This window comes from Juglans microcarpa x Juglans regia, chromosome 3S (genome assembly GCF_004785595.1).
Source record: "Juglans microcarpa x Juglans regia isolate MS1-56 chromosome 3S, Jm3101_v1.0, whole genome shotgun sequence".
Classification (NCBI taxonomy): Eukaryota; Viridiplantae; Streptophyta; class Magnoliopsida; order Fagales; family Juglandaceae; genus Juglans; species Juglans microcarpa x Juglans regia.
In genome coordinates, this window is record NC_054599.1 from 20,851,990 (window position 1) to 20,922,626 (window position 70,637).

The window sequence follows — 70,637 nt, forward strand, 5'->3', positions numbered from 1 at the left end:
TAGTTAGGCGCATGCATAAGATGTGGACGAAGTATAGCCTATATATAAATATATATAATGAGAAGGGGACCACGATTTCCGACAGGCTTCTCTTCCTACTTTCTCAGTTGTTCTCTTATTTGTTTCTTTCTTTTTTTAAAAATTGCATTTGGTCCTTCTCACTGGTTTTTTTTTTTTCTTCACTTTACATGTTTAAATTACCAAACTAATAATTTACATCATGGCCCTCTCTTTCCTTTTTTTTTTTTTTTTTTCTTTTCTTTTTTATACGCAAAGTGAAAAGTTTTGAATTCAAACTTTTCATTTAAAAAATCAGATTATATGCCATCAGGCTATCAGGCTATTTGAAAAACCGAGTATCTTTCTTTTTTTTTTAATCAATTTTAATGGTCAAATCTGAGTCAATGGTGCACATTATAAAAATTGATAGTAATTTAGGAAGTAATTAAGTTTTAAAAAGTTACATATGGTTAGTACTGAGGGGTGCAAAATGTTGTCTCTCTTTTTTCTTTTGGGAAGTGAAACTTTGCATTAGTGAACTGACATATATGCAGTACTATGACTTTTACAATGTGTAACACGATATATATGCTTTCGAAACTTACCATTAGCCGCAACCTAAAGTACTGTGAAATTTTGGAAAATTTACACCCTATTTGATTCTTAATTGGTGAAAAATAAAGCAGGTTATAAGTGATCTTATAAACTGTTAAATCTTAGTCAATTGTTAGGTGTGGACAAAAATTCTGATGAATTCAATTCAGACCGACAACCACTCCAACTTCGACGGAGTCAGAAAATTTGGAGTTCAAAATCGGAGTCGGAGCCGATATAAGCTCTAACTTCTGAACATCAACTCTTATATGTTATTTTATTTTTTTTAAAAAAAAATATATATATATATATATATATATATATAAAACAATGTCATTTTACAACTGATAGGAGTCCAAAGCTGTATTGAAAGAAACGACGTTGTTTGGATGAGTCCAAAGTACGAGACTCTCTTCTCCCCCTCACAGCTTTCACGATTCCCTCTTCTCTCACTATATTCTCCCTCTCTATTTCCCTTCTCTCCATTTCTTTTATGGACACTTACTTTGTTATTTTAGGGTTAATTGCTAGTTTCCATTCAAAATCGATCCCCGCGCGCGGGTGTATATATATATAACGAAGATGGACCTGTGTATCGAACTTTTCCAATTAAGCAAGCAGCTATTAGTTGCATTAGAAAAGATGAATAATTCTCGCAAAAAAATAAAAGATCAATAATCCAAAATTATACCTAATTTGGCAATAAAACTCAATATACATACATAAATATATATTAAATTTTGTTTGGGAATACAAGCATTCTCAAGTATTTTTAAATATTTCCTTCCCAAACATCATTTAAATACAAAATACTTTTTAATTATTTAACTTTTTCATCTAATCATTATAACTTTCTCAAACTCCTAAATAAAATATAAAAAATAATACAATTTTCTCAGTTTTCAAAATAAAATAATATCAAAAAATTATATTCAAACAATTTTTTAACTTTATAATATTTTTATTCAACATTGACTTTATCATTTCCTAAAACCTAATAAAACATCTTAATTCAAATTATTTCACTACTATTTACAAATATTTTGAGATATTCTAAGTGTCCAAATGAACTCCAAGTACGTCATAATTAAGTACTGTTTGCTCGCTTGCATGGAGCCCCCCTTTTCGTCCTTCCCTAGCAAGCAACAACACTGAGAAAAGACCATTTGAAGGACCCGAGGCCTGAATGCGATTAGGGTCTTCAAGCCCCACATTCGATTCTCTAGATTCATTGGGCATCTTGTGAAGATCTTCAATTAAAACCTTCGCATATACTCTCTCTTAGAGCACTCCCATTGGATTATGTAAAATCCATCTATCTGTAAAATTTAAAGGATTTAACTTAAAATGTACATCCAATCGATCCTCTACTTCATTTCTATTTTACAGTTTGGTACTGTGTTACCGCTACATGTAGCGTGACACTATTTACGAATGTAAACATTTTTTTATTAATTTTTCTGTCTTCTTGTACTCTTTCATCTGCATCAATGTTCATCTTATTTCACAAAAGCCCTTCTGTGTGTTTGGTGCCATCTTCCCTTCATTAGTTCTCGTTGATTCGAACAACCATGCATTTAGTTTCCTTCAAATTTCAGTTCAAGAATCATGTCTTCCAGTTCAAATTTTCAAGTTCGATTGCTCTTCCTTGTCTGAATGGGTTCTGGCCTCTAGGTAGTCTTTCATCTGCATCCAAAGTTTACTTATGAGGCACAAAATGAAGGGTTTGTGAAGTTGAGAGATTGCTAGAAATGGATTCGCAATGAAACTGGTTTTGATGCGTTTTGGAGTGTGAGATGAGGATGGTTGGAAATAGAGTGAGTGATGGTGCTTAGTGAGTTGGATTGGGTACAGATTTGAATGTGATTTTGGTGGATTAGAGAAACGTGAAGTGGTGGGGTTGGGTTCAAATTGGAAGCTAGTTGATGTTGAGGTCAGATTTTGTCAGCTTCTGTCTAGGAGGTAGTGATTTCTGGTTTTAGGAGAGAGAGAAGTCAGGAGGCAGATAAGTAAATATGGGAATATATTATAAATAGTAAAAGATAGGAGGACATTATTGATGGTGAGAAAAAATTGTAAATGAATAAAAAATATTATAAAATATAATATTTAAATGATATAAAAAAAAAATAGATAAACAGATATATGGTATATTGTAAAAGTCAGTATGTAAAATAGAAAAAGTAAATTTTAATAATATATTTAAAAAGGGATAGTGATAGGCTTACAATTTATTTACTACCTATTTACTATTTATAATGTATTTGTTTTTTTATCATTTTCTTTTAAATATTTTTTTAACATCCTAAATTATTAAGAAAAAATTAAAAAAATATATATAATTGTGTCAATAATCACTTCCTTAACCATTAAGTAAAATAAAAAATTTAAAAAAAATTAATTAAAAAAGAATAATAAATGAGTAATAAGAGGGTTGTAACTCTATTATTTTTCTTTGAAAAGATAATATGAAAAAATTATTAGGAGTGCTCAGAGGACGAGGTGCGGAGACATTGGTCTGAGCGCTCCTTGCTGACCTTGGATTCGAATATGGATTCGAAATTCGAATAGTTTTGCTCAAATCGAGCTGCATTGAGTTTGAGTAGTCGTAATTTCTTGTAATGTTTTGAAAAACATCACTTCTTGTTTTATTTTTCTTTAAATTTTAAATAATTTTTAGGAGAGCCAGGCAGGTCCCCTAGTCCTACTAGCATAATGTGTGTATATATTTATTAAGTACTTCTTAGTTAAGGAAGGATAGACTAGACTATATATATATCTCAGGGAATATTCAAAGAAGGAAACTGCTACTCACAGAGGATTTATCGAAAGGCAAAACGTTTTTTTTTTTTTTTTTTTTTTTTTGCTTTTTTCAATAGTTTTTTAAACACTTTAAATATTTTTAAAAAATAGAAAAAAATTATAAATTAATTTATAAATATTTTTAATATTAAATAAAAAAATAAAATAAAATGCAATTCGGTAAAAATTTTCGGTGGAAAGTACCTGCAGAAATGGTATTGTCCTTCAAAGAAACCTTCCGGTCAATAAAAGTCTGATCACTAGCTGTCCATAACATGGTCTTCGAAAAAGTGACTTTAAAATTTAGGTGTAAACCTTTTCACACATATTTAGAACGAGTAGCGTTACCATCTTACACGTTACACGTCACAAGCAGCGAAGACCTTTGAAAATGGACTGACCTCATCTGATCTCCTCTACTTTTACGTTTTCTAAGAAAGAACTGTTCATCAAGCTTTTCGAGTACCTGTACAGCCACTCACAAATTAGTTGACGAACAATGATCAATCTAGAAAACGAGTAAGATAGTAAAAAGGCTTCGAACGAGTAGTAGTAGTACTACAACATATGTTGCATGTAAATTTCCTAACAAACTCCATGCTTAATCGTACTTTCTCTTCTTTCTTCTTCTTCACTTCCAGTGACCTTCCTGCCCAGTGTCCAATGACAACTCCAAACTCTTTAAATACTTCCCGGTTTGGCCATCAAGGTCTCCAAATTAAATTCACTTGATCACCTTTTGCTATCTAGCTAGCTCTACTTTTGATCTTTCTCTCTTCCCAGCTTTCAATCTTCTGCAAGTTCATGATCATTATTAAAAGCATTAAATAATTCTCGTAGCTAGCTCATTCCTCCATCGAAAAATCATTAATCATGTTGGATCATGTCATTCAGATTGCTTCCCATTTGAAATGGGCATGCAACTACCTGCTTTACCATTCTCTGATCTACAAGCGTTTCCTGCAGCAGAATTATTTCATGCCAGAATATTATGATCATCATGATGAGATCATAGGTACTGAAGAAGCAAGCAAAGTGACCGAGCAGCACTACATGAAGTGCAGGGAGGGGTCGAAAGAAGAAGAAGTAGAATGCGCAGTGTGCCTGTGTAAGATTGAAGAAGGAGAAGAGATGAGAGAGTTGCGATGCGACCATCTCTTCCATAGAGAGTGTTTGGACAGATGGGTGGTTGGATACAATCACAAAACCTGTCCCCTTTGTCGCGGCTCACTCTTTCCTTCATCTACAACAGTCTCAGACCAGTTTGGGGTGGTAGTTCTGCTCTTTAAATACTGTTCTTTCGAATCTGGAGACCGGGAAACATGGTGGCTACGCTAGCTTTTTTTTTTTTTTTTTTTTTTGTAAGCAATGGAAGCTACGCTAGCTTAATTATGAAAAAGTTATTTTTTATAATAAACCTTACTCTTTTAAAAAAATAAATAAATAAAGTGCGGGACTTGCCTAAAATAATAATATGTGATACGACCCGTTAATCCAATACGAACATAATACGATAAAAGCTGGTTAAAGTTTTGTCTTAATAGGTTCTGGTCAAAACGGGCTGACCTATTAAAACACGATTGCTTAACGAGTTGATAATTGGTCAACTCGTTATGAACCATTAAGAAAGTTAAAATTACAATTATATCATTATACTTAAAAAATAAAATTGTTGGGATTTTAATTTCGATATTTTTATTGTTTGGATTTTAATTTTAGACTTGTAGTTAGTTTTATATTATATATATATTGTGATTTTAATATTTATATAAAATTATGTTAAATTTAACTAGGCCAAACGAATTAATTTTGGGTATGTTTAATCTATTTACATAAACGGGTCAAAACGGGTTGACACGACATGACCCGTTATGTTAATGAGACGTGTTAGGGTTTGAAATTTTGATACAATAAAGTTAACAAGTCAGATTAGTATTGACCTATATAGTATAATATACATATCTTGACACGACACGAACACGACCCGTTAATACAATTTGATATCTTAAGACTTGCCCTCTAGCTGTATTTAGCATTACTATTCCTTATTCTTGTATTACTATCCACGATTAATCCATGGAAATGAATTGTAGGGCCCTTTATTCCTTGTTCTTCTCTTTTGAAGATACACGTAACTATTAACAAGCTCAGCGGATCTGCAAAATCAATATATAGCCCAAAGGGCCCATAATCAATATAAAGCCATAGCTCAGACAAGTTAGGCCCAAGAACAATATTGCTATGTGCAACCAGCATGCGGAACCGTTGTGTAACCATGACGTCAGCATCTGTCAAATATTAAAAAAAAATTGAAAGGTCAATTGAAAGTCTGAAACCGATTGAAAGTCTTTGTTTGAGTCCAAAATTCACCAAAACAATAAAAAACCTCCAAAGCGTACATCCAAAGAAACCTTTGGCCTTATCCGAAGTGTACATCACCTCCTCATCCATGGTTGCCACTGGTCCTCTTCATCCTGCTAGCATGCCTTCTAGCATCTCCTCCTAAGCATCCTTTTTTCACATCGTAAACCATCTTGTAAGTGCATGTCTCCATTTTTTTTAAGGGGTTTCTTCATTTCCTGGGTTTTTTTTTTTTTTTGTAATGGAGTTTCTTCATTTCCTTGGTTTCTTCATTTTCTGATTCTTAATCTTAAACTAAGGTCATTGGTTTTCTTCTGTGGGAAGACGAATGGAGCATTTCTTCGGGAGGTAGGGTAGAAAATTTACACTACATAAATATAAATAGACATTAAACTCTTGATTCACAATTACAAAAGATTCCACCCAACAAAAAAAAAAGACCCAAGAAAACAGAGAAATAAAAGACTGGGGACACAGGAAAAAGGAAGTGGTGGAGAAGACGAACAGTGACTTTGGGTGTTCGTGTGGGTTCCGTGGGTCCGTGGGTTCATTGAGAACACGACGACTGACTGTTGAGAAGACGAAGATTGGGCTACGGCGGGCTTCGACTTCTTGGGGCGGCGACTTCGTGGAGGACGATGGGGCTTCGTGTGGATGTAGAAGACGAAGAAACGAAGACAGAGTGAAGAGTAGCATTCGTGGGGATGGGGGCGAAACGGGAACTAAGACAAAGTGCAAACGGCATCATTGCTTTGCCATGTTGGACACGATGCTGCGGGGGTTCCCCAAGGCAATTGCAAGTAGCATTTTTCGCCCAAGAAATATCTCAACGGACCTGTTTCGTAAAACGATTCTTAAAAATTGTAAGACAGTTGCATGGGATCGGTCAGGGATGTGTCCCATGCAATCCTAAATTCTGTGGAAATTATCACTACAGTCTACAACAGACACCGACATTTATTTTGCAGGTGATTGTAGAATGGGGGTTGCAAGGCTTGAAAAGTTACACCAATATTTTAGAAGAGAAATGTTACATTCATAAATATGTTTCACAAAAATAAACTTATAAATTAGTAGAGTTTCATATAATATATTAGATCTACTTTATAATCTAACGTTCCACATCAAATTATGTCAGTTTGTAGATTTAGATTTTATAGAACATTTTTGTAGTTAAAGTAATTCTCATTTCATAATAGAGATTATATTTGTAGACATGTGCATTCACATGACTTATATATTATATAAGAACAAATCTGCTCATCAACTGGTTACCAAACCCCACACCTTATGTGTCAAACCAGGTTCACTAAAGTGAACCGGTTCTCTCAGTCACCCCCCAAAGCATGAAAGCATGATTTCCCCCTGCCTTGAGAAATTATACCTTAGGTGGAGGAGCTGAGCTAGGTAATAGTGGTTCTCGATGGTGCAGGGAATAAAGGCAACAATTGACTGGGCTTCACGGTCTACTGCCAAGTAGTGGCTCGCGACAGCTACATAGGTGGTCAAGGGTGGCGTTGACAGAAAGGAAAATAAGGGGTGAGACTCAGGGAGGAGGGCTGGGTGAAGGATGGCGTCATGGCGTGGAGTGGTGGCTCGAGGTGGCCTTGCAGTGGTGTTGCGTTGTGGACGAAGGAAACGCATGGTGGAGGTACACGGATCTGTTGGGATGAGAGAGAGAGAGAGAGAGAGAGCGTCAGCGAGAGGGTGAGGGGAAAGACTTACGGTGGCTCGATGGCAAAGGGAGTCGTTCACAATGACGCAGTTGGCAGCGCTAGGTGGTTTTATGGAGAGAAATCGAGGGAAAGGGAGAGGGAAGCTTCAAGCGTGGGCTAGGGAGGAGTTGCGGGAGGAAGGGGATAAGAGGTGGAGGGGGTCAGCAACGTCGAGAGGGTGGAACCGTTGGGTAGTGGTGGCGAGGGCTGCTGGGCTACGGCTGGGACGTTGTGAAGAGATGGAGATCGGGAAGAGAGAGAGAGAGAGAGAGAGAGAAGGGATTTGAAGAGGGGAAAACCCTAGGGCTGAGCACAGACCCTTTCGGAGTCGGAGGCAATGTTTTGAATACCGTACTGGACGCCGTACTGGTCAAGGCACTGGAACGAAATATTTCGGTACCGGTACCGTTTCGAGATAGTGTTTCGGGATAACATTTCGGGATAGTCGATATATGAATAAATTATATATATAAATATATATAAAAATTATATTCTAAAATAATAGTCTATATATAAATAAATTATATATAAATACATATATATAAAAATTATAAATAGTCTAATCTGAATTGGGGGTTAAAAAATAAGCTTGTAGTTTGAAAAAACGAAAAAAAAAAAAAAAACACAGGCTAGAATATCGGCCGGTACCGGCCGAAATATAGGCCGGTACTGGCCGAAATTCAGGCCGATACGACCGGTATTTTGGCCGGTACGGAACATATATAGTACCTGTACCGGTCGGATGGCCGAAACGAAAAATTTCGACCGTACCGGCCGGTACGGTACGAAATTTAAAACACTGGTTGGAGGGCCCATCCTCCGACTCCGACTCCGACTGTGTTGGAGGTCGAATCCAACCTCCTACTCCGACTCCGAACTGTGCCGAATCCGCTCCGACTCCGACTTGTCGGAGCGGAGTTGGATTTTTAGACTTTTTTTTTTGTTTTTTCTAATTTCATATTTGACCCACTTTTAAAAAAAAAAAAAATTGTGGGCTTTCAATTATAATCTAAACTTATTAAACTCAAAATTACAATCTAAACTTATTAAACTTTTTATTATAACAAAAAATACAACTAAATAAAACAAGTAATATATATTAATACTATATATTATACTAATAGTGATATTAATACTATATATAGTTATAGTGATTAGTATAACTATATTAGTATTAGTTCTAGTGATTTAGTATAGCTATATTAGTATAAGTTATAGTGATTTAGTATAACTATATAAATTTAATATAATATATTAGTATAAGTTATAGTGATTTAGTATAGGTATAATACTATAAGTTATAACTATAGTCTATATTAGTATTAGTATTAGTTATAGTGATTAACATAACTATATATTAGTATTTGCTATAGTGATTTTAATTTAGTATAACTATATAATAGTATTAGTATAAATATTATACTAACTATATCACTGATAGTATTAGTATACTAGTAGTCTAATAATAGTATATCACTGATTCACTATAGTTAATAGTATCATATAGTAATATAGTATTAGTAATTAATACTATAGTGATTTATATAGTAATTTATATATAGACTTAAAGTGGATTACTAATAGTATTAGTATTAGGCCATAAATCTATTTATTATACTAATGTATAGTGTGTATTAGTATTACTAATATAGTATTACTAATATATTTATCAAAAGGAATATATTGAGAATTTATTAGGTCAAAGAATAAAATTAATACAAGATATTGTTATATAAAATTTATATGAATAATACTTTAGTTATTATAATTTATACATTAGTATTATATGTTATTATAAATTTATAGATTAGTGTTTATCCATTAGTAATACATGTTGATGTTATTATGCATCTTAGTGTTTATAGTATATTAATATACATTAGTATTACATGCTATTATATTTATACATTAGTAATTTAGTGTTACATGGTAGTAAATTAGTAATATTATAAATTTGTTAATAGTATGATATTTACATATAGTCATATACTAAACTATTATTAGTCAATTTAGTCTATATATTATAGTATAAATATATTATTTAACTAGTATATTATTGAGTTTAACTAACTATATAAGATATAGTTGTATAAAATTTAAATGATTAATATATAGAAAAATACATTTTTTTTTTATAAAAATATGTATAAAATAGGAGGCAGAGTCGGAGGGCCAAGTCAGAGGCAGAGGGTTGGAGTCGGATCGGAGAGGAGTCGGAGTCGGTTCATCAATGACTCCGACTCTGACTCCGACTCCGACTCCGACTTCTAAGAGGAAAAAAATTCCGACTCCAACTCCGACTAATCGGAGTCAGAGCGGAGCCGGTGTGGAGTCGGAGCGGAGTCGGATTCGGAGTCGGATTATTGAATTTTTGCTCAGTCCTAAAAAACCATATCATGTGTAGGGTGAACAATGATTAATATATAACAAAACTCATTATATAAATACTATGCTAGATTTGTTTTTCACGGCTAGTAATAGAGTTTTTCTTTCAAATTCGAAATGACAACATCACAAACCGTGGATAGAGAAAATTGAAATACCAAAAAAATTATAATTAAGTTATTGTTTGGATAGTGAATTGAGATGAGATGAATTATAATGAAAGTTAAATAAAATATTGTTAGAATATTATTTTTTAATATTATTATTGTTTTAAAATTTGAAAAAGTTAAATTGTTTATTATATTTTATATGAAATTTTGATAAAGTTGTAATGATGCGATAAAATAAAATACTTTCACGATCTAAACGGAACTAATTTGTTATTTGTAAGATTTAAGGTTAGTATTCACTTCATATCAACTATATGAAAGATATTCATATAGCTGCCACATTAATCGTAAGGTAAAAAAAATAACTTAGCTGCTTTCGACGTCAATAAATGCTACAAGTAGAATAAATTATATAACAAGTGTTATATAATAGAGTAATTATACTAATTTTGAAAAAAAAAACACTATAAAAAAATAATTTTTTTATATAAATTTTAAACTTATTTACTTTATTTACCTTTCTAAAAAAGTACACGAAATTTTCATACGCAAATATCACTTGTCTGCACAGTATAGTGACGAGCGGTCTTGCAAGGAGCAGAACTTATTAACGTGATATTGAACCATTAACCACACGTTGTCACGCATGCATTGCTCACTGGCACGTGTATAGTAAATAGTTCTCCGAATGCTTAAAACAAAAATAATAACGAAAAACCACCGCAACAGGTTGTTTGTTCCGGTCTCTGCATCGATGGCGGTGAATCCCTCGACGCGCTGCCCGCCCCCGCTGCACTGGCGGCCTATTCCTTCTCGCCCGAATCTCGCTTTCTTCAACAGGAGCTCGTCTCCGGGACCCGGTTTTTTCAACGAGGCCCCTTGCCCGAGGCTCGTATCCGTTCGTTCGCACAAGCCTGGTCCAGACGGGTTCGGGGCCAAGAAGTCGTTGGATTTGCAGGAGTCCGAAGCTTCGATCGGATCTTCGGCTTCGCACTCGTCTTCTTCTGCGATTGATTTTCTTACATTGTGCCATCGCCTTAAGGTATGGCGAGAAATAGAAAAATGTTTACATTCTTCCTGTTTGGTTGTCTGGAAAACCTTCTAAAAAAATTATAGTCACTCGCATTTGACGGTAATCTTCTTACGATTCCTAGTGATGGAAAGTTTCACTGCAGTTGATATATATTGATCTCTAATAGAAGTGGAAGTGTTTAATTACTCATCAGCAAAATGAAGAAGTGGAAATTTTAGTCTTTCGGCTTCATCTATTAAACTTAAAAAATGAAGTCTATCTTTGGAGATATCTAGAGACTAGACCATTGCCAAAGTTTATTGGCGGCTTAGGTTTTAGTAGCATGTTCTCATCCATAGTTTGCTTGGAGAATCTCCGCCAAATTCCACTTAGGTTTTTAGCAGGAATTTCGATGGGTACGTAGATATACTGGTACTTGTGGTTTCAAAGGTGGAGGTCCGGGCTTTGATCTGTTATGGGTGAGGATTTGTGGTGTTCAGGGTTATTCTATCTTAATCGGACCAAATGGCTGGTGATCGAGTTCATGCATTGTATTCATGAACGAAGTTTCTCTGATTTTGAAGGAAATGCAATTATAACTGCATATACATTAGTTACGAATTTAAAAAGTATAGAAATAAATTAAAAAACTCCCTATAAATAAATTAAAATAGACCTGCAGTATGTGTTAAGGATTTGGAAGACTAGATTTACTCCATTTGCGTCTCTCTCTCTTGTAGACCACAAAAAGGAAAGGATGGATCAATCATGGGATAAAGGGTCCCGAGTCAATTGCTGACCATATGTACCGCATGGCTGTGATGGCTTTGATTGCTGGTGACCTTCCTGGTGTGAATAGGGAAAGGTTAGACGTCATCATATTATATAAAGGCTTGTGCTTGTATATTTTGCATGAAATTTCGAGGCTGTGTCGCCATGACATGTTTGTCTGATTTTAACTAAAATTTATTGATTTATCTGTCACATTTGTTCTCTCCATATATATATTTTTTAATATGATTATGTGTAGCTAGCACAAGTAGATAATGTTTCCTGGATATGTATATGATTGACCGAAACAATGCCTTGAAATGATTATGCTTTTATACATTATGTATATAAATTACATAAATCAGTATTCCAATGTATAGGTAACTAGCCAGATTTGTGTGATTTGGCTTAATACAAGTTTGAGCATGGATTCCGCTAACATATTTTTTGCTGTTTTTTGAGGGTCTAATAAGTTTGATCTAGGAGTGTAACTTTCCTAGTGTTGATGGCCCCTTTGGCTAGTTGGTTGGTACATCTTCAATATGCTAGTCATGAATTGTTGAAAGGATGTGTCCTTTAGATATAATCTAAAAGGGAAATTATACTTCAACCTCTATTTTGCAATATAACTTCCAAACTTCCAATGTTGTCACTTAAGCCCTCAATTTGAAACATAGGTTGCAATGTTCACCATCCTGTTAGATTCAACCATTAAGATTGTGGCACGTCATTTATTTTTCTCCATCTTAATTAACATATCTTCACGAGGTTGAAAATTATAACTTCTATTTTGTATTGGGGGTCATGTGACAACTCTGTTAGTTTAGAGGTTAAATTGTAAAATATATTCTTAGGGTGTGGGGGTTTAAGTGTAATTTCTCCAATTTAGAAGCATAGGAATATAGATATTCTATAGTTTCGTACAAATGAGAAAACTTCTCTATCAGAATTGTGTTAGACCTTTATGGATGACTGGTGCTTTAGCAATTATGTTCCTCATTTTCTAATGGGATACTTGGGGTGAGGTAGGTAATAGTACCAACCATTAATGGTTCCCATGCTCCTGTAAATATTACTATGGGTTTGATGGTATATGGAAAACATGCCAAGTTCCAATCATACAATCTAATATAAATAGGAGTTTACTTTTTTGGTTCTCAGGCCCAACCATTAATGGTTCAGTTAAGCCCTACCCCTCTTAAGGGCCTGCTTGGGAACACAATTGTTCTCAAATATTCTCAGACTACTTCACTACTATCCACAAACTATTCACGACTATTCACAGATCCATCTGAGATACTCTTAGTATCCAAACAGAGACAGTCTTACTACAAGTTTGATGTTCCATGATAATGATCAACATGCCAAGTGCCAATCATAGAAACTAATATAAGTGGAAATTCACTTTTTGTGGTTCTTATACCCAAGACATGCAAGATTGTTTAAGGCTATATGTTGTAATTAAGAAAAAAATAGAGTTTAACAAAAATTGTATCCCTCCAACAAAAATGTTTGGTGCCTGAGATTTTAGTTTATGGCTTGTATTAGTCGACACCAATGGGCTGTGTTTGTTTGATTTCTAAAAATATGCAATTGTTATTCTACCTCAAGGAAGGTTTGAAGGAGTATTATTATGGTAATTTGTTTGCTTCTATAATACCCTGGATTGTGTAAAGGAAGGTGGTGAATAAGATCCTACATTGCTTGGGAGGAAGAAGTTCAAGCCCTTTATAATGATCCCAAAGGGTTCCAATATAAGATTGACCAGTTCTTCTCAAATATGGGTCCTAATGTGGCTTGGGCATTCCTTGAGTCGTTCCAAATGGTATCATACCTAATCCCAACCAAAAGTATGGGACTTAAGCCGTGTCACCTATGATAGAATAGCCTAATGAGGACGTTGGGAATTTACGTGAGAGAGATTGTAATAAATTGGATTGCATAAAGGAAGGTGGTAAATGGGATCTCACATTGCTAGTAAAGGAGAAGTTCAAGCCCTTTATAATGATTCCAAAGGATTCGATTGTATCATTGACTAATCCTTTTCAAGTATGAGCCCAAATGTGTTTTGGGCCTTCCTTGGGTCGGTACAACTTGATTCCATAATTGGAGGCTAAATTGTATGGTGCATGCCACCTTTTTGCTATGGAAACCATAGTCATAGAGTTATCTGAATCTTGAGGTTTGAGAATATCTTTCCAATGGATTTGATTGTATCATTGACTAATCATTTTCAAGTATGGGCCCAAATGTGTTTTGGGCCTTCCTTGGGTCGGTACAACTTGATTCCATAATTGGAGGCTAAACTGTATGGTGCATGCCACCTTTTTGCTATGGAAACCATAGTCATAGAGTTATCTGAATCTTGAGGTTTGAGAATATCTTTCATGTTTATTATGTTTCTGATTGTCCTCAAAGTTGAAACAATCTTCACACACCTTTCTAGATGTGCATCCTAATGTTTCATTTTTGTTGTTAAAGGATAGCCCTTAGCTGTGCCTTGCTTCAGGTGGCAAGGGGACGGGTGGGATGGGGTATGGTTGGCCAAAGGTTGAACTCATGCCAATCAGAATGAAAATAAAAATAAAAATAAATAGCATATGTTCGGTTCTCCTTTCCAGTTGGTAAAATTCAAGGATAGTTTAAGTTTTCAAATTTTATGCAATATTTAAGACCAATGTGGTAGGTGGCTTCAAGGACTTTCCACTGTTGTTCTAAATAAATATCATCTGTTCCAAAAAGTTGTTTGTTTTTATGTTTTGAATCAATATATGTAGTATTTTCCTGTCACTGCTCGTTCAATTTTTACTGTTTACTTGTTACTGCTCATTCAAATTTTTTTTTTTTTTTTTTTACCGATAAAAAAAAACTTGTTGAGTAGCATAAACAGATAACTAGTTTAATCTACAGGTGCTTTTGTTACAGTTTAAAAGTAAATTCAGATCAATATGTTTACTATAGATAGTGCCTGGGTTGAATCCCTGCATAGACGTCTACTAGACAGTTACTTGAAGTGTGGTCTAGGTGGTTGCAGTTAGTTTTTCCCCAAGTCTATTTTATTTGATATTCTTTGTTTACTTGCCCCTTTTCCTGTATTCTGTTTTCTTGTTACTTTTGGTAATTTCCCTGTTTGTTGTCTGTTTAACTCTTTTGTCTTGTCCTTATACAGGTGTATTAAGATAGCAATTGTGCATGATATTGCAGAAGGTATCATCTTGACTCCTTTTCATTACTATCATTGTATATTCATAATTGAAATCTTTAGGATTAGATTTCATGAAAGAAGCTTTTGTAGCTTTTTTGTGCGAAATTGGACCCATACCACGTTCACAAGAGTTATAAGGCCTGCAAATGCTTTTTGACCAGTGGTGTTTGCTTCCACATCCATAATGTGTGGAGAATCAGGTCATGGGTTCAATCCCCGAAGCATACATATTATTGTTTACCTTTAAGAAAAAAAAACTTTTTTGATATTGCTATTCAGGCCACAGTCCTCCATGCAAGGCACATTTTTTGTGCGAGTTTAAATAGGATTCTGCAGGATAAATGAGATATAATCAATCTGGTGTTGAGGTATTTTTCTTTCTTTTTTTAAGGGCACTTTAACCTTTAACTCAGAAGCCGTTCACACCATTTCCTACCATATAGAGTCATAGACCAGTCCAAAATCTTGTCATAATATGATATTTTTCAGTGATTAGAATTATTTGATATAATTTCATTTTGAATATTTCTCTCTTAACAACTTAAAAGAAAGCCCAAAGTACATGTGGACTGATACTCCAAAATGACTACTCAAGCTCATGATTGGAACTCTTTGGAATCTTATAAAGCCTAGTTCCACCTAGTCCTACATTGGACCTTTATCGTACTCATTTACCTATCATACTTCTCCCACCCACCCAAAGTGAGGCTTAGTAATTGGCATCACAATTTTCCCACTCAAATTCATGGTACCCTTGTCAAGGCCCATATCACGTTGAATGTCTCAGCACCACATGGTATTGCTAGATTGGTTTTGAATACATTTGTAATGAATCAAGGAAAGCCCAAGCCATATGTGAGCCTATACTCCTAAAGGATTAATCAAGGATACAATTGAAGCACCTTGAAATTATTATAAGGGGCAATAATCTTCCCTCTCAAGCAAAGTGGAATCTCATTTACTACCCTCTCAAATTAAATTCGAGATATTACAATCTCCCTCCTTAAATCCCTGACGCACTCGTCAGGCTGGAGAGGTTGTTTCACTTTATGTAAAAAATAATGTATATAATATTAATTAAAAGAGATGCGGGTGGGCAGGTGGGGCTCCCCACCTGTCACCCTCCCCCACATCTCTCAAAACAGATAGAATCTGCTTGCCTGCCCGTGACCAGCGGGGAGCAGGTGGGGTGCCGGGTGGGCTGGATACGGGTGCCTGCCCAACACCCCTACACCACACTATAAGTCATATCAGAATATGTTCCTAGAACCATCACCCACCTCAAGCCTAATGTGATTAGAAAAACCTTTTCTGCAAAGCCTCTATGTCTTGCTGATAATGTCAAAGTCCCTTCACTAAAAAGGCACAGTTGAACAAAAGCAATTTATAAACTCTTAAACCTCTCCAAAAAAATAAAAAAGAGCACATCTTGACCCAGTTTCATCTTATCTCAAATTATGATAGCTATTGAAGAAGCCACCAGGAGTAGCATTCACTAATATAAAGCGCACCCATGTTATACAATGCGTCATCCATGATCATCATTTCTTCCTAGAACTTCATCTCCCAAGCAATAGTAAAGAAACTCCCAATTAACATTACCGTAGGCCCTCTAAATATTTAATTCTCAAAGCACCTCTGGCTCATCTTAGGCGAGTCTACTATCCAGACATTCACTAGTAACAAGTACAAAAACCCTTGGGGTTGGCTCAAGTGGTAAAGACCTTGGTCTTGGTGGTATGCCCCCTCTAAGGTCCAAGGTTCGAATTCCACTGGGTGCAAACAATCTCTAGGAGCCATCAGACTGAGAGATTTTTCCTTTGAATTACCCGAGGTGCACTTGCAGGAAACTCCTTGCCGAGAGTCTGTGCACCCGCGGGAATGCTGTTCTCAGACACCCATTGCCAATTAAAAAAAATAGTAACAAGTACAAAGTTTAAAATTTGTCTACCTCTAACAAAAGTATTTTGTGGTTACAAAATAATCTTCTCAATAATCCTACTTGACCAATTAGAAAGGGCAATTATCTTTCACACCCTATTCACAAGGCCTAACCGTCTTCAATATCCATTGCCCCAACTTTGTTAAGGATGTGGGCTATGAAGGTGGCATTAATTTTTTTTCATACTTGCTATTGGTATGAAAATCCTGGCATACTCAACAAGCTTGAATTACATCCCAAAAAACATGAAAGAAAGCCATAGACACTTAGAACCCCACTTCTTCATGTGGCCTCTCACGACACATAGACATCTCTTCCTCTTCAGACTAAAGTGTCAGTCTGTCGGGCTTGAGCCCGTAAGCAAACCACTTAGAATATAGATGCTCATAGTATTGTAAAATATGATTTCTGATCTCAGTTTGGTCAGAAGAGATTGAGCCATCAATTAAAAGCATCTCAACAGCATTGTTTCTCCTATTTGATGAAAAGACTTTGTACACGCCGTCCGCTCTTAGCCATTGAACCCTTGATTTCTGCCTCCAAGACAGCTTCTCCACTAAAGTGATCCTTCTTAGATCAACGACCCTTAGTTTTTCCGTAGTGTATCTTCTTCAGATAATGCTCTGCTCTTCCACAATCTAAACCCTGTAACCCTTGACTTGTTCATGTGTTGCCTGGGCAATATTTATTATGTATGTTCTTATGCATATTTGTGACTTGAATTAAACTTTGAGCTGGATTTTGGTTTTTCAAAGCTATTGTTGGAGATATAACACCCTCTGATGGTGTGCCCAAAGAAGAAAAGAGCAGAATGGAGCAGGCAGCTTTAAATGAAATGTGCAAAGTTCTTGGTGGAGGAATGAGAGGTACTTGTTAAGTCTTATCTGGGAAAACTTGAACTGTGTCAATTTTCATTTTTGGTATCAGATTGCCATGATTGGTTGCTTTGTGATGTGCAGCTGAAGAGATCAAAGAACTTTGGCGGGAATATGAAAATAATTCATCTTTAGAAGCTAATCTTGTGAAAGATTTTGACAAAGTATGTATATATCAGCATTTAAATATAATTTTTTTATTTGGAAATGAGACAAGATTATGGGTTCAAAAGAAGTCCGTAATTTGGATATTGGCATATTTGTTTACTTGTGATGATGCATAAACACTTAATCTTCTTATGTGGTGATCTGATGTGGATGGTTGTTAGAGTTGTTCTCTTAAGACTTAAAGAATGTATTGAATACTTAGAATTTTGACTTTTTTTGGGAGGGGAGTGGTCAAGTGACATGCACCTAGTTACCTCGTCCTCCGTTCTATCCTAAGGAGAAGAGGAAGTGTGATTGGAGCCAGCTCATTGACTATTAGACACTTGATTTATTCATGACTCATCATTGCTCAAAAGGTCATCAGGTAAGAATTGGCTACAACATTATATGGTTGGTTTTTCCGCAGCAGTTCCAGTCAAGCAGTTGGGCGGGTGGGGGGAAGGGTCCAAAGTTACTTTGTATATGTTTCTACAAACCTGTCCTAAGTGCGAATTTATATATGAATAAATGAAACATACACTTCAGAAGTTTTGCTATGTCCGAAGATTTGCTTTATTTTATTAAGGTTGCATATGTTTTCTGGCCAGGTTGAAATGATATTGCAAGCACTAGAGTATGAAACCGGTGAGTGTTTTTGGAGAAAATATACATATGCTTAGAATGCGTCTGACCAATCTGAAGTTATTTGCTATCACAATTTTTGTGGCAGAACATGGGAAGGTGCTGGATGAGTTTTTCCTTTCAACTGCAGGTAGAATAAACCATTTCATCATTTCAAGCTCAATGCAGATAAGAATATAATGCGAACATCTGTTAGTTGTACTTCATAAGCACCCAAAGTTCTTAATGTTTCTTCCTTCCAAACTTTCAGGAAAGTTTCAGACGGAGTTAGGAAAGAATTGGGCTGCTGAAATCATTTCGAGAAGAAATTCAAGGTTGGCAAACCGGCATAAATGATGATGCTTGATTTAATCACAATTTTTTTGTGTTGCTGTCAGGTGAAATCGACCTTCTTTGGACTTCTCTGTGACCCAGAAATGTCCATCCTGTTAACCATTTTTTTCCTTGTTCATTGTTCTTGAATGCGATAGGATAATTAGCTATGTTGTAGGACCAATCAATACAAATAACCGAACAACCAAAGCAGTCATGAGGAGTTATTGCATCCTGTGGTGCTAGCTTCTTCACAAGTACTGTTATCGATGTTTGGGATTTATAGTACTGGGTGTGGGCGTAGTCCGTCTGGAAATGGAGGTGTATCCTCCCATACCTATTTTTCAAGAAAAAAAATTAATAATAAAAAATATTATAATTTTTAAATATTAAGATTTTTTTTTTAATTTTTTTATTTGGACTATTATTAAATATGCTGCTTTGCTTTTATAAATATCTTTTTATTTTAATTGTATTTTCTTATGTCTTTCGTCTTTATTATATTTTGAGCTGTGTTTTGGTTTGATTTTTGCATTTTTTTTTTAATTTTTGTTTTTCATGTATATTATTTCCTGGACATATGGCACGTGACATGTTGATTTACACACAAGATATGACACACGTGAAGCTGAGTCCATGTGACATTTTAGTGACAATTTGAGATTTAACATTAAAATATATGAACCTATCACAATATATATACGGAATTATTTGTCTCTAACCTTTTATCTATATGTCCTATGATATATAAAAAGAAAAAAAGAAAAAAAAAAGGTGTTTCTATTATATGGTTTGTTCTATTGGGCAATTTTTTAATTTTATTGGTAGTTTAAATTGGTCCATAACAAGAAGAGTCGCGGTATTGAAGGTTTGAACCTCAAGTATGACTACGATCAAAACAACACTTCAATATGATAAGATAAACTAAAATTGCATAATCAAGCATGTTCCAATATGCCCATATTGATGTGATACAAGTCACAAGTACATATCTAATTAGGAAAGCAACAAGAACAATAAATTTGTACGGAAAATCTTCCAAAGAGACCTTAGAACATTTCCTGCAAACATGATGATTGCTGAGTTTTAAAAAATGAAGTCATATTTAATAGATAAATGATAGTTGCAGTCGTGGGTGTGCAAATACTGTGTAATATTTGAAAAAAAGTAAATAAATATGAGATTCATATAAAAAAAATTAATTTTTTAGTAGTGCATCCTACTTATTTTCAAAGCAACTATACGATGTTTACTCACTCTACGACTATACGTAACATTACTCTCTCTCTCTATATATGTTTGTGTGTAATTATATAATAATATCATGTAAATTAATTGTGTAATAATAATGAGTTCAGATAGCCTAGAGGTTCTATTCAAATTTTAGAACTTAAAGTGAAAGATAGAAATACATGTAAAGTATATCTCACAATTTCTTGAGTTAATTTCTCAAATAAAATCAATTGCGTAATTAATAGTATATATTAGGCCTGTGCAGAAAACGTTAGGATCCGATCTGTCTGTGTGACCCGACTCGAACCGACCAAAAAAAATGGGTTAAAGTAACTTGCGGGTGTAACCCGCTGAAATCGATATCCTTTTAAGTTGTATAAGAAAAAGTTCAATGAAACTGAAGCCAGAAGCTCAAAAACCCTAACCTCCATCAAGAACAACATTTGCAGTCTCTGCGGCTTCCATCACCTTACTCTACGTCGCCATCAAGAACAATGTTGACGTTGAGTCCTTGCTCAAGAAATTGCACATGGGTGGTGTTGGTTCCTCCACCAAGGATCACACTCCCCCTGAAGATTCTTCTTCTTCTTCTTTCGATGGGTTTGTGGTTTAAAACGAGACAGTGAGAGATGGCTGAGGTTTCATAAAAGGTTCTGTTGTCGGAAACATTTCAGGGGGTTCCAGTATTTTTTACCAATGTACAATGAGAAAGAGGCGTGCTTTTTGTTTTACTCTGTGGATTTGTTTTTCCTACTTTCCTGTTTTTTACCATTGGGGTTCTCTTTTTGGTGCTATTTATTCTTTTCTCGAAAGATTCTAAAGCTCGATGCTTTTCTTTGCCTTGTGTTTTCATGGATGTTTGGGTCAGGTCTAGAAGTGGAATTGATTGGTTCTGTTTGTATTGATATGATCAGATTGTATAGAGATAGTGAGATTTGTAAAGTTTTTTTGGATTTGCTCGAACTACTCTGTAAGCTATACTCTGTAATAATGGCTGTTTTTGATTTGGGGTTCCCATTACCTCTTTCCAATCTTGGGTCGGGTCAGCCAATATCGGTTTGATCCTTTATTGAGTCGGGTCGGGTCGGCCCCAAACATGAACCGGATTGGTCGGGTTGCAGCCCTAATATATATAACTCTATAGTCTTAAAATTTTCCATCGAATTCAAAAAATCCAAATTCAATAATTATAAAAGCCCCATACATATTATTTTGCTTCTACAGAATTTTTGGAATACAGTCAGGCAAACTTGTTTGGAAGAGACTTTCAATCTATATAATCTTATTTTATCTAATCATTATAAATTTTTTAAATTTTTACACAAAATATAATAAACAATTTAATTTTTTTAAAATTTTAAATTAAAATAATATTTTATATAACTTTCATCTCATCTCTCTTATCATCTCGCTATTTTAAACTCCTTTGGAAATTTTTAAGGCCCATAAAATATCAAGTTCCACCGACACCTCCAAACAAAAGGTAAACGAAAAAGACATAGGAACATTAAAAAAACAGAGCAAAAACGAAAGCAAAAAAGTGAACGGTCTAAAAAAATTCGAAAAAACAAGCAGTTTCACGGGTTCCCTAAATCCTGCAATCATTGGCCCACCATTTCAAATCTCTCTCAAATTGACTGTACAAATTTTTCTAGAATTCAAAGAGCAAATTACTGAGAATCCAGAATCCCTTTATAATCGAGTCGTTTGTTCTTTAGCTAATAAACCTACTTTCAAACTTATGGTATTATCCTATATTAAGATGACCAAAGATCAAGCATTGCATATTTCCAACTTGTCTCTCCAGTGTGAATGAAACACACATAATGCATGCTTGGAACCTGCCTTTGTACTTGACGAGGTTTCTGTCATAAGGATGTGACAACCTTGGCAACTTGTGCTATTGCATAAACTTCTCCAACAATTGAAAAATATGACCAAAGATCTCTTAGATTTGAAGTATAAGAGATGGAGACATTAAATAAGTTCTATAAAATACACTCAGATAATATTTTTTTAGATTGTCGGGTATTCATGTGCTATCACTCTCCTAGATCCTGAAATTAGGATTAAAATTCTTAAGAATTTCAAATACTTCTAATATTATGGTCAATATCAGACTAGCCAAAGAGACAAGTTCTGTAATAAAAAAAGGATACAGACAGATCACATTAATTATGGGTATGGCCGGATTTGGATATAAATTTTTTTTCAATTCATCTTATTTAATTATTTGATTATTATAAATAATTAAATAATTATTTAATTATTTATGTCTGACTGCTTTGGACCGTTGTTACACTCGAAGCAAATTTTACTCTTATTATTCCTAAGAATGACCAGAGAGAGAGAGAGAGAGAGAGAGAGAGAGCGCAGACAAATTACGCGGCAGTGCGTTTCCGTTGCGTAATTTCCTTGCTTATTATGCTCATTCTAACTTCCTGTGGAGGAGGCAAAAAAATACAAATTATTTAAATCCTATGAATATCTAGAGTTTTACAAGAATGGTACCAGAACGATCTTTTTTAGTGACTTTATTCCGAAGTCCAAGTTGGGATAAAATTTGTACTATTCCCTTACGACTCTGTCCTCGATTTGAGACCCCCACAATCTGTGTCCCTGTGCTGAGTTCCTTATCCAACGTGGGAGCTAGAGAGCGGTTGTGAGGAATGGAGATCGGCTGCTGCAATTAAAGACTGTTTAAATAACATGAGTATTGCTTGCTGCATTTTCTCCTCTTCTGTATTTCGTCTATTCATACTTCATAGATAAACCTTAGGAGTTGCTTAGTATCTGTTCAGTATGACAAGATTTCATAGATTTTCGTTTACTGTTGAGTTCGTTGATTTGCGTTCTTGCTCAAAAACCCTCCTTGATGATCCCGATTTTTCTTTTGGAAGTAATAGGCCATCTGGGTTTTGCTTTTAGAAGTGATTAGTAATCTGGCTTTTGCTCAAAACTTAGTTGGCCGATTTGGGTTCTGCTGGGGACGAGCTTTATGAGCTGAGAATGGAGATTGCGGCGCATTTGGGGCATGGTGGGTAAAGTTTGGTGATTTCTTCAATTTCAAGTTTTGAAACATGGGTTTGGCGTAAGATTGGAAATTGATCACTGGGTTCAGCTCAAAGTTTGGCTTTTGCGTGAGAATCAAGTGTAATTTAATGACGAATCAAGTGGAATTTGCACAATTCATTTCCTTTCATGAATGATTCTGATACGTAGGACTGTAGGAGATAGTTGGTCACTCTGTCTGTCATCGTTGGGTTTGATTGCGGAAATAGATGGCTAGTACAGCGACATCTCCGGAATCATCTCCCTCAACCGTGCCACCGTCTTCGAACACTGTATCACCTTCCACAACTTCGTCGTCGCCTCAACAATCGTCCAGTACCACTCCGCCCGTAGAAACCTCTTCTCCTCCTGCTCCAGCCCCCCTACAATTTCCACGCCTTCTGGGCCCAGTGCCGATCCACCGGACCCTGCTACCTCTTCAACTTCATCTCCTCTGACACAGTCCCCTCCTCCCGTTGTCCCGACGTCTCCTCCTCCAGTCCCGGAGTCAACCTCACCACCCTCACCTTCTGGGACTTCACCCCCATTGACACCTACAATATCATCTCCTCCTCCTCTCCAGTCTGATCCGCCTACATCACCATCACCTCCATCATCCGATGTTCCTCCTCCTTTGCCTTCCAAATCTCCACCTCCAGAGAATTCGCCTCCACCACCTTCAAAATCTGATCCACCAGTAAATTCACCTCCTCCTCATCCATCATCAACACCACCAGCGAAGTCACCTCCACCAGCAGCATCAACCCCTCCTGTATATTCACCACCTCCACCAGCATCTGTGCCACACCCAAGTTCACCTCCAACACCGGCATCAACCCCTCCTGTAAATTCACCTCCCCCGGCAGCATCCGTGCCACCTCAAAGTTCGCCTCCAACACCCGCATCAACCACTCCTGTAAACTCACCTCCTACTCCAGCATCAGTGCCACCCCAAAGTTCACCTCGACCACCCAAGGTTACTCCTGTTACACCTGGTTCTGAACCAACTCCACCACCTTCAAATTCTCCTCCAAAGACATTGCCTCCATCACCCATCATACATCTTGCACCACCTCCGCCCTCACATGTTTCTCCCCCATCTCCTTATCAAAATCCAATCCCCCCATCAAATGATCTAGCTAAGAACAAGTCTAGTTCTAATGAAGTATCAAACTCCACTGGTAATGGGACCATTGGCATCACTGGTATAGTGGCTATTGGTGTGGTGGTGGGAATCATAGTGCTTAGCCTAATTGGAGTGGCTGTCTGGTGCATAAGGAAGCAAAGAAAACGATATTCTGAAGTTAATGGTCATACCATGCCATCCCCTCCAGGTACAATTTTATAGATTTTGTTTTAGATGTTACTCGCATAGACTTTTTTTTTTTTTCCTGTCTTGTGGGTATTTAGTGCTCGTTACACTTCTGAGCATTATTGACACTCTAGATATTCAGTTTTGCGGTGCTGATTTGTATGGGAATACTTCTTAGATGTGCTTTCTTGCTCTGTGCAGGATTATGGCTGGATAGTACAATGAAATTAAACACCTTATATTGATGTAAACATAAAGTATCACAATGTTTTTTCAGTTTAATTAATAAAGTTTGCTTAGATAAAATTTAGGAGTCATATTTTGTAGAGAGAAGAGGATGAGTACTCTTTAACACAGTAGGTGAAAATATACAAAGTAACATCAATTTATGTCAATTTGTTCCTGAACATTCAGTTGCATCAATTTAGTCCTCATACTTTCTTATAAAATAAAATATTCCTCATAGTCTGTAAATCATGTCAATGTTACCCTTACGATCAACTGGAGCACAAAATTTGCTGACATGGCTCATTAGTTGCCCTTTTGTTCCCATTACAGTTTTTTGGAAAGATTTTGTCATATTGACCCTATTATCTTCATTGCCATGTGCTACTTCCTCTCTGGTGAAGACTCGGCTCTATGAAGATGTAAGTTTGGGCAGGTGTATGTCAGGGCCAAGTTTGGTAACTCTGCTGCATGCTTTGGCAGAGATGGAAACGCAAGTGGGGGGTTGAGGAAGGATTGTAGAGGGATAAGGCTTTCTAAGAGCAGCCTCATTGGCTTGGCCAAATGAGGAGGTTGGCTAAAATTTGCATAATTGATGTCAAAAACATCCCATATTGAATTGGGCAAATCTAAAATAATTTAGACTTTTGCTACAATGGTTGGCCAAATATGGAGAACTACAATTGATTCACCAAACATTAAAATACTAATTTCTCACTCCAAACAAATATTAAAATATTAGTTTCTCACTCTAAACAAAAATATTATTTGGTTTGTAATTAAGAAATTTAGATAGAATTTTAAATGAATTTAATCAAATATTTTTTATTATTAGCATTAAATGACTTTTGAAAATATGATTTTTTTAATATTAATTTAGTTAGAATATAATTATTATTAACATTTAATTGGTAGAGATACAAAATGTGATAAAAATAAATTAAATAGAAAAATTATTAAATTAATAATTTTTTATTATTATATAGAGAATGAATGGATAATCCAATGTGGGGGTTGAATTTAAATGGAATAGGCAAATGTAAAAAAGTGTGATATTGGCTAAATTTTGAAAATGAATTTGGCCAAGCCAATGAGGATGCTCTAAATGGGCTCGTTTATGATCCTGGGCTTAAGTGCAAGTGTGTGGCTTCTGATGGGCCTCAATCGTAGGCCAATCTTCCAGCGGCCCAACTCGATGGCCAAGCTCGTCTGTCAGGCCCAGGACATGAAGCCTGCCTGGAGATGTAGGGCTGCCTTAGGGGTCGACGTCGATGGTGGTGAGTTCGTCGGAGCCTGTGGTGGGTTCACCGGAGAGATCTGGGGTGCCGGAGTTGGTGTCGGTAGGGATTAGAGCTGATGAGCCGAATCTGAGTAGTGCTGTGAGCTGCTTTTTATTGCCGGAATCTACACAGAAACAGAAACAGACAGCTTCCCTTGCGTCGGTGACCCAAGCGACGGCAGCCACAGGAACGAAAACCCAAGCGATGGAAACCCCCGATGAATCTTATTGTCCTGCGCAAGTTTTGTTGGAGCACAGGGAGCTTATGGATGGGCCGCCACCCATTGCGGTGGCATGGACTTCGTTGCCGGCATGCTGTGGCCTATCTCCCGACTCTCTGTTGGCAAAGTCACTATCGACGTTGTCACAAAGTGTTTTGTTGGAGACAAATGTCGATTTAGCTGAGCTTTTAGGCCTAGCAGTGGCACAGACAGTGCCGCTGGCACCTTCTGGGTTGGTTATTGTCCCCTTGGCGGCGAAGGCATTAGCCCAGGTGTTGGATCAGGTTGTTTCTTCGGGACTGGAGATGGTAGAAGAGCCTTGTGTCTTCAAAAATGCTGGCTCTTTGGTTCTGTATACTGCTAATAGGGATGGGGAGGATGAACCTACTCCACTCTACTCCTTTCATCCCAATGTGTCAGATTGGGTTATCCAGAGAGTGATGGACATTAAGCATATGGTAGGAATTTCTTATGGGAATTTCGAAGCTGAATTTATGGCCCTACTTACAGTTGTAGAGGCTGTGAATGCCCAATCCAAGTCCGATCAATCCTTGGCTTCGGCCAAAAAAGGGAAAGAGAACTCAAAAACCTAGATTGGGCAATGAAAGAGGATAGAGGTGAGAAGAGCTCTACTCAGGAGTGTAGTAAGGGGAGGAGTAAAATGGTAGTCCCAAGAAGCCAAAAATAACATCATGGAATGTGAGGGGGCTGCATGATCCTAATAAGTGGCTCCAAGTCAGAAATTTACTTCGCCAATGGAAAGTGGACATCATATGCTTACAAGAGACTAAGTTGGAAGTTATTACAAGACAAGTAGTTCGCAGCTTATGGAGAGGACAACATGTTGGGTGGTCTTACCTGCCATCAAAAGGAGTTTCCGGGAGAGTTCTAATTATGTTTGACACAAGGGTGGAGGAGTGTGTGGGTGATTTCTCGGTTGCATGCTTTTTTGTTAATCTAGAAGACGGCTTCAAATGGGCTTTCGCTAGTGTTTACGGCCCAAATAGTGATTCAGAAAAGATTTTTGTGGGAAGAACTGGCGGGAGTCATTAGTTGGTAGGAGCTACCAAGTTGCATTGGGGGGGGGGGACTTTAATACATCTCGCTCTCCAAGTGAAAGGTCGGGAGCTCCTCACATCACTCTAGCCATGAGAGATTTTTCTAATTTCATTTCAGAACGAGCTCATGGACATTTCACTATTAGGAGGCACATTTACCTGGTTCAACAACCGTGATTGTCCATCTTGGTCGAGGATCGATAGATTTTTGCTAACTCCCGATTGGGAGTCACACTTCCTGGATGTAGCTCAAAAAAGATTACCCCGTTTATGCTCTGATCACTTCTCCATCATTTTAGATTGTGGAGGCATCCAAGGGGGTAGAAGGTATTTTAAATTTGAGCATATGTGGCTTAAAACTGACGGTTTTGTAGACAGGGTCAGACAATGGTGGACTTCCTATAGTTTCCAACGCTCTCCAAGCTTCATTTTGGTAAAAAAGTTGAAAGCGCTGAAACAGGACCTAAAGCAGTGGAATGAACAAGTTTTTGGCAATGTGTTTTAGCAGAAGCGCTCTCTTATGGAGGAACTACATGGTCTGGAAGGCGAGGAGGAGGCCAGAACCCTTTCTGAACTTGATAAAATTCGCAAGAGTCAGGTAGTTGTTGATCTTGAAAGGGTTACTTTGATGGAGGAGATTTCATGGAGACAGAAATCAAGGGTACTCTGGCTTAAGGAGGGGGAAAAATGCACGAAATTCTTCCATAGGATGGCTAACTCTCACAGGAGGAACGATGCTATTGATACACTAATGGTAGATGGGGCAGCTTCTTCGGATCAGATGGTTATCAAAAACCACATTGAACAATACTATCAACAACTCTTATCTGAAGAGCATAATTGAAGACCGAGAGCGGATGGTTTGTCTTTTTCCACATTAGACCAGCAGAGTGTAGGGTGGTTAGAAAGACTATTTACAGAAGAGGAAGTGGACAATGTTATCAGAGGTATGACAGGTGATAAGGCTCCTGGTCCGGATGGGTTTACTTTGGGTTTCTTTCAAGTTTGTTGGGAGGTGGTCAAGGAAGATATTATGCAAGTCTTCATGAATTTCATTCTAATGCTAGATTTGAAAAGAGTCTCAACGCCACCTTTTTAGCCCTCATTCCTAAAAAGGTGGGGTCTAGGGATGTGAGAGACTATCGCCTCATTAGTCTTGTGAATGGGATGTATAAGATTCTATTCAAAGTGTTAGCAAATAGACTAAGCTCGGTAGTGGAAAAACTAATCTCAAAGCCGCAAAATGCGTTTGTCGAAGGTAGACAAATCATTGACTCAATACTTATCGCAAATGAAGTCTTGGATGGTCGATTGAAGTCTAGAGAACCCCGGCTACTTTGCAAATTAGACATGGAGAAAGCATATGATCATGTCAACTGGAAGTTCCTTCTTTACTTACTTGGAAGATGTGGTTTTGGGGGGAAATGGCAAAAATGGGTAGAATTTTGTATCTCTTCAGCTCATTTCTCTATCTTGGTAAATGGCTCACCGGTGTGTTTCTTCGACTCTTCTCATGGCCTGAGACAAGGAGATCCGCTTTCTCCTCCACTTTTCTTATTTGTCATGGAAGCTTTCAGCAAGATGATTGAGGACCTAGCGGATGGTGGGTTACTCCATGGTTTTGCAATGGGAAATGGCGATCTCAACATTTCTCACTTGTTATTTGCTGATGACATGCTTATCTTTTGTGGTGCACACCTTGGACAAGTCCAAGACTTGAGGGCGCTACTCCTTTGTTTTGTTGTTGTGTCAGGTTTGAGCATTAACCTCGCAAAGTTGAAAATAGTGTCAGTGGGGGCTGACCCTGATGTGGAGATATTAGCTACTACCTTGGGATGCAAGATATCTTCGCTTCCTACGAAGTATCTTGGCTTACCGTTAGGTGCCTCTTTTAAATCTGAAAGGATTTGGAATGATGTAGTCGAAAGGGTGGAGTGCAGATTGGTTGCTTGGAAGAGGCTATACTTGTCGAAAGGTGGTAGGTTGACTTTGATTAAAAGCACTATTTCTAACTTACCCACCTATTTTTTGTCTTTGTTCCCGCTTCCCATAAAGGTGGCTAACAGCATTGAAAAGCTACAAAGGGATTTCTTATGGAGTGGATTGGGGTTAGAATTCAAATTCCACCTGGTTAATTGGTCAATAGTTTGTACCCCAATTTCTTGGGGAGGTTGGGGATTCACCACTTGATGAAATTCAATCAAGCTCTTTTGGGTAAGTGGTTGTGGAGGTACCAAAATGAAAGGGAGGCCTTATGGAAGTCTGTTATAGATTCTTAGTTTGGGGAAGCTTGGGGAGGATGATGCTCGAATGAGGTATGAGGCACTTATGGAGTGGGTTTGTGGAAAAACATAAGGAGCCTTTGGGGGACCTTCCAAGGACATGAACATTTTGTTGTAGGCGATGGTTCACATGTCTCTTTTTGGTTTGATATATGGTATGGTAACCATTGTCTACGAGATACCTTCCCTGCCATCTTTGTGCTTGCTAGAGTAAAGGAGGCATCGATTGCCGACCTTCTAGTCTAATGGCACCCCTCAATGGAATTATTTCCGCCATCATTAGGGCAGCCCATGATTGGGAGCTGGAGTCTATTACGGAGTTCTTTGCGGCATTATATTCCGCAAGTATTCTAGGGGGCTCCGGAGACAAGATGCATTGGAATCATTCTAAGAAAGGTATCTTCTCCGTCAGTTCTTTTTATCAAAAGCTCACGAACTCCTGAATGTCTATGTTCCTGTGGAAGAGCATATGGAAGACGAAAGCTCATTCAAAAGCAGCTTTCTTTGTCTGGACAACATCTTTGGACAAGATTCTCACCATAGATAATTTGAGGAAACGACGGGTTATTGTCCTAGATTGGTGTTGTATGTGTAAGAAGCATGGGGAGTCTGTTGATCATCTGCTTTTACACTACGAGGTGGCCAAGGTTATATGGGATATTTTTTCTCAATAGTCAGATTGTCTTGGGTTATGCCTTGTAGATTGGTGGATTTCCTCGCAAGCTGGAGAGGACTTGACGAAGATTCTCAGGTAGCGGCAATTTGGAGATTGGTACCAATATGCATGTGTTGGTGTATTTGGAGGGAGAGAAATGCTAGATGTTTTGATGATCAAGAGAGAATAATTGATGAGCTTAAAGTTTTCTTTTTTAAGTCATTGTTCCTATGGGCGGGGGCTATAGTTTGTAACGGACTTAGTGTCCATAATCTTCTTCTTTCTATTGTAACCTCTAGCTAGGCGTTTTTTCATGTATAATTCTTGTGTACCTGGGTTTTGCCTATTTCTATGAATACAATATCTTTGATTACCTATAAAAAAAATCTTCATTGCCATGTCATATAAAAAGTATGTTGTACATCCCCATGTCAGCTAAATTAAGTAATGTAAGTTCGATCTCAGAAAAACTGATGGCTTGGACAATTTCTGTGAGCCGTGTCAGTAATTTCCATGCTCCTGCTGAGGGAAAAGATAACATTGAGATGATTTAGGAAGTAGGATAACTAAATTGACAAGATTAGATGTTCAGGGTTGAAAGTTACTGTTGGTTAAAGTTGTTGGGTGCCTAGAATCATTTTAGATTCTAATTAGTTCATTTTCTTTTTTTTTTTCTTTTTTGAACAATAGAAATATAAATGATTGCGAATGCAATGGGATTAAGTGAATTAAGAAGTTTTGTAAATTGTCCAGATTCATCCATTACGAAGACACATTCTTCAGCTCCCCTTTTACAAAGTGGTTCGGGCAGCAATTTTGTCTCATCTCCAGCAGAACCAAGTGGGTTAGGCAATTCAAGGTTATGGTTTACCTATGAAGAGCTAGTCAAGGCCACAAATGGGTTTTCAAATGAGAATCTTCTGGGTGAAGGTGGATTTGGTTCTGTGTATAAGGGATACCTACCAGATGGGAAAGAGGTAGCAGTCAAGCAGCTAAACATTGGTGGGGGGCAGGGTGAGCGAGAATTTAAAGCCGAAGTTGAGATTATTGGTCGTATACACCACCGTCATTTGGTGTCATTAGTCGGCTACTGCATTTCTGAGAACCGAAGGCTGCTTGTCTATGACTATGTCCCTAACGATACCCTTTATTGCCATCTTCATGGTAAATCCATAAACAAAGCAATGAAGCACATTTTTTGTTACAAGGGGTTTCTGACCTTTTGCTTTGCTCTTTGCATTTTGTAGGTGAAGGTAGGCTGGCTCTGGACTGGGCAACACGTGTTAAGGTTGCTGCTGGTGCAGCTCGTGGAATAGCTTATCTTCATGAAGACTGTAATTAATTTATTTTTATTAGTAATCAAAGATTTTATTCAAAGACGCTTTAGGCATTGCCCAAGCATTGTTTCTAGATTAGATAAATGTTGTTCACATTCACACCGGTACCTTCCAAATATGAGGAACTTCTGTATTATTATATTGGTCCTCGAACAAGATCATAACTTGTAGCCTTTCCAGATGCAGTCCCAAGAAAAGATTGGGCTATGATGTCTTGGAACATTGGATGATTGGTCAGGCTACAGTATATCTATTTGAACATAGGAAGGTGGGGAGGGGGTGGGATGAAAGGATTGGTGGCCTTTCTTTAGTTCAACAATCACAACTGCTTTTTCTCTAACATTGGTTGACAATCAAGAGCATTTTAGCTTCAATTATCCATATTTCAAATCTAAATTCCACGATGATCTTTGGTGACAACTTTTCTATTTCCCTAAGTGCATTTTGGAAATTTGTCTAAAGTGCAGAGAAAGTGAGCTTGACTAGTACAGATATACAACCATATGATCTTACCTTGGAAAGTGCACAAGTTTTACCACAGGAGAATTTGAAAAGAATTTTCTTTAGACTAAATTCCATTTCATTGCCAATATCCATCATTTATGAAGTTTATTCTTATGTGATTCTGTGAATGACAGGTCATCCTCGAGTTATTCACAGGGATATTAAGTCATCAAATATTCTTTTAGATAACAACTTTGAAGCTCGGGTAATTTTTTCTCAAGCTATATTCAGAAATATTCTTTTTGTGGAGATTTGAAGCCTACAGTTTATTTATTTATTTATTTATTTTTGCAGGTTTCAGACTTTGGACTTGCCAAATTAGTTCTTGATGCAGATACACATATAACCACCCGTGTCATGGGAACTTTTGGGTAAGTAGCCCATTATTTATTTATTTTTTTGATTAGTAAAAAAGTAGCCCATTATTTATTACTAGCCATATTCCTATCAAGGCCTGGAGGCATCTACTAGTTGAAGTGGTAAAGATCGAATGAAAGTCCAAGCCACATCTAGGCTTATACCCTAAAAGGGCTGGTCAAAGTTACAACTGAAGCTTCCTTGGAATCATTATAAAGGCTAAGAGTTCTCCCACCCAGACGGTGTGGGATCCCAGCTACCAACTCTCATTCACAACCTTCCCATAGATATGGGGTGTTGTAGAAGTATATATGCTCAAGAAAAACATGTCTTTCCCAAAGCAGTATTTGTTGACTGTGTTTATTGGTTGGTTTCAGATATATGGCCCCTGAATATGCATCAAGTGGGAAATTGACTGATAAATCTGATGTATACTCCTTCGGAGTCGTGCTTCTGGAGCTAATTACTGGAAGGAAGCCTGTGGATGCAACCCAACCCTTGGGGGATGAGAGTCTTGTTGAATGGGTAAATATATCAACTCAATCTTGTCAAAAGTTTTCTTTCTCTGCTGATACAAAAGTATCTGAACTTGTTATTCCTAAACTAATATTTAGGAAGGCATTTTTATCAAACTAGATCTGCTTGGCTGCCTTTCTCACTTTTGTAATAATATGTCAAGTCTTCACTTTGAATCCAGTATAAAATTGTGCTGCTTTTACTGTTTCTTCTATTGCCACTACCCAATTTTTGTTGTTAGAGAAAGTTGATAGCACGACATTTTGTTTGCTTTAAGTGTCTTCATGTTTAGTCCACTTCCATTCTCCCCCCCACCCCCCCCCCCCCCCCCCCCTCCCCCGAGAATGAAAAATAATTGGTGCTGGTCTTTATTTTCTAGTGAGATTTTTTTTTTTCCTTTTTTTGCATCAAATTGTTGCTTTAGGTCTTCTGAATCTTAGAATGTAACATTGGTGAAGCTAGGTATTCTAACTCAAGCCAGTCATGATGATATAAAATACGGGGTTCTGGCCTCTTAAAAAAATAAGAAAAAGAAATAAATGGCAACGCATCTGCTACTTTTGAAATCCAGCTAGGAACGGGCATGCTTGGGTAATGAGATGAGATGAAAATTCTGTGAATAGTAGTGAAATAGTTTGAGTTAAGATGTTTTGTTGGGTTTTGGAAAATAAGAGAAAAAGTTAAATAAAAATGTTATGAAGTTAAAAAATTGTTTGAATATAATTTTTAATATTATTTTTATTTTGAAATTTAAAAATATTGTATTTTTTTGTGTTTTGTTTGGAAGTTTGGGAAAGTTGTAATGATTAGGTAATTGATTAGATGAAAAAGTTGAAGGATTGAAATTAAAGTGTTGTGTTTGAGTGATGTTTGGAAAGTAAATTATGAGAAATTTTGAGATGAAACGAGATGAAATCATCTCTATTCTCAAACATGGCCTAAATTAATCTTTGCAGAGGAAAGATCTTGTGATTCAATTGAAATTTGTATACTTGTTTGCATGCATGCATAAAAAGGATGTGGGAACAACCAAACATATATCAGCCAGAGATGTTGCTAAGGAGAAACCTGTGCACTCAACCACATTGTAATCTTGCACAATTCGCCTTTACTGACCAAAAACCTACTTTCATGTTTCAGGCTCGACCTTTGCTAAATCATGCACTTGATGATGTAGAATTTAAACATTTGGCAGATCCAAGGCTCATGAACTATGTTGGGAGTGAAATGTTCCGTATGATTGAGGTAGCTGCTGCTTGTGTGCGACATTCAGCTGCCAAGAGGCCAAGAATGGGACTGGTAATTAAATTTAATTTTACAAACAGCTGAAAATATTTCCTTTTATTTTTCGTCATCCATGATATTAGGATACTGATGCATGGTAATCATTTTTCTTCACATTCTCATTCTTCTCAGGTTGTTAGAGCCTTTGATAGTTTAGCTACTTCCGATCTAAGCAATGGAATGAGAGTGGGGGAAAGTGCAGTGTTTGACTCCGCACAACAATCCGAAGAAATCAGATTGTTTCGGAGGATGGCATTTGGTAGTCAAAATTACAGTACAGATTTTTTTAGCCAAAGTAACTTGGATAGTTAAGAGGACCTGGTAGATATTGGGAGAGATGAAAAAACTGAACCAGGAGGGCCTGCCAAGCTGCGCTGGAGCCTTGTTCAAGTTCAAGTTGATTAAATTGCAGAGTTTGGCTCGGATGAGATGTAGTTATTGCCTGTAAATCAAACAGACATCATCAGCTGTAGAGACTAAAATGTATACCCTTGATTCTTGAATTTTTAGGTCCACGCATATACATTTGGTGCTTTTGTACTTAAGCTTGTTCTTTTTATTTTTTTATTTTTTTTATTTTTAGTCTCCACCGATATATGGATGTGCTAATACAGCTCTTTCTTCCCAGTTTTGTTACACAAAGGGATCTGTATAACAAGTGGGAGACTGGTAGATTCTTCTTTTTCACTACCCTTTGTCATAAATCAACATCTGAATGCTATGTTAAAGCTTTCCAATCTCAGATGGAGAAAATGATCCATCCTGACGACGCCAAACATGAGACAAACACAGCAGTACTTCATACTCAGCAACAAATTTTAATGCAAATATATTGCGAGCTTCGATGGCGCTTCATGTCATCATCATCTTCCTTCTGGTGTCGTTTTATTAAAAAGAATACCATAATGACGTTATTCGTTTCCTTGACAATTATAAATATTTTGAAAAACCAACCAATCCTGCTAGATTGTGATTTAGCCAATGCATTTTAATTTCTATGCCAACTCCAAGTCCAGTGCATTTTTTGTGACTATGTTTGCATAGGAAAATGATATTTGCAGTCGTGAAGTATGCAAGCATCACGTAATCTTTTTGAAAAAGTGAGTAAATATGAGACTCATATAGAAAAAAATTAATTTTTTAATAATAAATTATTTATTTTCAAAATATTACACAATATTTGTGCACGCTTTACGTAGCATAATCCTTTGCATATGCCTCCCTTAATTAACAACTTAAAACAACCATTTGTCAGATCATGATGTCTTCATGTTGCGTTACGTCAGAAGAGTTGCTTCAAACCAGAAGTATAATACATAACAATAATCCATGTCGTTACGTACTCGGCTGAGTTTCTTAACAAAAAAACAAAATAGATAAGAATAATAATGAAACATAATATCCTCAATTGAATTAATAGTTTTTCTTTTAGATTTTCGAACTTTTTTTAAAGAAAATTCAGTTTAAAGCGATGATCGAGAGAGACGACACAGACCTTCCTTAAAAGGCAGACTCCATTGAGATCAGCCAAAGAAATAGATATATGAGACGTGGAAGTTGCTCGATAAAATCTTGAACGGCAGAAGTGGAGTTGAAGGAATCATGGGATGACAGCTGATGATCATGTTTGGCCTTGATGTACAATATTCTATAATATTTTCTGATAACCCCAATCACAAGCTATACTTGCAAAACTTGTTGAAGGGATCACTGGCGCCATTTTCGTAGCTTTGCCAGATTATTTACGATTCCGTTTGCTTCACACTTCCTGAAACCTCTCAAGAGGAGAAAGAACTTATTCCTTGACTACGTACGTACATAATATAAGCATATGACTTCCATTATCATTTCTTCTTCTCGATCCATCAATCATCTCCTCCTTTTCCAGCTAGCTTTCACGGCCATGGAGGACCCCAACATGCTTGCCGCAGACTGTGTTGTCATATCTTGTTGCTGTCAATGCTTGATCCTACAGATTCTCATCTTCGTCTTGCTCAAGCTTCCTTACAAACTGATTCGTAAGACGAGAGATTATGCTAAGAAGAGGCTTCGACAAAGGAAGAAGGATGATGATAAGATTACAGAAAGAGAAATAGATCAATATTACGACGATGATAGCTTTGTGGGAATGCATGGAGAGTCTTTTAGAATTCAAGTCGACGGTTTATTCAGAGATGGAGACCATGGTTGTGGGTCTTGTATGGAGGAAGTTGAGAAGGTGTTAGAGGAGATGTCTCAGAAGGGGGAGTTTGCATTTGGAAGCTTTTGGGGTAGGAAGGGATCATCAGGAAGCTTATCAACTTGTGTAGCAAAACATGAATTCGATGACAGAATTGTACAGTATCAAATAATTGAAATGATTGAATCTTTCAGTTATTATCTATAGCAGATCCAACATGATCATTTTGCCATTTAGATTAACAGTTCGATAAATTTCTGCTTTTAGATTTGGATTTGCCATGCAGATCATGTCGACGACAGCCATGTCAAAGAGCCATTCATCCTTTCTATTAACGTATTTTACTATCAAAACATGCTTTAATTAACGTATTTGCTCCATCCATCCATTTTATTAACGTATTTTACTATCAAAACATGCTTTAATGGTGTAGTTATCCAATACTGAGAATGGTAGTCCATGATGTCAAGATTTTTGGGTTGGGATCAGAATGCATGTGAATTGGTACAGCATCTCTAAGAAGGATCTTCAACCAATTATGAGCAGGCCGCTGAATAGAGAACCCTGCCTATTCACTCTGTTATCTTCTCCATCTTTTTTCTTTCTTTCTTTTGTTTACTCGCAATTTCGACCTGATTTTCTTGACTCTCTCTCTTTCCTACTTTAAGTTTTAGAATTATAGAGATTTCAAAATAGGAAAATACTTTAGTCTTATTACACAAAAATAAATCTACAAACTGATGTAGTTTGTGGTATATCAAATTGTAAAGTTACTTTCTCTAGCCAAAATCAACTCATGAATAGCAATGAAATTGTTTCCTTTCTAGCCTTAATTTATTACATTCCCAAAAGACGAGTAATCTATAGATCAGACAAGTTGAAAGCTCCATTAATTAGTACTATATTAACCAAGAGATCAGCATGGAATCAGAACTATAATTGGTTAGTACCAACTTTTATTTTCTTGAATCTTTTGGAGCCAATGGGTGGTCTCAGCCCCTAATTTTTGTTATTAAAATAAGAATAATATTAGATACAGTTTTAATGTGTATAAATCTTGCATTGATCTCTTGATTTTTTATTTTTTTATTTTTTTATTTTACGTATATCTTTTCGACAAAAATAAGCGGAGTACTTTGCCATTTCAAACATGCAAATATCATTCTATTCATTCCTCTTTAAATAATTGTCCAGTCACTCGGTTATAATACGCTACTCATTCCACCCGCTTTCAGTTTAAACTTTGAACCATTCCATATATATATACACACACACAAAAGAAGAAGAAGACAGCAGCCCCACATCCTAAACAAACCTAAAACCAACCGAAACACCAAAAACAGTTACTCACACACAACACCAATAACTTAAACACCCGATTTCTTTCTTCATCTTCTTTTTGTCTCTCTCTCTTCTTTCACGATGGCCACGCTCCAATCGGAGCAGCTGAAGCAGCTCAAGGAAATCTTCATGCGCTTTGACATGGACTCGGACGGAAGCCTTACCCAGCTGGAGTTGGCGGCCCTTCTCCGCTCCATTGGCCTCAAGCCCTCTGGCGACCAGCTCCACGTCCTGCTGGCCAACATGGACGCCAACGCCAACGGCACCATCGAGTTCGACGAGCTCCTCGGCGCCATCTTGCCCGACATGAGCAAGCAGGTGCTCATCAATCAGGAGCAGCTCCTGGAGGTTTTCCGTTCATTCGACCGAGACGGAAACGGCTACATCACCGCCGCCGAGCTCGCCGGCTCCATGGCCAGAATGGGTCACCCTTTGACCTACAACGAGCTCTCCCAGATGATGCGCGAGGCCGACACCAATGGGGACGGCGTCATTAGCTTTAACGAGTTCTCGACCATAATGGCCAACTCCGCCTCCGATTTTCTTGGCCTGAAGGTCGCACAGCCACCTTGGCCGGAGAGATCATAGCATGATTTGGTTTTGTCCACCCTTTTTCACGTCTTTTTCTCAGTTTTTCATGGAGTCGTAATTAGCTCATGATCAACTACATATATGAAATTCTTATTAATTTCTTGCCTAAATTTAATTTGAAGGCGTACTTCATGTATCATCATCCATCTCTTCCATAACTTAAAAGACACATGTATAAATTCAAGCAATAATTTGGAAGGTAAATGATATTTGGATATTTGTAATCTTGTGTAGGCTTACACATTTTGAAATAAATAAATAAATATAAAATTTACATAATCACATAAAAAAAATTAATTTTTTAATAATTGATAGACTTTCTTTAAAAGGAATATGGGAAGCTAACACAATCCATAAATGCTTCTATATCTAGCTCGTTACTACACTTTTTTTTATAAAGTGTATATATTACTATCTATTCTCGTCCTGACATAAAATTAGTTAGGAAGTTATACCTAACGTATTAAAGGTGCTGATGGGGACATTTTAGGTAAGAAATAATTATTCATCATGTTCTCATTTGCTAATTTAGAAATTGAGGGGAGAAGAAAAAATCATGTTAAAAGGATACTTTGTTTCTTGATTTTTTTTTTATTATTATTTGTTTTTACGTTTTTGACAATTTGAAGGTTTTTTTTCATTTTCTTTTTAATTTTTTACCTTCAAAGAAATTAATTAAAAATAAATAATATTGTTCTTTGTTTTAAATTTTATTATTTAAATTATATTATTAAAGCGATATGTTTTAAGTGACTATCTAACAATTACAACAAAAAATATATCACATCGTACTCATGATTCATAATTACATGTCATTTAGATAGTGAGTTGAGATAAAAATTAAAAATTAAATAAATTATTGATTGAATATTATTTTTTAATATTATTATTATTTTAAAATTTAAAAAAATTAAATTATTTATTATATTTTTTTATAAAAATTTTAAAAAATAATAATAATAATATGAGATAAAACAATTTTACAATCAAACGAGCCCTTAAAGAAAACCTATTCAAAACCTATCTAGTCAGTACTCGATGGCTCTTTGGCATGCCTTATTGACCGACTGAAATAATGGCTCTTGGCTTGACAAACAGTGGAGATGTTCGGAAATAATTTTTAAACAAAAAATAATTCAATTTTTTTAAAATTTTAAAATAAAAATATATTAAAAAATTATATTGTAACAATATTTTAACTTGATAATATTTTTTATTCAATTTTTTCTCTCATTTTTCAAAACCCAATATTTAATTCAAACTATCTTACTTCTATTCACAAAACATCATCTATATTCCATATATTTGGTAAGAAAAAATTAAAAAAAAAAACAAAAAACAAAAAATGATATATGGTGTTTGGAGATGATGAATAGAATTTTTCATCAATGTAAAATTATAATTTAACCAAAAATACAAAAGTTTCTTGGATTATTCTTATACACGTATGGTACCGACCAGAAGTAGAACTACATCTGATGAGAGCTAAGAAAGTAGTATTACTGGAAAAATCTGGTGGCTCAGATTCTCTTTCTTGTAATTCGGAGCAACACCATCCAACTCCACGTCGAATTTGCTTCGTTGATCTGTATGACATTTTTACTTGAAAAAATGATACAAAAATACATGGTATATAATTAATAGATGTAACCTCAGGTGGGGGGTGGCCAAAAGTGAAAACCCGGACAGTATTAATTTGGGAAATGTTTATCCAAGATATGATACAAATGAATCATGCTACTGTACACCTTCATCTTGCAAATGGAGATCTCTGGGTCCGTACCTTCAGTCCAAAGTACTAGAAGAGCCCATAAATACCTTATATCAAGCTTGAGTTGCACACAGCAGGCAAAATTTCAACGTTCAGCCAGACGTATACGACCTCCATTCTGACTGCAACCTTTCCCAGAACAAATTCACATATCACCTGTGACCATTATTTTCATTGCTTAAGCGGCTAGTACTTGATGCTAAGTGCGATGTGAAGCCGAGAGTTGTCGAGCGCCGCAAGCTCTGCCGCAACCTATCAAAATACTCGGGATCGTTTGTTCGGCTTCTATGCCGTATCAACTGTATTATTTGATGGTACATTGGGAAGAAGCGCATCTGAATTGTCGAGAAAGAAAAGTATGGTATCAGGGCTGAGATCACCACAAGAAGAATGACAAGCCAATATGAAGACGATGGGGCAAGGTCTTCGATTAAGAGTTTGTAGGCTGTGGTAGAAGTGATAGGAGACATGGCTCCATATATCAAGAGGAAAAGGTACCAGATTGCAATAGAACCCCAGATGGCAACATGTTGCACCAAGGTGAAGTAACTTATAGCGAGTGCCATCTGCAGGTTTACGACCCAAACAACGCATGTATACATGGTCCCCCCAACGATATCCCTCCCAGCAGTTTGTCCATCATTATTGAAAGCCTGTAGCCCCAGAGCCTTCATGCAGGAAAAGAAAATGATTATGGCACTGCAAAACCCATTTAACATCCAGCCGAATATTCGACGCCAGCTGAAAAGGACATTTTGCACCCCTTCTTGGTATAATAGAGGAAACTGCCAATGAAAACAAGAAATATTCACCCCAAAGCACATATCGAGAAACCAAAAATGTAAGTCAAGGCTACATAGTCAAAGCTAAGCATATGTTATATAATCAGGCATGCTCTGTTGTTCAACACTAGAGGCAATGCCAGGTACAACGGCTTGCAATTGTTTTATTTCTGGTACATAATAACAAAAACTCAAACTAACAAGTCCCAAACTATAGGAGACCAGAATGGTCTTTTCTGTTCACTCAACAATGCGATTTCTAAGAATACTATTTTTTTTCTTTTTTGTCTTCCACTAATCCAACAGTCCCATAAAATGGCCATACGCAAAACAAACCATTTGAAAGTACAGACCGTTCTTGATGCCCAGTGTTAATAAAAAAAAAAAAAAAAAATACAGATAGCTCTTACACCAACAGCCTGTTTGGCCAATAGCATCAGTAGCGGGTGGGTGATCTCAAAGTGAGGAAAAGAACTTTGAGCCACCATACTTATGTATCTAGGAAAAATAAGTCCACACCATCCTAGGGTCTAAGAGCAATTAGGGGCCTAAGGGGTTGGAGTAAGCAAGATATGTTCTTATGATTATCGCAAAAATGAAAGTTACACGTTCCTTTCTGCACCCCCCACCTAAAGTATTATGTTAATCTCTCCACACGAAGTAAAACATAAATGAATCCATGTATTTGACGGTTAACATACCTTCAGACAATACCGAGCAGAAACATCTTGGTCAAAAATGCCCATAGCAACCACCGGAAATGTTGAGAAGAAAACACTATAAAGTGACAAAAACCAATCATTGTACGCTGGTTGTCCAGAGAATGATGCAAATGCCTCATATAAGAAGAGAGTGAAACCAAACGTGATATTCTTGTAGAAGAAGTAACAGATCTGCCAACAGACAATGACCCATGTAAATTGATTGTCGTGTGAAGGTTTAAACTTGTGATAGAATTTGGAAATGGCACATCTTTAAGATTTTGATGTCTTAAGTTTGCCCTAATCCAAATGTAAGAATGGATTACCATTGATGAGATCCTTCTGTAGCACCAATGTCCATGCACAAGTAGCAACCGCTCCAAATATCGAAACTGTGCAATCGCAATATCACTTGACATGACCGCCTGAATTGAAACAACAAGAAGAGTACGAGGAGTGAGAAACATAATAAAAAAACAAAAGGTTTCCTACACGATTCAAATAAAAATATGCACAGCAGTCTTGAGCACCTGCATTCCCTCAGCACCACTTATTCCAACCCCTATATCTGCTTCTTGAAGCATTCCAACATCATTGGCACCGTCACCAATTGCTAACGTTGTTTTTCCCGTTCCATCTTTAACCAGTCTTGTAACCTTTTTCACCAGGAAATACAAATTACTCCTAAATTCTAATTATATAGTAAAAGAACAAAAAGAAAAAAACAAATGATGATCAGAAAAGTTCTTATACGGTTTTAGTCACTGAAAAAACCATAAACCTACCAATGCCTTCTGTTTTGGTGAGGAGCGGCAGCATATAACAGATGCACAATTAATAGCAAGATCTAGAAACATTTTCTTCATGTCATCATTTAAAGCATAAGCAAGTGATTTCCCATCAATTATCAAAGCAAATGCCTCAGATCTCCCACTTGATGAAGTAAGCTGAGCCTTCCCTTCAATTATCTGACCGAAAACACTTTCCTCTGATGCCTAAAGAATGAATCAGAATCAGAATCATCAATGTACAATGAATATGGATTTATAGATTATAAGATATCATAACTCAAATCCACCAAGCATCACAGGTTCAAAATAATTGATGCCTAGAGATTCACAAAATATTTTGACCCCATACTAAGCACAAAGGACTTACATCTCAGTTCGTAAGTCCTAGCATACAAGCATGTTTTTACTACACCTTTCTGCTAGATTACCCTTTATTCCTTTCTCCTCGAGTAGTGCTATTTGAAGGCCTTTACACTACACACCATCCACGTGGCATGATTTCATTTGTAAGATTCAAATTTTAAAATTTATCTTTCAAATCAAATTATGCCATGTAGATGGTGTGTGGTGTAAAGACATTCAAATAGAATAATTACTCCTCCTATTGCAGACTTGGAGATTTTTTATATAACACAGGTCCATATAGAAATCATCAGGATTCAGACACCTATCTTCCTACTTCACTACAGAATGCCACACCAGCACCATCTACACTTACTGTTTATACACGGGGAGATGCAGAAATGTGGGGAAAAGAAAAAAAAGTCGGCAGCAATTTTTTGAGAGGGAACAAAAAAAACCAAAACTAATACAAAGCAAATCCAGCCCAAAGGATACTGGTGGAGATCCAATAAAATATGTACAACTTGCACTACCAAAACAAAGGTAAGGCCAAAGAATATTCTTATCGATGTAGAGTGTAGTCATGAATGCCACATTTTGAACATATATACTAAAAGGCTGAAAAGGAAGAAATGACATAGCATGATATATATGATCACTGTGTTACATTAGGCTAACATGCATTTCTCATCGAGTTGGCTTCAAAGTGAAGCCAAAATTATTCAGGTTGATAAGTCTGGCACTACATTAAGTAAAACACATCAGAGTTTGGTCAGCCAGAGTCACAGTAATCTCATAACCTTCCTATATTGTTCAAGAGTACTTGCCAATCTAAAAAAATAAGTTCCATCCTAAAAGAGTAAATTGCCTTACCGAGAGATTATAACAGAATCAAAGACTGAAATACAAATTTACCTTAGCAGTCGCAGCCTTGTCTTCTGCTTTTTCCAATGCCTGAATTTGGGAACTCTCCAAATTGATTATTATCTGCTTCATTCCTTGTCTAAGCAGGCTACAAGAGAAACTGCCAATTTGTATATTTAAGTCAGATATCTTCAAAATATTATAAGAAGAGGGCCTCAGCACAAAGTCAGTATAAGAGTCAGACATAAATCATACCCAATATTGATGGCAGTCTCCATCTTGTCTCCAGTCAAGACCCAAATCTTAATTCCTGCTTGGGCAAGCTTGTTGATGCAATTAGGAACCTGACAAGCACAACAGGAGAAATCATCTCCAAATCCATAATCAACAAAAGGGTGTGTTCATTAGTAATTAATATTTTCAACCCACCCCATTTTGGAGTTTGTCCTCAACAGCAGTTGCACCAAGAAGAATTAGATCCCTCTCAATCTTCTCAGCTACCTCATCAATCAATGACTCCCGATCTGCACTTATTGAGTTTTTCACCTCATTGAATTTATCATTGAACTCCTTGTATTCTTTTTCATCAAGCTCACGATATGCAAGGATCAAGGTCCTCAGGCCATCATTAGCATACTCGTTAACATGCTCCCTGGTCTCCTCTTCAAACTTCCTACCATTCTTGGCAAGCCTTCCAAACATGACACTGCATGGGAAAATGAGTTAGGGTGATAAAGAAGCAGATGATGATATATCTGAGGTTTCAAGATAGTTGGTCACAAACCTGTCAGCACCTTTACAAAGTACAAGTATTTTTCCTTCCTCATCTCTTACTATCACAGACATCCGCTTCCTTGAACTATTAAACTCTAGAACATTCAGAAGTTTATACGTCCTGAAAAAAGGAAATTACTCATTTTATAATATAAGATTAGCTAAGCATAAAGAAAGTAGCCCTACTTGCACATTTATATGTAGCCTCAGAAAGATTGGCTGGAGGGAGTATTTAACTCCTTGTTCTGGCATTCACATCCACCATAAGATGTAGATCACAATTGCAACACTAGAATGTATGTCAACATGCAATGAACTAAATTGAGTAAAGGAAACCATCTACTTGGCCCCGTGGAGCTTCTGAAGATACCAGGCAAGGAATACGAACAGAAATTTGAAAAGAATTAAGTTTTCAGTTCAACTCTTTGTGAAAGCAATCACAAGAAACAAGTATAGAGCATAGCAGAAGCTCTGTCTGCTGCTAAAGAGAGCAGCAGAGCAGCCATCGCTCTCTCAATCTATTCTCTAGTGGGAATTTAAGGGAAAAGAATACAGAGATGTCCAGTGGCAAGTGGATGCAAAATCAAAGATGGGCCCTGTGCTATTCATATAAACCCATATGCACAACGGCATCCAAAAAGTCTTATAACACAAACTCTAGTTTCTCAATTTCTGTTGCAAAGAGAAATGCTGACCTTTCAACTCTCTTGCTCGACACCGGATCCAGCTCATGCAGTGAAATGCTTGTCTGGGTCCTTTTATAGAATTCAAAACCAAGTTCTCTTGCTGCAATCACAAATGCCGCTTCATCTGGAGATTCAGCTTCATAAGAAACCTTTCCTGTTTCTTCATCCACTTCAGGTATTGCAGTATGACAAATCGTCAACAGCCGAAAAAATTTCTGAACGACATCCGCATGAGGCTCATTCATCCAGTTTCCATTCATGATTCTTTCATCTTCAAAATTAAAGCCTTTTACATGTGACTTGGAATCAGTAGAGTCTTTTTTGTGGTCAAGTCCATTTACTTTCTCATTAACCAAAGGTGAGCTTCCATTCATAGCCCTCTCAACCTCTGTAACACCACGACCATAAGCTGTCCCAGCCACAGAACACTTGATGAACTCCATTGAATTGCAGGTCAAAGTTCCAGTCTTATCAGAAAGTATTGTGTCAACTTGGCCAAGTTCCTCATTCAAATTTGAGGTACGGGCATGTGCCGGTTTGTCAGCTTCTTCATAGTACATGTGAACATCTTGGTTGATGAAGATAGTCTGAAGAACTTTCACAACTTCAATTGACACATATAAGGAGATTGGAATAAAGAAACTATATAACATAAGGGCCGTCAGAAAGTGAAAAACTGCTGCCAGTGGTGCTCTTTTGGGATCAAAGAAAACTGTGGAATCATCTGGTCTAAGATACCACCTTTTTGGCCTTCCATTTTCCAAGTCATCTTCAGTTGCAATGCCAAAGAAAATAGATCCAACAAATGCCATCAGAAACAGGACACAAAACAAGAAGTAGATAATTCTGTCCATTTTCTTCTCAATTTTGCTTCTCTTTGAAGGGGGGTCAGTAGAATTTTGAATAACCTTTGTGTCATGACCAGAGAAGATAACAGCGCCGTATATGTAGTCTGTATTCCGGAGTTTAGAGTCTCTGAGAAGAAGTTGTTGAGGAGAAAGGGGATATTGTTGCACTTCAAACTCCATACTTCCAACAAAAGAGTACAAATTTGCATTGGGGTCTTCACATTTAACAATAGCTTTGAAATCACTGAAGTTGGAGTCCTCATTTAAAAATGAAGTTTTCTCCAATGCTTGCTTTAATTTTAAATTTGTCTCCCCATCAAGGTTCATGGTCTCGACATAGCAGATTGCATCATCATAACTGGATGAAAGCAAGAGGAGATCTGCCGGGAAGAATTCATCCTTTGCCACCTTCACTATATCTCCCACTCTCAAGTTCCTCCATTCAGTATAATCAAAAACCCCATCGTGTTTGCACACTTTAACCTTTCTATTGTTAACCTCAATATCCTGAAAAGTTATTCCACTCACAAAATTATATATCTGGGATTATGCTAGCCAGAAAGAACAAACAATGTATACAAAAGCCATATATCCTGCAAAATTAAAGAACATACAATGTATGCTAAAGCATAGATCCTGCAGAATTATTCCAGTTAAAAATTGTTTGCCCAGGATCAACTAACCAGAAAGAACAAACAATGTACATTACTAGCACTTTGGCCTGTGCAATCAAGTATAGATCTCTGAAATTTTTACTCACAAAAAAATCAAGTATAGATCTCTGATCATGGGCAAGATAATATAGAACTTGTATAATTAGTATTGCACATATCCAAGAAGAATGATTTCAAGTAACATAGAAACATAGTTTACTTTCTCTCTTTATTCCAAGAAAAATATTCTCTCTCTTTATTCAATTAAATTTTCTATTTTGCCATTTTTTAAGTCATTCAAGTTTTGAACTGAAGTAGTAAAAGCATACAATGAAGGAAATAATATTAGCATCCCCTACTGATCATGTGATTTCAACATTTTTTAAAATTACACGTCACCGAACTAGAGCAACTTATATGCCATGAATTTAGACAGATAACGTGAAGTTACTCATATCATATTTATGGGGAGTCAAAAAGACTAAGAAAAATGATTTTGCATCCAACGTAACAATCGAAGTGGCGAACATTCCACAAAGATAGATACTTTTGCTCAAAAAGCCCTATAGTAAAATCACAAACTTTAATCAAAGTAACCGATTCCCTCAAATCCTCAGGACACTTCTTGATTCAGAGATCTCCAAGAAGTTTTCTGTTTATTAAAACAAATCCCGAGAAAAAGTAAAAACCATCTACAATCACTTTGGCATAAGGAGACTCTTGCACAGGTATGGTTTGTTTTGAATCTATATAAAACCTAGTTAAGTTGAATGAGAAAGATAGAAAAACAATTAAATACATAATATGAGGATTGATTAACAGAATCAAACTGGAAAAGCCAGAAATGGTACCTGCTTCTTTCGCCGCCAATCTTCAATACCCTCTTTCACCATCGTTGCTCCAACAACAACAATCAGAGGGATGATAGCACTAACAGCTGTATAAGGAGCGAGTGGGGTGAAAGCCAAGGTGCCAGCAACCAAGAAGTAAAAATTAGCCACCCTCCTAAACTGCTCAAACAATGATTTAGGCAAGAAAGTGGCAAGGGTATACTTTGTAGTCCTAACATAATTGCCCCCATACTTCCGAATTCTGGCCTCAAAGCTATCCGGTTCATTGCAAAAAACAACCCTGGAGAACCCTGGCCCCCCAAGCTGTGAATGATCATCATCCTTCAAAGATGCCTTTCCACATTTGAATGAGTAGAGCTTGCTGAAATTCAGCTTTCTCCTTCTGCCACCTCCCATTTTATTACTCTACAACTAGAAGCGCAAGCTCTCACCAACTCCTACAGCAAGACCAGGAAAACACAGAAGCCCGCAATTCAGTATAACGTTTTGCTCCCTCCAAAGCAGCTTCCCTCACAAGTAAATTCAGCTTCTTCAAGGATTAGTACCTAAAAGAATACCAACAATCACAACCCAAAAAAATTCAAAAACCTACTCGCTAAGAAGAACTAGAAGATTATTCCTCTGGGTTCTGTGGAAAATAAGAACTACGCAAAAGTAGTACCCAGTTACTACTTTCCCCAAAGATGCCCATTTTTTTAATAAAAAAAAAAAAAAAAAAGAGAGGAAAACAAAGAATAAACCAATGCCAGTCTATAAAAATCAGAACCCCAGAAAAAGTTCCAGTCCAGAAGATCCAAACCGAAAAAAAAACACAGAAGCAACAACCAGAACATAAATAAATAAATAAGTATTTTGAGAGAGCAAAAATTCAAGGAATATAAGGGATAATAGAAAGAACACAGGGGTTCAGAATTGAGACAACAAATAATACTGTACAAAACCTTACGAATTCTCAGCACCAGAGTGTGTTAATGAAAAACTCGCTTCGTAAGTCAGCCAATTATCGAACAGACAGGGCCACGAGCACATAAATACCCCGGACGATCCGGATCAGGTAGTTATAAGAATATTCCTACAGGTGAACATTTCTCCGAAGGCAGGCGCAGGCCCAATGCTTTGAAAACAGACTTTGTCTTGGATTCTCGGTCACGCGCATTCGGCCTCTTGACTTGGCGCGACTGTGTCACTTTTTAACTCAAATCGCTCCAAATCCAAGATCGGAAATGTGGGTTGCGAAAATTGAAAAATCGTTTCGAGGATTAAGAAAATAGAAGCGGAGAGATCCAGAAGCGCAGATATTTTGCAGGGTAATTGATCAAAAGAGAAATCCGATTTCGCGGGAAACCTTGGAAGCTCACAAATGTCGGATTATGATTTCTCTTTCGATGTAAACAAAATATCCTTTCCCCCCCTTCCGTAAAAAACTTCGTGGAGCAGCAGAAAAAATTAAAAACAGCAACCCAAAAATAAAAACGAAAGAAAGATCACAATAATATCTTACCCGAAAAACATGTTCAAATACACAGAAACCAAGACATGGGTATTGTGTCTTGATCAATAGAAATTAATCCGCCATGACGGGAAATGTGCACAACTTCTACGCAGAGTCGGCGGTCACGCACACTCAAAAATTTCTTGCATGCACTTTATTTATTTATTGTTCATTTTTGTTGGTTTTTAATTGTTATTACTCGTTTTCATGTTATTTTTTTAGTGGTGAATATTCTCGCTCGCCGAATTAGTTATTGATATCAGCTTCCCACGTACTTATTATCCGTCGCGTCTTCCTTGAATAAACTGATCTTCAATAATTATAGACATTTTTACTGCATTCCATTAATTTAATTAATTGCATCAATTTTTTTTTAATATAAAATAATTTTTTTAATTAATCAAATTAGTGAAATGCATAAAGATTATACAAAAATAATTATAATACAAAAATTAAAATAAAATATAAAATTTGTATTAATGGACACGCCCAGTACTCAAAATTGGGCGACACTAGCACCCCTCATTTTATAATTTATCATGTCTGTCAATTTATAAATTTATTTTTAATAATTTTTTATAGTTAAAATATTTATTAAATATCTTTATTGATTGCCTAATGTGTGTGTGTATATATATATATATATATATATATATTGTTTACGTTAATCGTTTGCTTTCATAATTTTTTTCAACTCATCTCATCTCATTTAATTATTATAATTTTTTAAAATTTTTATATAAAATAAAATAAATAATTTAATTTTTTCAAATTATAAAATAAAAATAATATTAAAAAAATATTTTAATAATATTTTATTCAATTTTTTACTTTAATTTCAATTTATCTCATCTCATCTATAAAAACAGACGAAGAATGTGACCTATATCACTGTTTATTCTACGTTTCAAATGAAGAATGTGTGAATTGGCTGCAATTGGAAAAATGATAAAATGAACATAACATTTCGCTTGATAAAGCCGAGCGGATGAGAATGTTCTTCTAAAGGAAGGTGATATGCGAGACCCATTTTATGTTTACATTAAGGCCTGATTTGAATATAAATAGTAAAATTATATCATTTCATTTCATATCATTTCATATTATCTTATTTCAATATTCAAATATCACAGATACAAATATTTTTTAATTTTAAATCTTTAATTTTTTTTATCTAATTATCACATAATCATTACAATTTTTCTAAATTTATAAATAAAATATAAAAATCAATTTAACTTTTTCAAATCCTAAAACAAAAACAATATTATAATTTTATAATAATTTTATTTAACTTTTACCATCTCCTCTTCCAAAATCATAATATAACACATTATCTCAAACTATTTCATCTTACTATCCAAACAAGGCATAAATGTCAGATCAACTTAATTTGGGTACTGAGAGTACTTCTGGTATTTTCATAATACCTTATTACTATTCATTATTTTATTATTACTTTTTAGTTATTTTTATTATTATTTAATATTCTATCATTATTTTTTTACTATTATTCACAGAATATCCGAGAATACTTCATTGCCTAAACATTTGGAATGCAAAAAAATGAAGATTGCTTTGCTTTCACCAGCTATGCAAGGTTTATTGCGTGCATCAAAAGTCTGTCGTTTGAATTCGAAGATGAGTTGAGATGTGTTATGAATAGTTATGAGATGGGTTGTGAATAGTAATGAGATTTGTGAGTTAAAGTTGATGAATAGTAATAAATAGTAGTGAGATGAATTAAGATGAGTTGAGATGAATTGAAATGAATTGCGAATACAAACTGGGAGAGACATGAATAGACTCATGTTTCCAATATCTTGGATGTTGTTAGGATGATTTGTCGTGTGAATTACTATCATCTTTTTTCATTTAGAGAAAGAAAAATGTTAATACATTATTATTATAATTCGATATAAGTACACGTAACATTCGAAAATTATTACAATATTATTATAGTTTGATATAAAAAAAGATTGATAAAATAGAATATTGTATATAAAATTATAAGTACACGTAATATTATAACTCATCTCATTTTATTTCATCTAATTATTATAACTTTCATAAATTCTCATATAAAATAAAATAAACAATTCAATTTTTTCAAATCTCAAGACAAAAATAATATTAAAAAAATATATTCTAACAATATTTAATTTAATATTTAATTTAATCTCAACTCATTTCATCTACAAAAACAAACGGGACGATACTCTTTTAAAAATAACAATTGAAACTTTACAGAGAAAAATGAAAAACCAATTTACAAGAACAGAAAAGCTTTAGGTCATTTTTTGAGTTCTCCCAACTTGGACTTTGGGAGTGAAAGAGGCTGCGAAGCCGACTCTTGATAGAAACAAAGCGGAGGATTTTGTCAATATTCCTAATGTCAATGCCCTTAGGTTGCAAACATTAAATTCATCAATACGGTTGGTATCTCAGCCTCTCATCCCGTCATTGTTTAATTTATCAGTAATAATTGAGAAATAATACTACCTACTATTATCTTATTTTTTAAATCTCACATTTTCATGAATCATCTTTTTTTTTATTAATTAAAAATTCGATAAGTTTCAACTCATCATGATAAAGTGATAGTGCAGTATATAAAATTTTTCTGTAAAATATATATTGTTTTCATATCCCCATCATTCTCCGACTTGCTTATAGTTATTTGATTTAATTTTTAATTTCGTACTCTTTTTTATTTTTATTTTTTGTAAATTTTTGTTAAAAATGATAATATCGATAAACCGTTTATTATTTTTATTAAGAAAAGTATTACAGGCACAAAAAAATTCTACAAAAATAAATCTATAAATTGATATAACTTCATATGATATATTAGATCTACTTTACAGTAAGAAGTAAATTTACAATTTAACGTACTACATCAAATCACATTAATTAATAAATTTATTTTTATGAGATATTTTTATAGTTAAAAGATTTCTCTTTTATCAAATGATTGAAATTATCAAAATTGAAAACACGTAAGAAAAAAATTCAAAATCATAATATGAGCATCAATTTATCTAAAATAAAAACTATAAGGATTGTTTCAGCTTTTAATAGGAAGACAAAACTAATAATGATCTCTTAATTGATTATTCCTCAATATCATACGATTTTTAAGGACTCGTAATTTGAATTTTTCTAGGAAGATTCTTGGAAATGTATATGGCAAGAAACATTCATCGGGTTGGTTTTATTGGATTATGTAAGAAACTACCTGAATAAGAAAACATGATTAGGTCCCTTTGACAATTGGAAGGGATAATAAGAAATGATGAGAAATGATACTTGTAATTTTAAAATGCATAAGTATTGTATATTTTTTTTAAGAAAATAAATAAATACGAGACTTACATGAAAAAATTAACTTTTAAAAATAAACTCTATTCTTTTAAAAAAAAAGTGCACGATGCTCGCATAATTTATAAATCTATCTAGCAAAGTCTCATTGAATTTAAAAATAAGTTGAGTTGAGATAAAACCACTTTAACTATCTGGTAATAAAGCCACGTTACAAGTGGCGGGTTGGGTTGCTTGACAACCATTAAATTCTGCTATTCATTGTTGGAATTTTCAAACCTATTTATGAATGAAAACGCAAAGAATAAGACTGTTTCATCTATAGATGTTCTTTTGACGTCTTTAAACAAATGATTAAAACAGTCATTATTTGCGGCAAAGTAAAGAAGGAAAAAGGGAACATAAGTTATCCAATTTTTCAGCCAACAAGCAAATTAAATCAATGAATAAATATAACTTCTAGAAAGAATGACTTCCTTTTCAATAAATAAAAAGGGAGAAAAGAAGATCATAAAAATGCTAAAAAATAATATTTTAATTTTGAAAACTGCTGCATCTGCAGATTTTACAAAAAGTAATTTAATTTAATGTCGTTAATTAAATCTATTTTATAATAAATAATTGTTCCCTCTTTTGGTGCGTTTTAAAGGTATTCCATTTTCCTACTTGTTGATCAATGGAGCTGCCAAATTGATTGGTCATCAATTAATGATATTAAAATTTGACATTTCATTTAGATGAGTTGAATAAAATATAATAAGAATATTATTTTTTAATATTACGAGCCTATAACTCACGTAATACGTAAATTATTGTGTATGTTATGTATGAGGGATAGAGATTTAGAGAGAGATCGAGTTTTATAGTAGAGAAATTCGAAATGGTTTATAGAACGGTTTATTTGACAAAACAATATAATGTTTGAAATACAGTCTTTGGGTGAAGACTCGAATCGGTGCATATCTTTATATGTAAGAAAAGAAAATAAATTTAAAAGTTATAACTGTTCATAATGAAACATTTCTTTTAAAAAGATTACCGCTTTATAAACATAACACTTCAATTTTAATGGATAGAATTAAGGGTGTAAATTTAAACAGATAAACCAGAAAACCGGACCAGACCGGACCGGTTGGTCCAGTTTTGAACCGGTCCTGTCCGGAACCGGTTCCTATATTTTGAAAACCGGCCGGAATCGGTCCGGTTTCGGTTCCGTAATTTCTGGGACCGGACCGGACCGTACCGAACCAGTTGAAAAAAAAATATAAAAATTAATTTTATATATTATACAAAATATTATATATATATAAGTTTTATATATAATATATAATTATATATTAATTTTTTATATATAATATATATAATTATATATCATATATGAAATAATTTCATATTATAATTTATAAATTATAACATGAAATGTTAATCTTAAATATGAACATTTGTAATTTGTTTGATTATATGTTATTAATATAATTATATATACGATAATGTTATTATAATTTATAAAATAAAAGTTTAATATTAAAGATGAAAATTTAATTGATCATATGCTTTAAACATAAAAAATATATATTAAATTATTAATAACATTTTATCATAAGAGGTAACACTTTATTATATATTTTTAGATTTTAAAAAAAGGGAAAACCGGACCGGACCGGATTGGACCGGAAACCGGTAAAACCGGAGATACTGGTTTAGAAGGCTAACCGGGGCGTAATCGGTTTTGAAAGATGTAAAACCGGTACATACCAGTTCGGTCCTAAATTTTATCCAAAACCGAACCGGACCGGACCGGTTACACCCCTAAATAGAATGTCTACTTTTATGGGTAGAATGCCACATCAGAGTCATATGACTCTGCTTAAAATACAAAACAATATAAATATTGAATTAGTGCTTTTGGATGAAATCTTGAATTGATTTATATCTTTATATATAAGACATAAAATGAAACATAAAAATTACAATGATTCATAATGAAATATTGCTTTTAAAAGGTTTACCGCTTCATAAACATAACACTTCAAATTTAATGGGTAGAATGTCTATTTTTATGGGTAGAATACCACATCGGAGTCATATGACTCTGCTTAAAATATAAAATAATATAAATGTTGGATTAGTGCTTTTGGATGGAGTCTTGAATTGATTTATATCTTTATATATAAGAAATGAAATGAAATTTAAAAGTTATAATGGTTCATAATGAAACATTGCTTTTTAAAAGGTTTACCGCTTCATAAACATAACACTTTAAATTTAATGGGTAGAATGCCTAATTTTATTTGTAGAATGTCACGTCGGAATTATATGACTCCGCTTTTATATATAGTAATAGATTATTGTTTTGGAATTTGAAAAAGTTGAATTGTTTACTATATTTTGTATGAGAATTTAGAAAATTTATAATGATGATGTGAGATGATATGAGATGAGATGAAACCATCTCGGCATCCAAATAGGCCTTATATAACCGAAACAATATGTTTAGAATATAGATTTATTAATATATATATATATATATATTGTACAGACATACAAAACGAACTTGAAATTATATATATATATTTTATTTAAACACGTTTTATACTTCGGATTAATTTAATGACAACACTTAATGCAATAAAATTTTTATGCTATATCTATATTCTAGAAAATATTTAGATTAAAAAAATTATAAAAAAGCATAACCCCATGATACACCATTGCATTGTTTTGTTGGGTGAGGATTGTGAGTCTGTGACAGACAAACAAAACAATTGAAAAAAACTAGCAAAGCGTTAACAAACGTAGCCATAGACATTGGGAAACAAGTTTGGTTGGTCAAATTTCGACAAATGCGAAGCATTTTCTCGCTTACTATTCAATACCGATGCTACAATACTTCACAAGTTTTTATTTTCTTAGCAAATTAATTATTATTGTTAACGTTGTATTTTGCACACCATTGGCCAAGCTTCGACAACTCAGGTCTTCGAAAATGAGTCTGCAAAAGATGGAGAATAGTGCAATTAGGAGAGGGTAGCTTTGAAGCCGGAGAACCTTCGATACCAAAGTTAGTAAATATTCTTGAAAGATTGTAAATAAGTAAATGAGTTTAAGGATCAGAAAGCTTTCTTCGTACTTGGAGCTGGCTATTTATACCGTGCGTTGGGGGTGCAAATCATCTTTGTCTCCACAAAGTTTGTGCCTTCCTTTCTGTTTCTGTTGTCAAAACTTCTTTGATGCGGTGTGACTTTGCTACGGCTCCATAAATGTGGCGTGTAGCTTGATAGCGGTACCATTAATGCAGCGTGATTTCCTGACTTCGCGTCTGGTCTATATTGGCCATAGATGATCTATGCCGATGGATCGAGAGCCCTCCACATTTCCCACTGTGCTCTGTGCAAGTTTTTGAGTTCTGAAGGCGGCCACAGACTGTCAGGCTTATCTATCTTGTTAACTATTCAACGCTTCTCCTTAGTAAATGTTCTGCCCCCTAAGCGGACTTGGGCGCCCTTGGGCCGGGCATTGGATCGAGGCCCAGTGGGCTTTGAGAAATGAGGAAGATTTCCTTACGGTTACCCCGTCAATTCCTCTCGGACAGGTCCGAGGGGAATTCTTTCTCCATTCCTTAACCCTTCGCTTCGCTAGATCACCCCACGCTCTTCGTCGTTTTCAGAGATCTTCAGCTCATCCTATTTCAGAAGGGTCTAAGAACAATGCAGACTTTTGGTTCCCTTGGATTATATCCGGCCGCTTTACGGTCTAGGTCTATGGTCGGACACTGGAACTTGTTTCTTATAACTTTGTGGCTTTATGATGTAACTTGTTCCTTATAACTCCGTGGCTTTATGATATAACTTGTTCCTTGTATCTTTGCGATTTTATGATGTAACTTGTTCATTGTAGCTCTACGACTTTATGATGTAACCTGTTCCTTGTAACTTTGCGACTTTATAATGTAACTTTCAATGATTAGTAAAATTACCTTCTATTGATTATATCTGGCTATGCCTTTTCGCATTCTCTTCCATTGTTCTTCTTTTCCTCTTACTTTTCTCTTCTCTTTTTGTTTTATGGGCCGGCCCAGGGGGAGTTCGGCCGCGCGGGTTTGCCGTATAGCACCTCTTGCTGTCCACCTTGCTAGTGCTTGGCCAACATTTGACGACACCGCTTGCTGGCAGCCTTTTGGCTTACGCTCCTTTTGTCGACCCTCACCATGTATCCATAATTCTGGGTCCTAATGACTTTGCCTAAGGGACGAGTATTTCCCTTTAGCACAGCTTCGCTCTTCTAGTAATTGTGAGGTTGATTCCACTTTCTGTCACGAGGAGTCAAAACGGCCTTAGGCCCAATTTGCCTCGTCGGTCCACGGGGAGGTAACATAGTTTGGTAGTTTGGAACTTTACCTGCCCTCCTCCATTAGTATAGATTTGCTCTTAAGGCATCCGTGAGGTTGATCTCACTCTCTGCCACGGGGAGTCAAGATGGCCTTAAGCCTGACTTGCCTCTTTTGCCCATGGGGAAGTAAAACAATCTGGGTAATTTGAAACTTTGTCCTTCTTCCTCCCTTAGCATAACAACATTCGTCCTATTCGGGAAATGAGAACATCATCATTACTTTCTTTTTTGGCACAGAAGTTAATGTTGCAAACCTGGGTTCTCCAATCTATGTCGCACGATGCTTGTTGATGATGCCCATCTTGATGTTTTGTGTTACCGTTGTTCGTGTTGATGATATTCATGTCTTTTGCTTCATTATTCGAGTAGTCCATGGACTTGGCCTACTTTCCGTCTAGGAGAGGTTGAAATACCTCATGCCAAACTGCCTCTTTCTCCTCCGGGGAGGTAATTCGGATAGCGACATGACTAGTCTGCTCTTTCACCGCAGTGGGGGTCGGGGTAAGTATTCGGGCAGCTTCAGGGTTGAACCCGCTCTCCACTGCGGGAGGGATAAGGCAACCTTTAGGCCTACCTTTCCCTATGGTATCCCGTGGAGAGGTAAGTTGTTCGGACAGTTTGTTATTGGACCTGCTCCCGCCCATTGACACCGTAGGAAAGAGTAATTTTGGGTCAGGTTGGCGCTGATCCCATACTTCATCGTAGTAGGAGTCGAGGTAAGTTATTCGGGTAGCTGTGAAGCTAATCCCGCTCTTCATTGTGGGAGGGATAAGGCAACTTTTAAGCTTATCTTTCCTTATGGTATCCTGCAGGGAGGTAAGTCGTTTGGGCAGTCTATTACTGAACTCGCTCCCGCCTGTTGACACTAGCGAAGAAGGTAAAAGCTTTTTCCTTCAGGTAGCTGAGGACTAACCCGCACTCCTCTGCAGGAAGGATAAGGCAACCTTTAGGCCTACCTTTTCCTCTATTACCCCGCATGGAGGTAATTTGAACAACGATGTGGCTGATCCGCTCCTTCTCCGTGATGGAGGTCGGGGTAAGTTATTCGAGCCGACTTAGGGCCTGTCCCGCTCACCCGTACGAGGAGGCTGAGCCACCTGCTCACCTATCATCCTTCATATGGAGGTAAGTTGTTCAGGCAGTTTGTTCTGGACCTGCTCCTGCCTATTGACATCACAGGAATGGTAAATTTGGGTCAGGCCGATGCTGATCTCACTCTTCGTTGTAGCGGGTGTCGGGCTAAGTTATTTGGGTAGCCGTGCGGCAGATCCTGCTCTCCTCTGTGGGAGAAATAAGGCAACCTTTTGGCCTACCTTTCCCTATGGTGTCTCGTGTGGAGGTAAATCATTCGGACAGTCTGTTACTGAACCCACTTCCTCCCTTTGATGCTTCCGAGAAAAGTAAGCCTTTGTCCTCGGGTGGTTAAGGACCGGCCCGCACTTCTCCGCGAGAGGGATAAGACAACCTTTTAGGCCCACATTTCTCTTTTTATCTCGCGGGGAGGTAAATTGTTGATGGAGTTCCAATTTAGTGGAGTTGATTTTGCTGATGAAGCATGTCGATTTGTTTGGAGGGGAGAGTTCGCTTGGCGAGTTATGTTATGCTCCTGAAATTGGCCATTGAAATACAAAAACTTCTATTATTAGGGCCTGCAATGGGTGCATGAAAAAATATAAAATTATAATAATAAACCGGCTTAGCAATAATATTTTCGTAGATGCTCGGCATTCCATGGGTGTGGCAACTCGTTTCCTTGGGAGTCCCGGAGGCAGTAAGAGCCCAAACGATTTGTGGCGATGACCACGTAAGGGCCCTCCCATCGGGGGCCTAGGTTTCCCTCATCCAGCGTTGTTGTTCTAGTCTCTTTGAGTACGAGGTCTCTGACCTTGAATGTCCTCCGCCGCACACGCTTGTTAAAGCATCTCTTGGCTATTCTTTTGTTGGCAACGGTTCTTATCTTAGCTTCTAGTCGGAATTCTTCTAGTAGTTCTAGTTGTTCCTCTAGCCACCTATCATTGGACTCTTGCCCAAAGTGCTGCACTCTGTAGGTAGGGACTCCGATTTCTACAGGTGGCATTGCCTTGTGGCCGTATGTGAGGGTGAAAGGGGTTTTTCTGGTTGGTGTTTTTACCGTGACCCGGTACGCCCACAAGACAGTGGGGAGTTCTTCTGCCCATGCTCCTTTTTTGTCGTCAAGTCACTTTTTAACATTCTTATCAGCAGTTTGTTGGTTGCCTTGACTTGTCCGTTAGACTGAGGATGGGGATGTCCTAGGGATGAGTATCGGAACTCGAACCCCAGTTCCCTGCACTAATTGCGGTAGTGGTCAGAATCAAATTGTCTTCTGTTATTCAATATGATGGTGTGTCGGATGCCAAACCTGCAAACTACCGACTTCCATAGAAACCGCGTGATGTTGTTTGCCATGATGGTTGCTAGGGCTTCAGCTTTGACCAACTTGGTGAAATAGTCCACAACCACTACCACAAATTTGACTCCCTTTTTGCCTGGGGGAGCGGGCTGACCACGTCGATTCCCCATTGGGCGAAAGGCCAAGGCAACGTGATTGATGGCAACTCCTCCGGTGGACAATGGGGCATCCTGGCGTACTCTTGGCACTTCCGCGTGTAGTCATTGGCGTCCCGCAGGGCCTGAGTCCAGTAATAGCCCGCTCTCATTGCCTTTTCGGCTAATGCTTGTCCTCTCGAGTGATTCCCACAAATCCCTTCGTGTATTTCTACTAGCACATATTGCGCTTCCTTCGAGGAGATGCACCTTAAAAGAGGTGCCGAGTGACCCATCCGATATAGGACTCCCTTGACCATGGTGTAGTGCGCTGATCTATTTCTGATCTTCCTTGCCTCATGTCGGTCCTCGAGTACTTCGTTGGCTTCTAGATATCTGATTATGTCCCCCCAGTCTGGGGCTCCGGTCGTATATTCATTACTTCGATTCCCACAATAGGTACTTCCACAATTCGGATCATCATATTTTCTGGTAGGGAGTTCCTTGTCCAGAATCAACTTGTCCGCTTTCTAATTTTCAGTCCTTGACACTTGTTGAATTTGAAAGTACTTGAAATTGGGGCTCTCGACCTCTATCAGAACTAGATATTTCTTCAACTTTTTTCTTTTTACAACAAACTCCCCTCGTACTTGATTCACTACTACTTGAGAATTAGCCCATACTTCGATCTTGGTGGGGCCTAGAGACCTGGCCACTAGTAATCCTGAGAGCAGCGCTTCGTACTCCGCCTAGTTATTTGTCGTTTTGAACGCCAGTTTGATGGTGTAATTGTATTCTTCTCCTTCGCATACAACGATATGCACCCACACTCCCCCTCAAGCCTGGCAAAACAAGCCGTCAACAATTACTTGTCATGGCTTTACAGGAAGTGCATCATCGTTTTTTGCCGGGAAGCCGGTGAATTCAATGATGAAATCCGCTAACACTTGCCCCTTTATGGTGTTTCATGGTGCATAGTCAATGTCGAACTTATTCAATTCCACCTCTCAATTAGTCAATGTCGAACTTACTCAATTCTACCTCCCAATTCATAAGTCGGCCTGAGGTGTCTGGTCGTTGCAACACTTTTTTTAGAGGGGTTTTCGTAAGGACCCGCACTGGTGAGCTTGAAAGTACAGACACAGCTTGCGTGTAGTTACTACTAGCTCAAAGGCCAGTCGATACGGAGGTACCTGGCTTTGGCCCCCCGATACACCCAACTGGTGTAGGAAATTGGCCTATGGACCCCTTCTTCTTCACGTACCAATGCTGAGGAGGCGGGCTGAGGGGAGACTGCTCATCTCATTTAATTTCATCTAATTATTATAACTTTAATAAATTCTCATATAAAATAAAATAAACAATATAATTTTTTCAAATCTCAAGACAAAAATAATATTAAAAAAATATATTCTAACAATATTTAATTTATTATTTAATTTAATCTCAACTCATCTCATCTATAAAAACAAACGAGATGTTACTCTTTTAAAAATAACAATTGAAACTTTATAGAGAAAAATGAAAAACCAATTTACAAGAACAAAAAAGCTTTAGGTCATTTTCTGAGTTCTCCCAACTTGGACTTTGGGAGTGAAAGAGGCTGCGAAGCCGACTCTTGATAGAAACAAAGCGGAGGATTTTGTCAATATTCCTAATGTCAATGCCCTTAGAATTGGCATTGGCTTCATCAAAATTAACTCTAAAATTTGATGAAAAGTACATAATTTTTATAAATCTAAAACTTCTCTAGTCATAACTCCACGTTGAATTAACTATTAAATTCATCAAAATAATAATATAATATTAATTTTTTAATAAAAATATTTTTATTTTTTTTCATATTTTACAATTACACTAATCATATGTTGATTAATAATTTAATTTGATTCTTACATTATTATTACAAGACGGTTGGAGATTAAATGTGAATAAAAAAGACATTTGGAGATTAAAAGTAAATAAAAAATAGATTTAATGAATGAATAGTAGACCTTCAAATTTGAAGAAAACTATAGATTTACTGTAGCTCAAAGTTTCATATTTATCTATTTGACTAATCTAATGCAGCCTTATTTTGATGAAATTCATCAAATTTTATATTTGACTAAGTTTTTGATGAAACTAACGCCAATGCTCTAAGCAAACATTAAATTCATCAATGCGGTTGGTATCTCAGCCTCTCATCCCGTCATTGTTTAATTTATCAGTAATAATTGAGAAATAATACTACCTACTATTATCTTATTTTTTAAATCTCACATTTTCATGAATCATCTTTTTTTTTTATTAATTAAAAATTCGATAAGTTTCAACTCATCATGATAAAGTGATAGTGCAGTATATAAAATTTTTCTGTAAAATATATATTGTTTTCATATACCCATCATTCTCCGACTTGCTTATAGTTATTTGATTTAATTTTTAATTTCGTACTCTTTTTTATTTTTGTTTTTTGTAAATTTTTGTTAAAAATGATAATATCGATAAACCGTTTATTATTTTTATTAAGAAAAGTATTACAGGCACAAAAAAATTCTATAAAAATAAATCTATAAATTGATATAACTTCATATGATATATTAGATCTACTTTATAGTAAGAAGTAAATTTACAATTTAACGTACTACATCAAATCACATTAATTAATAAATTTATTTTTATGAGATATTTTTATAGTTAAAACATTTCTCTTTTATCAAATGATTGAAATTATCAAAATTGAAAACACGTAAGAAAAAAATTCAAAATCATAATATGAGCATCAATTTATCTAAAATAAAAACTATAAGGATTGTTTCAGCTTTTAATAGGAAGACAAAACTAATAATGATCTCTTAATTGATTATTCCTCAATATCATACGATTTTTAAGGACTCGTAATTTGAATTTTTCTAGGAAGATTCTTGGAAATGTATATGGCAAGAAACATTCATCGGGTTGGTTTTATTGGATTATGTAAGAAACTACCTGAATAAGAAAACATGATTAGGTCCCTTTGACAATTGGGAGGGACAATAAGAAATGATGAGAAATGATACTTGTAATTTTAGAATGTATAAGTATTGTATATTTTTTTTTAAGAAAATGAATAAATACGAGACTTACATGAAAAAATTAATTTTTAAAAATAAACTCTATTCTTTTTTAAAAAAAATGCGCGATGCTTGCATAATTTATAAATCTATCTAGCAAAGTCTCATTAAATTTAAAGATAAGTTGAGTTGAGATAAAACCACTTTAACGATCTGATAATAAAGCCACGTTACAAGTGGCGAGTTGGGTTGCTTGACAACCATTAAATTCTGCTATTCATTGTTGGAATTTTCAAACCTATTTATGAATGAAAACACAAAGAATAAGACTGTTGCATCTATAGATGTTCTTTTGACGTCTTTAAACAAATGATTAAAACAGTCATTATTTGCGGCAAAGTAAAGAAGGAAAAAGGGAACATAAGTTATCCAATTTTTCAGCCAACAAGCAAATTAAATCAATCAATAAATATAACTTCTAGAAAGAGTGACTTCCTTTTCAATAAATAAGAAGGGAGAAAAGAAGATCATAAAAATGCTAAAATAATATTTTAATTTTGAAAACTGCTGCATCTGCAGATTTTACAAAAAGTAATTTAATTTAATGTCGTTAATTAAATCTATTTTATAATAAATAATTGTTCCCTCTTTTGGTGCGTTTTAAAGGTATTCCATTTTCCTACTTGTTGATCAATGGAGCTGCCAAATTGATTGGTCATCAATTAATGATATTAAAATTTGACATTTCATTTAGATGAGTTGAATAAAATATAATAAGAATATTATTTTTTAATATTACGAGCCTATAACTCACGTAATACATAAATTATTGTGTATGTTATGTATGAGGGATAGAGATTTAGAGAGAGATCGAGTTTTATAGTAGAGAAATTCGAAATGGTTTATAGAACGGTTTATTTGACAAAACAATATAAAGTTTGAAATACAGTCTTTGGGTGAAGACTCGAATCGGTGCATATCTTTATATGTAAGAAAAGAAAAGAAATTTAAAAGTTATAACTGTTCATAATGAAACATTTCTTTTAAAAAGATTACCGCTTTATAAACATAACACTTCAATTTTAATGGATAGAATTAAGGGTGTAAATTTAAACAGATAAACCAGAAAACCGGACCAGACCGGACCGGTTGGTCCGGTTTTGAACCGGTCCGGTCCGGAACCGGTTCCTATATTTTGAAAACCGGCCGGAATCGATCCGGTTTCGGTTCCGTAATTTCCGGGACCGGACCGGACCGTACCGAACCAGTTGAAAAAAAAATATAAAAATTAATTTTATATATTATACAAAATATTATATATATATAAGTTTTATATATAATATATAATTATATATTAATTTTTTATATATAATATATATAATTATATATCATATATGAAATAATTTCATATTATAATTTATAAATTATAACATGAAATGTTAATCTTAAATATGAACATTTGTAATTTGTTTGATTATATGTTATTAATATAATTATATATACGATAATGTTATTATAATTTATAAAATAAAAGTTTAATATTAAAGATGAAAATTTAATTGATCATATGCTTTAAACATAAAAAATATATATTAAATTATTAATAACATTTTATCATAAGAGGTAACACTTTATTATATATTTTTAGATTTTAAAAAAAGGGAAAACCGGACCAGACCGGATTGGACCGGAAACCTGTAAAATCGGAGATACTGGTTTAGAAGGCTAACCGGGGCGTAATCGGTTTTGAAAGATGTAAAACCGGTACATACCAGTTCGGTCCTAAATTTTATCCAAAACCGAACCGGACCGGACCGGTTACACCCCTAAATAGAATGTCTACTTTTATGGATAGAATGCCACATTAGAGTCATATGACTTTGCTTAAAATACAAAACAATATAAATATTGAATTAGTGCTTCTGAGTGAAATCTTGAACTGGTTTATATTTTTATATATAAGACATAAAATGAAACATAAAAATTACAATGGTTCATAATGAAATATTGATTTTAAAAGGTTTACCGCTTCATAAACATAACACTTCAAATTTAATGGGTAGAATGTCTATTTTTATGTGTAGAATACCACATCAGAGTTATATAACTCCGCTTAAAATATAAAATAATATAAATGTTGGATTAGTGCTTTTGGATGGAGTCTTGAATTGATTTATATCTTTATATATAAGAAATGAAATGAAATTTAAAAGTTACAATGGTTCATAATGAAACATTGCTTTTAAAAGGTTTACCGCTTCATAAACATAACACTTTAAATTTAATGGGTAGAATACCTAATTTTATGGGTAGAATGTTACGTCGGAATTATATGACTCCGCTTTTATATATAGTAATAGATTATTATTTTGGAATTTAAAAAAGTTGAATTGTTTACTATATTTTGTATGAGAATTTAGAAAATTTATAATGATGATGTGAGATGATATGAGATGAGATGAAACCATCTCGGCATCCAAATAGGCCTTATATAACCGAAACAATATGTTTAGAATATAGATTTATTAATATATATATATATATATATATATTGTACAGACATACAAAACGAACTTGAAATTATATATATATATTTTATTTAAACACGTTTTATACTTCGGATTAATTTAATGACAACACTTAATGCAATAAAATTTTTATGCTATATCTATATTCTAGAAAATATTTAGATTAAAAAAATTATAAAAAAGCATAACCCCATGATACACCATTGCATTGTTTTGTTGGGTGAGGATTGTGAGTCTGTGACAGACAAACAAAACAATTGTAAAAAACTAGCAAAGCGTTAACAAACGTAGCCATAGACTTTGGGAAACAAGTTTGGTTGGTCAAATTTCGACAAATGCGAAGCATTTTCTCGCTTACTATTCAATACCGATGCAACAATACTTCACAAGTTTTTATTTTCTTAGCAAATTAATTATTATTGTTAACGTCGTATTTTGTACACATTTGGCTAAGCTTCGACAACTCAGATCTTCGAAAATGAGTCTGCAAAAGATGGAGAATAGTGCAATTAGGAGAGGGTAGCCTTGGAGCTGAAGAACCTTCGATACCAAAGTTAGTAAATATTCTTGGAAGTTTGTAAATAAGTAAATGAGTCTAGGGATCAGAAAGCTTTCTTCGTACTTGGAGCTGGCTATTTATACCGTGGGTTGGGAGTGCAAAATCATCTTTGTCTCCACAAAATTTGTGCCTTCCTTTCTGTTTATGTTGTCAAAACTTCTTTGATGCGGCGTGACTTTGCTACAGCTCTATAAATGTGGCGTGTAGCTTGATAGCGGTACTATTAATGCAGCGTGATTTCCTGATTTCGCGTCTGGTCTATATTGGCCATAGATGATCTATGCCGATGGATCGAGGGCCCTCCACATTTCCTACTGTGCTCTGTGCAAGTTTTTGGGTTCTGAAGGCGGCCACAGACTGTCAGGCTTATCTATCTTGTTGACTATTCGGCGCTTCTCCTTGGTAAATTTTCTGCCCCCTAAGCGGACTTGGGGGCCCTTGGGCCGAGCATTGGACCGAGGCCCAGTGGGCTTTGAGAAGTGAGGAAGATTTCCTTACGGTTACCCCGTCAATTCCTCTCAGACGGGTCCGAGGGGAATTCTTTCTCCATTCCTTAACCCTTCGCTTCGCTAGATCACCCCACGCTCTTCGTCGTTGTTAGAGATCTTCAGCTCATCCTATTTCAGAAGGGTCTAAGAACAATGCAGACTTTTGGTTCCCTTGGATTTATCCGGCCGCTTTACGTTCTAGGTCTACGGTTGGACACTGGAACTTGTTTCTTATAACTTTGCGGCTTTATGATGTAACTTGTTCCTTATAACTCGGTGGTTTTATGATGTAACTTGTTCCTTGTATCTTAGCGATTTTATGATGTAACTTGTTCATTGTAGCTCTACGGTTTTATGATGTAACTTGTTCCTTGTAACTTTGCGACTTTATAATATAACTTTCAATGATTAATAAAATTACCTTCTATTGATTATATCTGGCTATGCCTTTTCGCATTCTCTTCCATTGTTCTTCTTTTCCTCTTACTTTTCTCTTATATTTTTGTCTTATGGGCCGGCCAAGGGGGAGTTCGGCCGCGCGGGTTTACCGTATAGCGCCTCTTGCTATCCACCTTGCTAGTGCTCGGCCAACATTTGACGACACCGCTTGCTGGTAGCCTTCTGGCTTACGCTCCTTTTGTCGACCCTCACCATGTATCCATAATTCTGGGTCCTAATGACTTTGCCTAAGGGACGGGTGTTTTTCACGTTTCCCTTTAGCACAGCTTCGCTCTTCTAGTAACTGTGAGGCTGATTCCACTCTCTGTCATGGGGAGTCAAAACGGCCTTAGGCCCAATTTGCCTCCTCGGTCCACGGGGAGGTAACATAGTTTGGTAGTTTGGAACTTTATTTGTCCTCCTCCATTAGTATAGATTTGCTCTTAGGGCATCCGTAAGGTTGATCCCACTCTTTGCCACGGGGAGTCAAGACGGCCTTAGGCTTGACTTGCCTCCTTTGCCCACGGGGAGGTAAAACAATCTGGGTAATTTGAAACTTTGTCATTCTTCCTCCCTTAGCGTAACAACATTCGTCCTATTCGGGAAATGAGAACATCATCATTACTTTCTTTTTTGGCACAGAAGTTAATGTCGCAAACCTGGGTTCTTCGATCTATGCCGCACGATGCTTGTTGATGATGCCAATCTTGATGTTTTGTGTTACCGTTGTTCGTGTTGATGATATTCATGTCTTTTGCTTCATTATTCGAGTAGTCCATGGACTTGGCCTACTCTCCGTCTAGGAGAGGTCGAAATACCTCATGCCAAACTGCCTCTTTCTCCTCTAGGGATGTAATTCGGACAGCGACATGACTAGTCCGCTCTTTCACCGTAGTGGGGGTCGGGGTAAGTATTCGGGCAGCTTCAGGGTTGAACCCGCTCTCCACTGCGGGAGGGATAAGGCAACCTTTAGGCCTACTTTTCCCTATGGTATCCCGTGGAGAGGTAAGTTGTTAAGACAGTTTGTTACTTGACCTTCTCCCGCCCGTTGACACCGTAGGAAAGGGTAATTTTGGGTCAGGCTGACGCTGATCCCATACTTCATCATAGCAGGAGTCGAGATAAGTTATTCAGGTAGCTGTGAAGCTAATCCCGTTCTTCATTGTGGGAGGGATAAGGCAACTTTTAGGCTTACCTTTCCTTATGGTATCCTGCAGGGAGGTAAGTCGTTTGGACAGTCTATTACTGAACTCGCTCCTGCCCGTTGACACTAGCGAAGAAGGTAAAAGCTTTTTCCTTCAGGTAGCTGAGGACTAACCCGCACTCCTTCGTAGGAAGGATAAGACAACCTTTAGGCTTACCTTTTCCTCTATTACCCCGCATGGAGGTAATTTGAACAACGATGTGGTTGATCCGCTCCTTCTCCGTGATGGAGGTCGGGGTAAGTTATTCGAGCCAACTTAGGGCCTGTCCCGCTCACCCGTACGAGGAGGCTGAGCCACCTGCTCACCTATCATCCTTCATAGGGAGGTAAGTTGTTCAAGCAGTTTGTTCTGGACCTATTCCTGCCTATTGACATCACAGGAAAGGGTAAATTTGGGTCAGGCCGGTGCTGATCTCACTCTTCGTTGTAGCGGGTGCCGGGGTAAGTTATTTGGGTAGCCGTGCGGCAAATCCCGCTCTCCTCTGTGGGAGAGATAAGGTAACCTTTCGGCCTACCTTTCCCTATGATGTCTCGTGTGGAGGTAAGTCATTCGGACAATCTGTTACTGAACCCACTTCTGCCCGTTGATGCTTACAAGAAAAGTAAGCCTTTGTCTTCGGGTGGTCAAGGACCGGCCTGCACTTTTCCGCCAGAGGGATAAGACAACCTTTTAGCCTTACATTTCTCTTTTTATCTCTCGGGGAGGTAAATTGTTGATGGAGTTCCAGTTTAATGGAGTTGATTTTGCTGATGAAGCATGTCGATTTGTTTGGAGGGGAGAGTTCGCTTGGCAAGTTATGTTATTCTCCTGAAATTGGTCATTGAAATACAAAAACTTCTATTATTAGGGCCTGCAATGGGTGCATGAAAAAATATAAAATTATAATAATAAACTGGCTTAGCAATAATATTTTCGTAGATGCTCGGCATTCCATGGGTGTGGCAACTCGTTTCCTTGGGAGTCCCTGAGGCGGTAAGAGCCCGGACGATTTGTGGCGATGACCACGTAAGGGCCCTCCTATTGGGGCCTAGGTTTCCCTCATCCAGTGTTGTTGTTCCAGTCTCTTTGAGTACGAGGTCTCTAACCTTGAATGTCCTCCGCCGCACACGCTTGTTAAAGCATCTCTTGGCTATTCTTTTTGTTGGCAATGGTTCTTATCTTAGCTTCTAGTCGAAATTCTTCTAGTAGTTCTAGTTGTTCCTCTAGCCACCTATCATTGGACTCTTGCCCAAAGTGCTACACTCTGTAGGTAGGGACTCTGATTTCTACAGGTGGCATTGCCTTGTGGCTGTATGTGAGGGTGAAAGGGGTTTCTATAGTTGGTGTTTTTACCGTGACCCGGTACGCCCACAGGACAGTGGGGAGTTCTTCTGCCCATGCTCATTTTCTGTCGTCGAGTCACTTCTTTAACATTCCTATCAGCAGTTTGTTAGTTGCCTTGACTTGTCCGTTAGACTGGGGATGGGGATGTCTCAGGGATGAGTATCGGAACTCGAACCCCAGTTCCCTGCACTAATTGCAGTAGTGGTCAAAATCAAACTGTCTTCCGTTATTCGATATGATGGTGTGTGGGATGCCAAACCTGCAAACTACCGACTTCCATAGAAACCGCGTGATGTTGTTTGCCATGATGGTTGCTAGGGCTTCAGCTTTGACCAACTTGGTGAAATAGTCCACAACCACTACCGCAAATTTGACTCCCTTTTTGCCTGGGGGAGCGGGCTGACCACGTCGATTCCCCATTGGGCGAAAGGCCAAGGCAACGTGATTGATGGCAACTCCTTCGGTGGACAATGGGGCATCCTGGCGTACTCTTGGCACTTCCGCGTGTAGTCATTGGCGTCCCGCAGGGCCTGAGTCCAGTAATAGCCCGCTCTCATTGCCTTTTCGGCTAATGCTTGTCCTCTAGAGTGATTCCCACAAATCCCTTCGTGTATTTCTACTAGCACATATTGCGCTTCCTTCGAGGAGATGCACCTTAGAAGAGGTGCCGAGTGACCCATCCGATATAGGACTCCCTTGACCATGGTGTAGTGCGCTGATCTATTTCTGATCTTCCTTGCCTCATGTCGGTCCTCGAGTACTTCGTTGGCTTCCAGATATCTGATTATGTCCCCCCAGTCTGGGGCTCCGGTCGTATATTCATTACTTCGATTCCCACAATAGGTACTTCCACAATTCGGATCATCATATTTTCTGGTAGGGAGTTCCTTGTCCAGAATCAACTTGTCCGCTTTCTAATTTTCAGTCCTTGACACTTGTTGAATTTGAAAGTACTTGAAATTGGGGCTCTCGACCTCTATCAGAACTAGATATTTCTTCAACTTTTTTCTTTTTACAACAAACTCCCCTTGTACTTGATTCACTACTACTTGAGAATTAGCCCATACTTCGATCTTGGTGGGGCCTAGAGACCTGGCCACTAGTAATCCTGAGAGCAGCGCTTCGTACTCCGCCTCTTTATTTGTCGTTTTGAACGCCAGTTTGATGGTGTAATTGTATTCTTCTCCTTCGCATACAACGATATGCACCCACACTCCCCCTCCAGCCTGGCAAAACAAGCCGTCAACAATTACTTGTCATGGCTTTACAGGAAGTGCATCATCGTTTTTTGCCGGGAAGCCGGTGAATTCAATGATGAAATCCGCTAACACTTGCCCCTTTATGGTGTTTCGTGGTGCATAGTCAATGTCGAACTCACTCAATTCCACCTCCCAATTCATAAGTCGGCCTGAGGTGTCTGGTCGTTACAACACCTTTTTTAGAGGGGTTTTCGTAAGGACCCGCACTGGTGAGCTTGAAAGTACAGACACAGCTTGCGCGTAGTTACTACTAGCTCAAAGGCCAGCTGCTCGATACAGAGGTACCTGGCTTCGGCCCCCTGATACACCCGACTAGTGTAGTAAATCGGCCTATGGACCCCTTCTTCTTCACGTACCATTGCTGAGGAGGCGGCCTGATGGGAGACTGCCAAGTACAAAGTCAATGTTTCTCTACACCGAGGTTGGTTGAGGAGTGGTGGACTCGTGAGGTATTTCTTGAGGGCTTCGAACGCTTGGTCGCACTTGCCATCCCATGCCTTTACTTTTCGCAAGACTTTGAAGAAATGAAGGCATTTGTCGGTTGATTTTGATACGAACCTGTTGAGGGCGGCTATTCGTCCGACCAGCCTTTGCACCTCGTTTATGCTTCGAGGCAGAGCCATGCTGAGGATGACCTTCACATTCTCGAGGTTGGTCTCGATTTCGCGCTCGGACACCATGAATCCTAAGAACTTCCCCGATTTGACACCGAAGACGTATTTTACCGGATTTAG

General features: G+C 36.6%; 5 protein-coding genes across 8 annotated transcripts; 4 read left to right on the top strand and 1 right to left on the bottom strand.

The window, feature by feature from the left end:
* Positions 1-10,651: 10,651 nt before the first annotated feature.
* LOC121257304 (5'-deoxynucleotidase hdd1) lies at positions 10,652-19,260 on the top strand. The gene is made up of 8 exons (XM_041158265.1): positions 10,652-11,009; positions 11,720-11,844; positions 14,920-14,957; positions 17,653-17,763; positions 17,857-17,936; positions 18,528-18,564; positions 18,650-18,691; positions 18,812-19,260. The coding sequence occupies exons 1-8, from the start codon at positions 10,656-10,658 to the stop codon at positions 18,895-18,897; spliced, it is 873 nt and encodes a 290-aa protein (XP_041014199.1). The 5' UTR covers positions 10,652-10,655; the 3' UTR covers positions 18,898-19,260.
* A 1,375-nt stretch (positions 19,261-20,635) lies between these two features.
* On the top strand, positions 20,636-34,640 carry LOC121258779 (proline-rich receptor-like protein kinase PERK9). Its single transcript, XM_041160319.1, has 11 exons — positions 20,636-20,706; positions 21,021-21,162; positions 23,071-23,147; positions 23,401-24,491; positions 30,943-31,353; positions 31,437-31,523; positions 32,165-32,235; positions 32,325-32,401; positions 32,765-32,912; positions 34,044-34,202; positions 34,320-34,640. The coding sequence occupies exons 1-11, from the start codon at positions 20,636-20,638 to the stop codon at positions 34,497-34,499; spliced, it is 2,514 nt and encodes an 837-aa protein (XP_041016253.1). The 3' UTR covers positions 34,500-34,640.
* Positions 34,641-35,774: 1,134 nt separating this feature from the next.
* On the top strand, positions 35,775-36,714 carry LOC121257305. The gene has a single exon (XM_041158266.1). It carries the CDS (start codon positions 36,019-36,021, stop codon positions 36,571-36,573), a length of 555 nt encoding a protein of 184 aa, XP_041014200.1. The 5' UTR covers positions 35,775-36,018; the 3' UTR covers positions 36,574-36,714.
* A 742-nt stretch (positions 36,715-37,456) lies between these two features.
* LOC121257306 (probable calcium-binding protein CML15) lies at positions 37,457-38,483 on the top strand. Its single transcript, XM_041158267.1, has one exon. It carries the CDS (start codon positions 37,789-37,791, stop codon positions 38,293-38,295), a length of 507 nt encoding a protein of 168 aa, XP_041014201.1. The 5' UTR covers positions 37,457-37,788; the 3' UTR covers positions 38,296-38,483.
* A 1,193-nt stretch (positions 38,484-39,676) lies between these two features.
* LOC121257307 (putative phospholipid-transporting ATPase 9) lies at positions 39,677-49,016 on the bottom strand. Of its 4 annotated transcripts, XM_041158272.1 has the most exons (13): positions 48,863-49,016; positions 48,303-48,785; positions 47,362-47,906; positions 45,019-46,364; positions 44,334-44,444; positions 43,979-44,255; positions 43,805-43,893; positions 43,601-43,709; positions 42,338-42,547; positions 42,083-42,208; positions 41,879-41,977; positions 41,553-41,744; positions 39,677-40,854 (listed from the first exon to the last, which is right to left on the bottom strand). In XM_041158272.1, exons 3-13 carry the CDS (start codon positions 47,755-47,757, stop codon positions 40,222-40,224), a joined length of 3,588 nt encoding a protein of 1,195 aa, XP_041014206.1. In that variant the 5' UTR covers positions 47,758-47,906; positions 48,303-48,785; positions 48,863-49,016; the 3' UTR covers positions 39,677-40,221. The 4 variants fall into 4 exon arrangements, with proteins under 4 accessions (XP_041014206.1, XP_041014204.1, XP_041014205.1 ...); XM_041158270.1 differs by lacking the exon at positions 48,303-48,785 and having other exon boundaries at positions 48,863-49,015; XM_041158271.1 differs by lacking the exon at positions 48,863-49,016 and having other exon boundaries at positions 48,308-48,841.
* Positions 49,017-70,637: the final 21,621 nt, after the last annotated feature.

Bases quoted from the DNA above. Each gene is read 5' to 3' on its own strand.
- LOC121257304 (XM_041158265.1), top strand. From the start codon at position 10,656: ATGCTTAAAACAAAAATAATAACGAAAAACCACCGCAACAGGTTGTTT. The intron at 14,958-17,652 runs GTATCATCTTGA...GGTTTTTCAAAG, and splicing joins TGTGCATGATATTGCAGAAG to CTATTGTTGGAGATATAACA. The intron at 17,937-18,527 runs GTATGTATATAT...TTTTCTGGCCAG, and splicing joins TTGTGAAAGATTTTGACAAA to GTTGAAATGATATTGCAAGC.
- LOC121257305 (XM_041158266.1), top strand. From the start codon at position 36,019: ATGACTTCCATTATCATTTCTTCTTCTCGATCCATCAATCATCTCCTC.
- LOC121257307 (XM_041158272.1), bottom strand. From the start codon at position 47,757: ATGGGAGGTGGCAGAAGGAGAAAGCTGAATTTCAGCAAGCTCTACTCA. The intron at 43,710-43,804 runs GTATGATTTATG...ACAAATTGGCAG, and splicing joins GAGACTGCCATCAATATTGG to TTTCTCTTGTAGCCTGCTTA. The intron at 41,745-41,878 runs GTAATCCATTCT...GTCTGTTGGCAG, and splicing joins ACAGAAGGATCTCATCAATG to ATCTGTTACTTCTTCTACAA.
- LOC121257306 (XM_041158267.1), top strand. From the start codon at position 37,789: ATGGCCACGCTCCAATCGGAGCAGCTGAAGCAGCTCAAGGAAATCTTC.
- LOC121258779 (XM_041160319.1), top strand. From the start codon at position 20,636: ATGGGTGGTGTTGGTTCCTCCACCAAGGATCACACTCCCCCTGAAGAT. The intron at 32,913-34,043 runs GTAAATATATCA...TTCATGTTTCAG, and splicing joins ATGAGAGTCTTGTTGAATGG to GCTCGACCTTTGCTAAATCA. The intron at 34,203-34,319 runs GTAATTAAATTT...CATTCTTCTCAG, and splicing joins AGAGGCCAAGAATGGGACTG to GTTGTTAGAGCCTTTGATAG.